The following is a 72,089-nucleotide window of genomic DNA, read 5'->3' on the forward strand; positions in this document are numbered from 1 at the left end:
AGGGTTCGTCAGGGTGCGTTGTGTCGTCAGGGTGCGTTCTTAGGGTGCGTCAGGGTGCGTCGTTAGGGTGTGTCAGGGTGCGTCGTTAGGGTGCGATAGGGTGCGTCGTTAGGGTTCGTCAGGATGCGTTGTGTCGTCAGGGTGCGTTGTTAGGGTGCGTCAGGGTGCGTCGTTAGGGTGCGTCAGGGTGCGTCGTTAGGGTTCGTCAGGGTGCATTGTGTCGTCAGGGTGCGTTGTTAGGGTGCGATAGGGTGCGTCGTTAGGGTTCGTCAGGGTGCGTTGTGTTGTCAGGGTGCGTCGTTAGGGTGTGTCAGGGTGCGTCGTTAGGGTGCGATAGGGTGCGTCGTTCGGGTTCGTCAGGGTGCGTTGTGTCGTCAGGGTGCGTCATTAGGGTGTGTCAGGGTGCGTCATTAGGGTGCGTCAGGGTGCGCCGTTAGGGTTCGTCAGGGTGCGTCGTTAGGGTTCGTCAGGGTGCGTTGTGTCGTCAGGGTGCGTTGTTAGGGTGCGTCAGGGTGCGTCGTTAGGGTGCGTCAGGGTGCGTCGTTAGGGTTCGTCAGGGTGCGTCGTTAGGGTTCGTCAGGGTGCGTCGTTAGGGTTCGTCAAGGTGCGTTGTGTCGTTAGGGTGCGTTGTTAGGGTGCGTCAGGTTGCGTCGTTAGGGTGCGTCAGGGTGCGTCCTGTCGTTAGGGTGCGTTGTTAGGGTGCGTCATGGTGCGTCGTTAGGGTGCGTCAGGGTGCGTCCTGTCGTTAGGGTGCGTTGTTAGGGTGCGTCATTAGGGTGCGTCAGGGTGCGTCGTTAGGGTTCGTCAGGGTGCGTCGTTACGGTTCGTCAGGGTGCGTTTAGTCGTCAGGGGTCGTTGTTAGGGTGCGTCAGGGTGCGTCGTTAGGGTGCGTCAGGATGCGTTGTTAGGGTTCGTCAGGGTGCGTCGTTAGGGTGTGTCAGGGTGCGTCGTTAGTGTGCGATAGGGTGTGTCGTTAGGGTGCGTCGTTAGGGTGCGTCAGGGTGCGTCGTTAGGGTGTGTCAGGGTGCGTCGTTAGGGTGCGATAGGGTGCGTCGTTAGGGTGCGTCGTTAGGGTGCGTCAGGGTGCGTCGTTAGGGTGTGTCAGGGTGCGTCGTTAGTGTGCGATAGGGTGTGTCGTTAGGGTGCGTCGTTAGGGTGCGTCAGGGTGCGTCGTTAGGGTGTGTCAGGGTGCGTCGTTAGGGTGCGATAGGGTGCGTCGTTAGGGTGCGTCGTTAGGGTGCGTCAGGGTGCGTCGTTAGGGTGCGATAGGGTGCGTCGTTAGGGTTCGTCAGGGTGCGTTGTGTCGTCAGGGTGCGTCGTTAGGGTGTGTCAGGGTGCGTGGTTAGGGTGCGATAGGGTGCGTCGTTCGGGTTCGTCAGGGTGCGTTGTGTCGTCAGGGTGCGTCGTTAGGGTGTGTCAGGGTGCGTCATTAGGGTGCGTCAGGGTGCGCCGTTAGGGTTCGTCAGGGTGCGTCGTTAGGGTTCGTCAGGGTGCGTTGTGTCGTCAGGGTGCGTTGTTAGGGTGCGTCAGGGTGCGTCGTTAGGGTGCGTCAGGGTGCGTTGTTAGGGTGCGTCAGGGTGCGTCATTAGGGTGCGTCAGGGTGCGTCGTTAGGGTTCGTCATGGTGCGTCGTTAGGGTTCGTCAGGGTGCGTCGTTAGGGTTCGTCAGGGTGCGTCGTTAGGGTTCGTCAAGGTGCGTTGTGTCGTTAGGGTGCGTTGTTAGGGTGCGTCAGGTTGCGTCGTTAGGGTGCGTCAGGGTGCATCCTGTCGTTAGGGTGCGTTGTTAGGGTGCGTCATGGTGCGTCGTTAGGGTGCGTCAGGGTGCGTCCTGTCGTTAGGGTGCGTTGTTAGGGTGCGTCATTAGGGTGCGTCAGGGTGCGTCGTTAGGGTTCGTCAGGGTGCGTTGTGTCGTCAGGGTGCGTTGTTAGGGTGCGTCAGGGTGCGTCGTTAGGGTGCGTCAGGATGCGTCGTTAGGGTTCGTCTGGGTGCGTCGTTAGGGTGTGTCAGGGTGCGTCGTTAGTGTGCGATAGGGTGTGTCGTTAGGGTGTGTCGTTAGGGTGCGTCAGGGAGCGTCGTTAGGGTGTGTCAGGGTGCGTCGTTAGGGTGCGATAGGGTGCGTCGTTAGGGTGCGTCAGGGTGCGTCGTCAGGGTGCGATAGGGTGCGTCGTCAGGGTGCGTCGTCAGGGTGCGATAGGGTGCGTCGTTAGGGTGCGTCGTTAGGGTGCGTCAGGGTGCGTCGTTAGGGTTCGTCAGGGTGCGTTGTGTCGTCAGGGTGCGTCGTTAGGGTTCGTCAGGGTGCGTCGTTAGGGTGTGTCAGGGTGCGTCGTTAGGGTGCGATAGGATGCGTCGTTAGGGTTAGTCAGGGTGCGTTGTGTCGTCAGGGTGCGTTGTTAGGGTGCGTCAGGGTGCGTCGTTAGGGTGCGTCAGGGTGCGTCGTTAGGGTTCGTCAGGGTGCGTCGTTAGGGTGCGTCAGGGTGCGTCGTTAGGGTTCGTCAGGGTGCGTTGTGTCGTCAGGGTGCGTTGTTAGGGTGCTACAGGGTGCGTCGTTAGGGTGTGTCAGGGTGCGTCGTTAGGGTTCGTCAGGGTGCGTCGTTAGGGTGCGTCAGGGTGCGTCGTTAGGGTGCATCAGGGTGCGTCGTTAGGGTTCGTCAGGGTGCGCTGTGTCGTCAGGGTGCGTCGTTAGGGTGCGTCGTTAGGGTGCGTCAGGGTGCGTCGTCAGGGTGCGATAGGGTGCGTCGTTAGGGTGCGTCGTTAGGGTGCGTCAGGGTGCGTCGTTAGGGTTCGTCAGGGTGCGTTGTGTCGTCAGGGTGCGTTGTTAGGGTGCGTCAGGGTGCGTCGTTAGGGTGTGTCAGGGTGCGTCGTTAGGGTGCGATAGGATGCGTCGTTAGGGTTAGTCAGGGTGCGTTGTGTCGTCAGGGTGCGTTGTTAGGGTGCGTCAGGGTGCGTCGTTAGGGTGCGTCAGGGTGCGTCGTTAGGGTTCGTCAGGGTGCGTCGTTAGGGTGCGTCAGGGTGCGTCGTTAGGGTTCGTCAGGGTGCGTTGTGTCGTCAGGGTGCGTTGTTAGGGTGCTACAGGGTGCGTCGTTAGGGTGTGTCAGGGTGCGTCGTTAGGGTTCGTCAGGGTGCGTCGTTAGGGTGCGTCAGGGTGCGTCGTTAGGGTGCGTCAGGGTGCGTCGTTAGGGTTCGTCAGGGTGCGCTGTGTCGTCAGGGTGCGTCGTTAGGGTGCGTCGTTAGGATGCGTCAGGGTGCGTCGTCAGGGTGCGATAGGGTGCGTCGTTAGGGTGCGTCGTTAGGGTGCGTCAGGGTGCGTCGTTAGGGTTCGTCAGGGTGCGTTGTGTCGTCAGGGTGCGTTGTTAGGGTGCGTCAGGGTGCGTCGTTAGGGTGCGATAGGGTGCGTCGTTCGGGTTCGTCAGGGTGCGTTGTGTCGTCAGGGTGCGTCGTTAGGGTGCGTCAGGGTGCGTCGTTAGGGTGCGTCAGGGTGCGTCGTTAGGGTTCGTCAGGGTGCGTGGTTAGGGTTCGTCAGGGTGCGTTGTGTCGTCAGGGTGCGTTGTTAGGGTGCGTCAGTGCGTCGTTAGGGTGCGTCAGGGTGCGTCGTTAGGGTGCGTCAGGGTGCGTCGTTAGGGTTCGTCAGGGTGCGTCGTTAGGGTTCGTCAAGGTGCGTTGTGTCGTTAGGGTGCGTTGTTAGGGTGCGTCAGGTTGCGTCGTTAGGGTGCGTCAGGGTGCGTCCTGTCGTTAGGGTGCGTTGTTAGGGTGCGTCATGGTGCGTCGTTAGGGTGCGTCAGGGTGCGTCCTGTCGTTAGGGTGCGTTGTTAGGGTGCGTCATTAGGGTGCGTCAGGGTGCGTCGTTAGGGTTCGTCAGGGTGCGTCGTTACGGTTCGTCAGGGTGCGTTTAGTCGTCAGGGGTCGTTGTTAGGGTGCGTCAGGGTGCGTCGTTAGGGTGCGTCAGGATGCGTTGTTAGGGTTCGTCAGGGTGCGTCGTTAGGGTGTGTCAGGGTGCGTCGTTAGTGTGCGATAGGGTGTGTCGTTAGGGTGCGTCGTTAGGGTGCGTCAGGGTGCGTCGTTAGGGTGTGTCAGGGTGCGTCGTTAGGGTGCGATAGGGTGCGTCGTTAGGGTGCGTCGTTAGGGTGCGTCAGGGTGCGTCGTTAGGGTGTGTCAGGGTGCGTCGTTAGTATGCGATAGGGTGTGTCGTTAGGGTGCGTCGTTAGGGTGCGTCAGGGTGCGTCGTTAGGGTGTGTCGTTAGGGTTCGTCAGGGTGCGTTGTGTCGTCAGGGTGCGTTGTTAGGGTGCTACAGGGTGCGTCGTTAGGGTGTGTCAGGGTGCGTCGTTAGGGTTCGTCAGGGTGCGTCGTTAGGGTGCGTCAGGGTGCGTCGTTAGGGTGCGTCAGGGTGCGTCGTTAGGGTTCGTCAGGGTGCGCTGTGTCGTCAGGGTGCGTCGTTAGGGTGCGTCGTTAGGGTGCGTCAGGGTGCGTCGTCAGGGTGCGATAGGGTGCGTCGTTAGGGTGCGTCAGGGTGCGTCGTTAGGGTCAGGGTGCGTCGTTAGGGTGCGTCGTTAGGGTGTGTCAGGGTGCGTCGTTAGGGTGCGATAGGATGCGTCGTTAGGGTTAGTCAGGGTGCGTTGTGTCGTCAGGGTGCGTTGTTAGGGTGCGTCAGGGTGCGTCGTTAGGGTGCGTCAGGGTGCGTCGTTAGGGTTCGTCAGGGTGCGTCGTTAGGGTGCGTCAGGGTGCGTCGTTAGGGTTCGTCAGGGTGCGTTGTGTCGTCAGGGTGCGTTGTTAGGGTGCTACAGGGTGCGTCGTTAGGGTGTGTCAGGGTGCGTCGTTAGGGTTCGTCAGGGTGCGTCGTTAGGGTGCGTCAGGGTCAGGGTGCGTCGTTAGGGTGTGTCAGGGTGCGTCGTTAGGGTGCGATAGGGTGCGTCGTTAGGGTTCGTCAGGGTGCGTTGTGTCGTCAGGGTGCGTTGTTAGGGTGCGTCAGGGTGCGTCGTTATGGTGCGTCAGGGTGCGTCATTAGGGTGTGTCAGGGTGCGTCGTTAGGGTGCGATAGGGTGCGTCGTTAGGGTGCGTCGTTAGGGTGCGTCAGGGTGCGTCGTTAGGGTTCGTCAGGGTGCGTCGTTAGGGTGCGTCAGGGTGCGTCGTTAGGGTTCGTCAGGGTGCGTCGTTAGGGTGCGTCAGGGTGCGTCGTTAGGGTGCAATAGGGTGCGTCGTTAGGGTGCGTCGTTAGGGTGCGTCAGGGTGCGTCGTTACGGTGCGATAGGGTGCGTCGTTAGGGTTCGTCAGGGTGCGTTGTGTCGTCAGGGTGCGTCGTTAGGGTGTGTCAGGGTGCGTGGTTAGGGTGCGATAGGGTGCGTCGTTCGGGTTCGTCAGGGTGCGTTGTGTAGTCAGGGTGCGTTGTTAGGGTGCTACAGGGTGCGTCGTTAGGGTGTGTCAGGGTGCGTCGTTAGGGTTCGTCAGGGTGCGTCGTTAGGGTGCGTCAGGGTGCGTCGTTAGGGTGCATCAGGGTGCGTCGTTAGGGTTCGTCAGGGTGCGCTGTGTCGTCAGGGTGCGTCGTTAGGGTGCGTCGTTAGGGTGCGTCAGGGTGCGTCGTCAGGGTGCGATAGGGTGCGTCGTTAGGGTGCGTCAGGGTGCGTCGTTAGGGTTCGTCAGGGTGCGTTGTGTCGTCAGGGTGCGTTGTTAGGGTGCGTCAGGGTGCGTCGTTAGGGTGCGTCAGGGTGCGTCGTTAGGGTGCGTCAGGGTGCGTCGTTAGGGTTAGTCAGGGTGCGTTGTTAGGGTGCGTCAGGGTGCGTCGTTAGGGTGCATCAGGGTGCGTCGTTAGGGTTCGTCAGGGTGCGTCGTTAGGGTGCGTCAGGGTGCGTCGTTAGGGTTCGTCAGGGTGCGTTGTGTCGTCAGGGTGCGTTGTTAGGGTGCTACAGGGTGCGTCGTTAGGGTGTGTCAGGGTGCGTCGTTAGGGTTCGTCAGGGTGCGTCGTTAGGGTGCGTCAGGGTCAGGGTGCGTCGTTAGGGTGTGTCAGGGTGCGTCGTTAGGGTGCGATAGGGTGCGTCGTTAGGGTTCGTCAGGGTGCGTTGTGTCGTCAGGGTGCGTTGTTAGGGTGCGTCAGGGTGCGTCGTTATGGTGCGTCAGGGTGCGTCATTAGGGTGTGTCAGGGTGCGTCGTTAGGGTGCGATAGGGTGCGTCGTTAGGGTGCGTCGTTAGGGTGCGTCAGGGTGCGTCGTTAGGGTTCGTCAGGGTGCGTCGTTAGGGTGCGTCAGGGTGCGTCGTTAGGGTTCGTCAGGGTGCGTCGTTAGGGTGCGTCAGGGTGCGTCGTTAGGGTGCAATAGGGTGCGTCGTTAGGGTGCGTCGTTAGGGTGCGTCAGGGTGCGTCGTTACGGTGCGATAGGGTGCGTCGTTAGGGTTCGTCAGGGTGCGTTGTGTCGTCAGGGTGCGTCGTTAGGGTGTGTCAGGGTGCGTGGTTAGGGTGCGATAGGGTGCGTCGTTCGGGTTCGTCAGGGTGCGTTGTGTCGTCAGGGTGCGTCGTTAGGGTGTGTCAGGGTGCGTCATTAGGGTGCGTCAGGGTGCGTCGTTAGGGTTCGTCAGGGTGCGTCGTTAGGGTCGTCAGGGTGCGTTGTGTCGTCAGGGTGCGTTGTTAGGGTGCGTCAGGGTGCGTCGTTAGGGTGCGTCAGGGTGCGTCGTTAGGGTGCGTCAGGGTGCGTCATTAGGGTGCGTCAGGGTGCGTCGTTAGGGTTCGTCAGGGTGCGTCGTTAAGGATCGTCAGGGTGCGTCGTTAGGGTTCGTCAGGGTGCGTCGTTAGGGTTCGTCAAGGTGCGTTGTGTCGTTAGGGTGCGTTGTTAGGGTGCGTCAGGTTGCGTCGTTAGGGTGCGTCAGGGTGCGTCCTGTCGTTAGGGTGCGTTGTTAGGGTGCGTCATGGGCGTCGTTAGGCGTCAGGGTGCGTCGTTAGGGTGCGTCAGGGAGCGTCCTGTCGTTAGGGTGCGTTGTTAGGGTGCGTCATGGTGCGTCGTTAGGGTGCGTCAGGGTGCGTCCTGTCGTTAGGGTGCGTTGTTAGGGTGCGTCATGGTGCGTCGTTAGGGTTCGTCAGGGTGCGTCGTTAGGGTTCGTCAAGGTGCGTTGTGTCGTTAGGGTGCGTTGTTAGGGTGCGTCAGGTTGCGTCGTTAGGGTGCGTCAGGGTGCGTCCTGTCGTTAGGGTGCGTTGTTAGGGTGCGTCATGGTGCGTCGTTAGGGTGCGTCAGGGAGCGTCCTGTCGTTAGGGTGCGTTGTTAGGGTGCGTCATGGTGCGTCGTTAGGGTGCGTCAGGGTGCGTCCTGTCGTTAGGGTGCGTTGTTAGGGTGCGTCATTAGGGTGCGTCAGGGTGCGTCGTTAGGGTTCGTCAGGGTGCGTCGTTACAGTTCGTCAGGGTGCGTTGTGTCGTCAGGGTGCGTTGTTAGGGTGCGTCAGGGTGCGTCGTTAGGGTGCGTCAGGATGCGTCGTTAGGGTTCGTCTGGGTGCGTCGTTAGGGTGTGTCAGGGTGCGTCGTTAGTGTGCGATAGGGTGTGTCGTTAGGGTGCGTCGTTAGGGTGCGTTGGGGTGCGTCGTTAGGGTGTGTCAGGGTGCGTCGTTAGGGTGCGTCGTTAGGGTGCGTTGTTAGGGTGCGTCAGGGTGCGTCGTCAGGGTGCGATAGGGTGCGTCGTCAGGGTGCGTCGTCAGGGTGCGATAGGGTGCGTCGTTAGGGTGCGTCGTTAGGGTGCGTCAGGGTGCGTCGTTAGGGTTCGTCAGGGTGCGTTGTGTCGTCAGGGTGCGTTGTTAGGGTGCGTCAGGGTGCGTCGTTAGGGTGTGTCAGGGTGCGTCGTTAGGGTGCTATAGGGTGCGTCGTTAGGGTTCGTCAGGGTGCGTTGTGTCGTCAGGGTGCGTTGTTAGGGTGCGTCAGGGTGCGTCGTTAGGGTGCGTCAGGGTGCGTCGTTAGGGTTCGTCAGGGTGCGTCGTTAGGGTGCGTCAGGGTGCGTCGTTAGGGTTCGTCAGGGTGCGTTGTGTCGTCAGGGTGCGTTGTTAGGGTGCGTCAGGGTGCGTCGTTAGGGTGTGTCAGGGTGCGTCGTTAGGGTGCGATAGGGTGCGTCGTTAGGGTTCGTCAGGGTGCGTTGTGTCGTCAGGGTGTGTTGTTAGGGTGCGTCAGGGTGCGTCGTTAGGGTGCGTCAGGGTGCGTCGTTAGGGTTCGTCAGGGTGCGTCGTTAGGGTGCGTCAGGGTGCGTCGTTAGGGTGCGTCAGGGTGCGTCGTTAGGGTTCGTCAGGGTGCGCTGTGTCGTCAGGGTGCGTCGTTAGGGTGCGTCGTTAGGGTGCGTCAGGGTGCGTCGTCAGGGTGCGATAGGGTGCGTCGTTAGGGTGCGTCGTTAGGGTGCGTCAGGGTGCCGCACCCTAACGACGCACCCTGACGCACCATAACGACGCACCCTGACACACCCTAACGACGCACCCTGACGAACCCTAACAACGCACCCTGACGACACAACGCACCCTAACGACGCACCCTAACGACGCACCCTAACAACGCACCCTGACGACACAAAGCACCCTGACGAACCCTAACGACGCACCCTGACGCACCCTAACGACGCACCCTGACGCACCCTAACGACGCACCCTGACGAACCCTAACGACGCACCCTGACGAACCTTAACGACGCACCCTGACGCACCCTAACGACGCACCCTGACGCACCCTAACAACGCACCCTGACGACACAACGCACCCTGCCGCACCCTAACGACGCACCCTGACGCACCATAACGACGCACCCTGACACACCCTAACGACGCACCCTGACGAACCCTAACAACGCACCCTGACGACACAACGCACCCTAACGACGCACCCTAACAACGCACCCTGACGACACAACGCACCCTGACGAACCCTAACGACGCACCCTAACGACGCAACCTATCGCACCCTAACGACGCACCCTAACGACGCACCCTATCGCACCCTAACGAACCCTAACGACGCACCCTGACGCACCCTAACGACGCACCCTGACGCACCCTAACGACGCACCCTGACGAACCCTAACGACGCACCCTGACTTACCTTAACGACGCACCCTGACGCACCCTAACGACGCAACCTGACTCACCCTAACAACGCACCCTGACGACACAACGCACCCTATCGCACCCTAACGACGCACCCTGACACACCTTAACAACGCACCCTGACGACACAACGCACCCTGACGAACCCTAACGACGCACCCTGACGCACCCTAACGACGCACCCTGACGCACCCTAACGACGGACCCTGACGAACCCTAACGACGCACCCTGACGAACCTTAACGACGCACCCTGACGCACCCTAACGACGCACCCTGACGCACCCTAACAACGCACCCTGACGACACAACGCACCCTGCCGCACCCTAACGACGCACCCTGACGCACCATAACGACGCACCCTGACACACCCTAACGACGCACCCTGACGAACCTTAACAACGCACCCTGACGACACAACATACCCTAACGACGCACCCTAACGACGCACCCTAACGACGCACCCTAACGACGCACCCTATCGCACCCTAACGACGCACCCTGACGCACCCTAACGACGCACCCTGACGCACCCTAACGACGCACCCTGACGCACCCTAACGACGCACCCTGACACACCCTAACAACGCACCCTGACGACACAACGCACCCTGACGAACCCTAACGACGCAACCTGACGCACCCTAACGACGCACCCTGACGCACCCTAACGACGCACCCTGACGAACCCTAACGACGCACCCTAACGACAGGACGCACCCTGACGCACCCTAACGACGCACCCTGACGCACCCTAACAACGCACCCTAACGACAGGACGCACCCTGACGCACCCTAACGACGCACCCTGACACACCCTAACAACGCACCCTGACGACACAACGCACCCTGACGAACCCTAACGAAGCACCCTGACGCAGGGGTGCGTTAGGGTTCGTCAGGGTGCGTTGTGTCGTCAGGGTGCGTTGTGTCGTCAGGGTGCGTCGTTAGGGTGCGTCAGGGTGCGTCATTAGGGTGCGTCAGGGTGCGTCGTTAGGGTTCGTCAGGGTGCGTCGTTAGGGTTCGTCAGGGTGCGTTGTGTCGTCAGGGTGCGTTGTTAGGGTGCGTCAGGGTGCGTCGTTAGGGTGCGTCAGGATGCGTCGTTAGGGTTCGTCAGGGTGCGTCGTTAGGGTTCGTCAGGGTGCGTTGTGTCGTCAGGGTGCGTTGTTAGGGTGCGTCAGGGTGCGTCGTTAGGGTGTGTCAGGGTGCGTCGTTAGGGTGCGATAGGGTGCGTCGTTAGGGTTCGTCAGGGTGCGTTGTGTCGTCAGGGTGCGTCGTTAGGGTGTGTCAGGGTGCGTCGTTAGGGTGCGTCAGGGTGCGTCGTTAGGGTTCGTCAGGATGCGTTGTGTCGTCAGGGTGCGTTGTTAGGGTGCGTCAGGGTGCGTCGTTAGGGTGCGTCAGGGTGCGTCGTTAGGGTTCGTCAGGGTGCATTGTGTCGTCAGGGTGCGTTGTTAGGGTGCGTCAGGGTTCGTCGTTAGGGTGCGTCAGGGTGCGTCGTTAGGGTTCGTCAGGGTGCGTCGTTAGGGTTCGTCAGGGTGCGTTGTGTCGTCAGGGTGCGTTGTTAGGGTGCGTCAGGGTGCGTCGTTAGGGTGTGTCAGGGTGCGTCGTTAGGGTGCGATAGGGTGCGTCGTTAGGGTTCGTCAGGGTGCGTTGTGTCGTCAGGGTGCGTCGTTAGGGTGTGTCAGGGTGCGTCGTTAGGGTGCGATAGGGTGCGTCGTTAGGGTTCGTCAGGGTGCGTTGTGTCGTCAGGGTGCGTTGTTAGGGTGCGTCAGGGTGCGTCGTTAGGGTGCGTCGTTAGGGTGCGTCAGGGTGCGTCGTTAGGGTTCATCAGGATGCGTTGTGTCGTCAGGGTGCGTTGTTAGGGTGCGTCAGGGTGCGTCGTTAGGGGGCGTCAGGGTGCGTCGTTAGGGTGCGTCAGGGTGCGTCGTTAGGGTGTCGTCAGGGTGCGTTGTTAGGGTGCGTCAGGGTGCGTCGTTAGGGTGTGTCAGGGTGCGTCGTTAGGGTGCGATAGGGTGCGTCGTTAGGGTTCGTCAGGGTGCGTTGTGTTGTCAGGGTGCGTCGTTAGGGTGTGTCAGGGTGCGTCGTTAGGGTTCGTCAGGGTGCGTTGTGTCGTCAGGGTGCGTCATTAGGGTGTGTCAGGGTGCGTCATTAGGGTGCGTCAGGGTGCGCCGTTAGGGTTCGTCAGGGTGCGTCGTTAGGGTTCGTCAGGGTGCGTTGTGTCGTCAGGGTGCGTTGTTAGGGTGCGTCAGGGTGCGTCGTTAGGGTGCGTCAGGGTGCGTCGTTAGGGTGCGTCAGGGTGCGTCGTTAGGGTTCGTCAGGGTGCGTCGTTAGGGTTCGTCAAGGTGCGTTGTGTCGTTAGGGTGCGTTGTTAGGGTGCGTCAGGTTGCGTCGTTAGGGTGCGTCAGGGTGCGTCCTGTCGTTAGGGTGCGTTGTTAGGGTGCGTCATGGTGCGTCGTTAGGGTGCGTCAGGGTGCGTCCTGTCGTTAGGGTGCGTTCTTAGGGTGCGTCATTAGGGTGCGTCAGGGTGCGTCGTTAGGGTTCGTCAGGGTGCGTCGTTACGGTTCGTCAGGGTGCGTTTAGTCGTCAGGGGTCGTTGTTAGGGTGCGTCAGGGTGCGTCGTTAGGGTGCGTCAGGATGCGTTGTTAGGGTTCGTCAGGGTGCGTCGTTAGGGTGTGTCAGGGTGCGTCGTTAGTGTGCGATAGGGTGTGTCGTTAGGGTGCGTCAGGATGCGTCGTTAGGGTTCGTCAGGGTGCGTCGTTAGGGTTCGTCAGGGTGCGTTGTGTCGTCAGGGTGCGTTGTTAGGGTGCGTCAGGGTGCGTCGTTAGGGTGTGTCAGGGTGCGTCGTTAGGGTGCGATAGGGTGCGTCGTTAGGGTTCGTCAGGGTGCGTTGTGTCGTCAGGGTGCGTCGTTAGGGTGTGTCAGGGTGCGTCGTTAGGGTGCGATAGGGTGCGTCGTTAGGGTTCGTCAGGGTGCGTTGTGTCGTCAGGGTGCGTTGTTAGGGTGCGTCAGGGTGCGTCGTTAGGGTGTGTCAGGGTGCGTCGTTAGGGTGCGATAGGGTGCGTCGTTAGGGTTCGTCAGGATGCGTTGTGTCGTCAGGGTGCGTTGTTAGGGTGCGTCAGGGTGCGTCGTTAGGGTGCGTCAGGGTGCGTCGTTAGGGTTCGTCAGGGTGCATTGTGTCGTCAGGGTGCGTTGTTAGGGTGCGATAGGGTGCGTCGTTAGGGTTCGTCAGGGTGCGTTGTGTTGTCAGGGTGCGTCGTTAGGGTGTGTCAGGGTGCGTCGTTAGGGTGCGATAGGGTGCGTCGTTCGGGTTCGTCAGGGTGCGTTGTGTCGTCAGGGTGCGTCATTAGGGTGTGTCAGGGTGCGTCATTAGGGTGCGTCAGGGTGCGCCGTTAGGGTTCGTCAGGGTGCGTCGTTAGGGTTCGTCAGGGTGCGTTGTGTCGTCAGGGTGCGTTGTTAGGGTGCGTCAGGGTGCGTCGTTAGGGTGCGTCAGGGTGCGTCGTTAGGGTTCGTCAGGGTGCGTCGTTAGGGTTCGTCAGGGTGCGTCGTTAGGGTTCGTCAAGGTGCGTTGTGTCGTTAGGGTGCGTTGTTAGGGTGCGTCAGGTTGCGTCGTTAGGGTGCGTCAGGGTGCGTCCTGTCGTTAGGGTGCGTTGTTAGGGTGCGTCATGGTGCGTCGTTAGGGTGCGTCAGGGTGCGTCCTGTCGTTAGGGTGCGTTCTTAGGGTGCGTCATTAGGGTGCGTCAGGGTGCGTCGTTAGGGTTCGTCAGGGTGCGTCGTTACGGTTCGTCAGGGTGCGTTTAGTCGTCAGGGGTCGTTGTTAGGGTGCGTCAGGGTGCGTCGTTAGGGTGCGTCAGGATGCGTTGTTAGGGTTCGTCAGGGTGCGTCGTTAGGGTGTGTCAGGGTGCGTCGTTAGTGTGCGATAGGGTGTGTCGTTAGGGTGCGTCAGGATGCGTCGTTAGGGTTCGTCAGGGTGCGTCGTTAGGGTTCGTCAGGGTGCGTTGTGTCGTCAGGGTGCGTTGTTAGGGTGCGTCAGGGTGCGTCGTTAGGGTGTGTCAGGGTGCGTCGTTAGGGTGCGATAGGGTGCGTCGTTAGGGTTCGTCAGGGTGCGTTGTGTCGTCAGGGTGCGTCGTTAGGGTGTGTCAGGGTGCGTCGTTAGGGTGCGATAGGGTGCGTCGTTAGGGTTCGTCAGGGTGCGTTGTGTCGTCAGGGTGCGTTGTTAGGGTGCGTCAGGGTGCGTCGTTAGGGTGTGTCAGGGTGCGTCGTTAGGGTGCGATAGGGTGCGTCGTTAGGGTTCGTCAGGATGCGTTGTGTCGTCAGGGTGCGTTGTTAGGGTGCGTCAGGGTGCGTCGTTAGGGTGCGTCAGGGTGCGTCGTTAGGGTTCGTCAGGGTGCATTGTGTCGTCAGGGTGCGTTGTTAGGGTGCGATAGGGTGCGTCGTTAGGGTTCGTCAGGGTGCGTTGTGTTGTCAGGGTGCGTCGTTAGGGTGTGTCAGGGTGCGTCGTTAGGGTGCGATAGGGTGCGTCGTTCGGGTTCGTCAGGGTGCGTTGTGTCGTCAGGGTGCGTCATTAGGGTGTGTCAGGGTGCGTCATTAGGGTGCGTCAGGGTGCGCCGTTAGGGTTCGTCAGGGTGCGTCGTTAGGGTGCGTCAGGGTGCGTTGTGTCGTCAGGGTGCGTTGTTAGGGTGCGTCAGGGTGCGTCGTTACGGTGCGTCAGGGTGCGTCGTTAGGGTTCGTCAGTGTGCGTCGTTAGGGTTCGTCAGGGTGCGTCGTTAGGGTTCGTCAAGGTGCGTTGTGTCGTTAGGGTGCGTTGTTAGGGTGCGTCAGGTTGCGTCGTTAGGGTGCGTCAGGGTGCGTCCTGTCGTTAGGGTGCGTTGTTAGGGTGCGTCATGGTGCGTTAGGGTGCGTCAGGGTGCGTCCTGTCGTTAGGGTGCGTCAGGGTGCGTCATTAGGGTGCGTCAGGGTGCGTCGTTAGGGTTCGTCAGGGTGCGTCGTTACGGTTCGTCAGGGTGCGTTTAGTCGTCAGGGGTCGTTGTTAGGGTGCGTCAGGGTGCGTCGTTAGGGTGCGTCAGGATGCGTTGTTAGGGTTCGTCAGGGTGCGTCGTTAGGGTGTGTCAGGGTGCGTCGTTAGTGTGCGATAGGGTGTGTCGTTAGGGTGCGTCAGGATGCGTCGTTAGGGTTCGTCAGGGTGCGTCGTTAGGGTTCGTCAGGGTGCGTTGTGTCGTCAGGGTGCGTTGTTAGGGTGCGTCAGGGTGCGTCGTTAGGGTGTGTCAGGGTGCGTCGTTAGGCTGCGATAGGGTGCGTCGTTAGGGTTCGTCAGGGTGCGTTGTGTCGTCAGGGTGCGTCGTTAGGGTGTGTCAGGGTGCGTCGTTAGGGTGCGATAGGGTGCGTCGTTAGGGTTCGTCAGGGTGCGTTGTGTCGTCAGGGTGCGTTGTTAGGGTGCGTCAGGGTGCGTCGTTAGGGTGTGTCAGGGTGCGTCGTTAGGGTGCGATAGGGTGCGTCGTTAGGGTTCGTCAGGATGCGTTGTGTCGTCAGGGTGCGTTGTTAGGGTGCGTCAGGGTGCGTCGTTAGGGTGCGTCAGGGTGCGTCGTTAGGGTTCGTCAGGGTGCGTCGTTAGGGTGCGATAGGGTGCGTCGTTAGGGTTCGTCAGGGTGCGTTGTGTTGTCAGGGTGCGTCGTTAGGGTGTGTCAGGGTGCGTCGTTAGGGTGCGATAGGGTGCGTCGTTCGGGTTCGTCAGGGTGCGTTGTGTCGTCAGGGTGCGTCATTAGGGTGTGTCAGGGTGCGTCGTTAGGGTGCGTCAGGGTGCGTCGTTAGGGTTCGTCAGGGTGCGTCGTTAGGGTTCGTCAGGGTGCGTTGTGTCGTCAGGGTGCGTTGTTAGGGTGCGTCAGGGTGCGTCGTTAGGGTGCGTCAGGGTGCGTCGTTAGGGTTCGTCAGGGTGCGTCGTTAGGGTTCGTCAGGGTGCGTCGTTAGGGTTCGTCAAGGTGCGTTGTGTCGTTAGGGTGCGTTGTTAGGGTGCGTCAGGTTGCGTCGTTAGGGTGCGTCAGGGTGCGTCCTGTCGTTAGGGTGCGTTGTTAGGGTGCGTCATGGTGCGTCGTTAGGGTGCGTCAGGGTGCGTCCTGTCGTTAGGGTGCGTCGTTAGGGTTGTCAGGGTGCGTCGTTAGGGTGCGTCAGGGTGCGTCGTTAGGGTTCGTCAGGGTGCGTCGTTACGGTTCGTCAGGGTGCGTTTAGTCGTCAGGGGTCGTTGTTAGGGTGCGTCAGGGTGCGTCGTTAGGGTGCGTCAGGATGCGTTGTTAGGGTTCGTCAGGGTGCGTCGTTAGGGTGTGTCAGGGTGCGTCGTTAGTGTGCGATAGGGTGTGTCGTTAGGGTGCGTCGTTAGGGTGCGTCAGGGTGCGGTGTTAGGGTGTGTCAGGGTGCGTCGTTAGGGTGCGATAGGGTGCGTCGTTAGGGTGCGTCGTTAGGGTGCGTCAGGGTGCGTCGTTAGGGTGTGTCAGGGTGCGTCGTTAGTGTGCGATAGGGTGTGTCGTTAGGGTGCGTCGTTAGGGTGCGTCAGGGTGCGTCGTTAGGGTGTGTCAGGGTGCGTCGTTAGGGTGCGATAGGGTGCGTCGTTAGGGTGCGTCGTTAGGGTGCGTCAGGGTGCGTCGTTAGGGTGCGATAGGGTGCGTCGTTAGGGTTCGTCAGGGTGCGTTGTGTCGTCAGGGTGCGTCGTTAGGGTGTGTCAGGGTGCGTGGTTAGGGTGCGATAGGGTGCGTCGTTCGGGTTCGTCAGGGTGCGTTGTGTCGTCAGGGTGCGTCGTTAGGGTGTGTCAGGGTGCGTCATTAGGGTGCGTCAGGGTGCGCCGTTAGGGTTCGTCAGGGTGCGTCGTTAGGGTTCGTCAGGGTGCGTTGTGTCGTCAGGGTGCGTTGTTAGGGTGCGTCAGGGTGCGTCGTTAGGGTGCGTCAGGGTGCGTTGTTAGGGTGCGTCAGGGTGCGTCATTAGGGTGCGTCAGGGTGCGTCGTTAGGGTTCGTCATGGTGCGTCGTTAGGGTTCGTCAGGGTGCGTCGTTAGCGTTCGTCAGGGTGCGTCGTTAGGGTTCGTCAAGGTGCGTTGTGTCGTTAGGGTGCGTTGTTAGGGTGCGTCAGGTTGCGTCGTTAGGGTGCGTCAGGGTGCATCCTGTCGTTAGGGTGCGTTGTTAGGGTGCGTCATGGTGCGTCGTTAGGGTGCGTCAGGGTGCGTCCTGTCGTTAGGGTGCGTTGTTAGGGTGCGTCATTAGGGTGCGTCAGGGTGCGTCGTTAGGGTTCGTCAGGGTGCGTTGTGTCGTCAGGGTGCGTTGTTAGGGTGCGTCAGGGTGCGTCGTTAGGGTGCGTCAGGATGCGTCGTTAGGGTTCGTCTGGGTGCGTCGTTAGGGTGTGTCAGGGTGCGTCGTTAGTGTGCGATAGGGTGTGTCGTTAGGGTGCGTCGTTAGGGTGCGTCAGGGTGCGTCGTTAGGGTGTGTCAGGGTGCGTCGTTAGGGTGCGATAGGGTGCGTCGTTAGGGTGCGTCAGGGTGCGTCGTCAGGGTGCGATAGGGTGCGTCGTCAGGGTGCGTCGTCAGGGTGCGATAGGGTGCGTCGTTAGGGTGCGTCGTTAGGGTGCGTCAGGGTGCGTCGTTAGGGTTCGTCAGGGTGCGTTGTGTCGTCAGGGTGCGTCGTTAGGGTTCGTCAGGGTGCGTCGTTAGGGTGTGTCAGGGTGCGTCGTTAGGGTGCGATAGGATGCGTCGTTAGGGTTAGTCAGGGTGCGTTGTGTCGTCAGGGTGCGTTGTTAGGGTGCGTCAGGGTGCGTCGTTAGGGTGCGTCAGGGTGCGTCGTTAGGGTTCGTCAGGGTGCGTCGTTAGGGTGCGTCAGGGTGCGTCGTTAGGGTTCGTCAGGGTGCGTTGTGTCGTCAGGGTGCGTTGTTAGGGTGCTACAGGGTGCGTCGTTAGGGTGTGTCAGGGTGCGTCGTTAGGGTTCGTCAGGGTGCGTCGTTAGGGTGCGTCAGGGTGCGTCGTTAGGGTGCATCAGGGTGCGTCGTTAGGGTTCGTCAGGGTGCGCTGTGTCGTCAGGGTGCGTCGTTAGGGTGCGTCGTTAGGGTGCGTCAGGGTGCGTCGTCAGGGTGCGATAGGGTGCGTCGTTAGGGTGCGTCGTTAGGGTGCGTCAGGGTGCGTCGTTAGGGTTCGTCAGGGTGCGTTGTGTCGTCAGGGTGCGTTGTTAGGGTGCTACAGGGTGCGTCGTTAGGGTGTGTCAGGGTGCGTCGTTAGGGTTCGTCAGGGTGCGTCGTTAGGGTGCGTCAGGGTGCGTCGTTAGGGTGCATCAGGGTGCGTCGTTAGGGTTCGTCAGGGTGCGCTGTGTCGTCAGGGTGCGTCGTTAGGGTGCGTCGTTAGGGTGCGTCAGGGTGCGTCGTCAGGGTGCGATAGGGTGCGTCGTTAGGGTGCGTCGTTAGGCTGCGTCAGGGTGCGTCAGGGTGCGTCGTTAGGGTTCGTCAGGGTGCGTTGTGTCGTCAGGGTGCGTTGTTAGAATGCGTCAGGGTGCGTCGTTAGGGTGTGATAGGGTGCGTCGTTCGGGTTCGTCAGGGTGCGTTGTGTCGTCAGGGTGCGTCATTAGGGTGTGTCAGGGTGCGTCATTAGGGTGCGTCAGGGTGCGCCGTTAGGGTTCGTCAGGGTGCGTCGTTAGGGTTCGTCAGGGTGCGTTGTTAGGGTCGTCAGGGTGCGTTGTTAGGGTGCGTCAGGGTGCGTCGTTAGGGTGCGTCAGGGTGCGTCGTTAGGGTGCGTCAGGGTGCGTCGTTAGGGTGCGTCAGGGTGCGTCGTTAGGGTTCGTCAAGGTGCGTTGTGTCGTTAGGGTGCGTTGTTAGGGTGCGTCAGGTTGCGTCGTTAGGGTGCGTCAGGGTGCGTCCTGTCGTTAGGGTGCGTCGTTAGGGTGCGTCATGGTGCGTCGTTAGGGTGCGTCAGGGTGCGTCCTCGTTAGGGTGCGTTGTTAGGGTGCGTCATTAGGGTGCGTCAGGGTGCGTCGTTAGGGTTCGTCAGGGTGCGCTGTGTCGTCAGGGTGCGTCGTTAGGGTGCGTCGTTAGGGTGCGTCAGGGTGCGTCGTCAGGGTGCGATAGGGTGCGTCGTTAGGGTGCGTCGTTAGGGTGCGTCAGGGTGCGTCGTTAGGGTTCGTCAGGGTGCGTTGTGTCGTCAGGGTGCGTCGTTAGGGTGTGTCAGGGTGCGTCGTTAGGGTGCGTCAGGGTGCGTCGTTAGGGTTAGTCAGGGTGCGTTGTGTCGTCAGGGTGCGTTGTTAGGGTGCGTCAGGGTGCGTCGTTAGGGTGCGTCAGGGTGCGTCGTTAGGGTTCGTCAGGGTGCGTCGTTAGGGTGCGTCAGGGTGCGTCGTTAGGGTTCGTCAGGGTGCGTTGTGTCGTCAGGGTGCGTTGTTGCGTCAGGGTGCGTTGTTAGGTTGCGTCAGGGTGCGTCGTTAGGGTGCGTCAGGGTGCGTCGTTAGGGTGCGTCAGGGTGCGTCGTTAGGGTTCGTCAGGGTGCGCTGTGTCGTCAGGGTGCGTCGTTAGGGTGCGTCGTTAGGGTGCGTCAGGGTGCGTCGTCAGGGTGCGATAGGGTGCGTCGTTAGGGTGCGTCGTTAGGGTGCGTCAGGGTGCGTCAGGGTGCGTCGTTAGGGTTCGTCAGGGTGCGTTGTGTCGTCAGGGTGCGTTGTTAGGGTGCGTCAGGGTGCGTCGTTAGGGTGTGATAGGGTGCGTCGTTCGGGTTCGTCAGGGTGCGTTGTGTCGTCAGGGTGCGTCATTAGGGTGTGTCAGGGTGCGTCATTAGGGTGCGTCAGGGTGCGCCGTTAGGGTTCGTCAGGGTGCGTCGTTAGGGTTCGTCAGGGTGCGTTGTGTCGTCAGGGTGCGTTGTTAGGGTGCGTCAGGGTGCGTCGTTAGGGTGCGTCAGGGTGCGTCGTTAGGGTTCGTCAGGGTGCGTCGTTAGGGTTCGTCAGGGTGCGTCGTTAGGGTTCGTCAAGGTGCGTTGTGTCGTTAGGGTGCGTTGTTAGGGTGCGTCAGGTTGCGTCGTTAGGGTGCGTCAGGGTGCGTCCTGTCGTTAGGGTGCGTTGTTAGGGTGCGTCATGGTGCGTCGTTAGGGTGCGTCAGGGTGCGTCCTGTCGTTAGGGTGCGTTGTTAGGGTGCGTCATTAGGGTGCGTCAGGGTGCGTCGTTAGGGTTCGTCAGGGTGCGTCGTTACGGTTCGTCAGGGTGCGTTTAGTCGTCAGGGGTCGTTGTTAGGGTGCGTCAGGGTGCGTCGTTAGGGTGCGTCAGGATGCGTTGTTAGGGTTCGTCAGGGTGCGTCGTTAGGGTGTGTCAGGGTGCGTCGTTAGTGTGCGATAGGGTGTGTCGTTAGGGTGCGTCGTTAGGGTGCGTCAGGGTGCGTCGTTAGGGTGTGTCAGGGTGCGTCGTTAGGGTGCGATAGGGTGCGTCGTTAGGGTGCGTCGTTAGGGTGCGTCAGGGTGCGTCGTTAGGGTGTGTCAGGGTGCGTCGTTAGTGTGCGATAGGGTGTGTCGTTAGGGTGCGTCGTTAGGGTGCGTCAGGGTGCGTCGTTAGGGTGTGTCAGGGTGCGTCGTTAGGGTGCGATAGGGTGCGTCGTTAGGGTGCGTCGTTAGGGTGCGTCAGGGTGCGTCGTTAGGGTGCGATAGGGTGCGTCGTTAGGGTTCGTCAGGGTGCGTTGTGTCGTCAGGGTGCGTCGTTAGGGTGTGTCAGGGTGCGTGGTTAGGGTGCGATAGGGTGCGTCGTTCGGGTTCGTCAGGGTGCGTTGTGTCGTCAGGGTGCGTCGTTAGGGTGTGTCAGGGTGCGTCATTAGGGTGCGTCAGGGTGCGCCGTTAGGGTTCGTCAGGGTGCGTCGTTAGGGTTCGTCAGGGTGCGTTGTGTCGTCAGGGTGCGTTGTTAGGGTGCGTCAGGGTGCGTCGTTAGGGTGCGTCAGGGTGCGTTGTTAGGGTGCGTCAGGGTGCGTCATTAGGGTGCGTCAGGGTGCGTCGTTAGGGTTCGTCAGGGTGCGTCGTTAGGGTTCGTCAGGGTGCGTCGTTAGGGTTCGTCAGGGTGCGTCGTTAGGGTTCGTCAAGGTGCGTTGTGTCGTTAGGGTGCGTTGTTAGGGTGCGTCAGGTTGCGTCGTTAGGGTGCGTCAGGGTGCGTCCTGTCGTTAGGGTGCGTTGTTAGGGTGCGTCATGGTGCGTCGTTAGGGTGCGTCAGGGTGCGTCCTGTCGTTAGGGTGCGTTGTTAGGGTGCGTCATTAGGGTGCGTCAGGGTGCGTCGTTAGGGTTCGTCAGGGTGCGTTGTGTCGTCAGGGTGCGTTGTTAGGGTGCGTCAGGGTGCGTCGTTAGGGTGCGTCAGGATGCGTCGTTAGGGTTCGTCTGGGTGCGTCGTTAGGGTGTGTCAGGGTGCGTCGTTAGTGTGCGATAGGGTGTGTCGTTAGGGTGCGTCGTTAGGGTGCGTCAGGGTGCGTCGTTAGGGTGTGTCAGGGTGCGTCGTTAGGGTGCGATAGGGTGCGTCGTTAGGGTGCGTCAGGGTGCGTCGTCAGGGTGCGATAGGGTGCGTCGTCAGGGTGCGTCGTCAGGGTGCGATAGGGTGCGTCGTTAGGGTGCGTCGTTAGGGTGCGTCAGGGTGCGTCGTTAGGGTTCGTCAGGGTGCGTTGTGTCGTCAGGGTGCGTTGTTAGGGTGCGTCAGGGTGCGTCGTTAGGGTGTGTCAGGGTGCGTCGTTAGGGTGCGATAGGATGCGTCGTTAGGGTTAGTCAGGGTGCGTTGTGTCGTCAGGGTGCGTTGTTAGGGTGCGTCAGGGTGCGTCGTTAGGGTGCGTCAGGGTGCGTCGTTAGGGTTCGTCAGGGTGCGTCGTTAGGGTGCGTCAGGGTGCGTCGTTAGGGTTCGTCAGGGTGCGTTGTGTCGTCAGGGTGCGTTGTTAGGGTGCTACAGGGTGCGTCGTTAGGGTGTGTCAGGGTGCGTCGTTAGGGTTCGTCAGGGTGCGTCGTTAGGGTGCGTCAGGGTGCGTCGTTAGGGTGCATCAGGGTGCGTCGTTAGGGTTCGTCAGGGTGCGCTGTGTCGTCAGGGTGCGTCGTTAGGGTGCGTCGTTAGGGTGCGTCAGGGTGCGTCGTCAGGGTGCGATAGGGTGCGTCGTTAGGGTGCGTCAGGGTGCGTCGTTAGGGTTCGTCAGGGTGCGTTGTGTCGTCAGGGTGCGTTGTTAGGGTGCGTCAGGGTGCGTCGTTAGGGTGTGTCAGGGTGCGTCGTTAGGGTGCGATAGGATGCGTCGTTAGGGTTAGTCAGGGTGCGTTGTGTCGTCAGGGTGCGTTGTTAGGGTGCGTCAGGGTGCGTCGTTAGGGTGCGTCAGGGTGCGTCGTTAGGGTTCGTCAGGGTGCGTCGTTAGGGTGCGTCAGGGTGCGTCGTTAGGGTTCGTCAGGGTGCGTTGTGTCGTCAGGGTGCGTTGTTAGGGTGCTACAGGGTGCGTCGTTAGGGTGTGTCAGGGTGCGTCGTTAGGGTTCGTCAGGGTGCGTCGTTAGGGTGCGTCAGGGTGCGTCGTTAGGGTGCATCAGGGTGCGTCGTTAGGGTTCGTCAGGGTGCGCTGTGTCGTCAGGGTGCGTCGTTAGGGTGCGTCGTTAGGGTGCGTCAGGGTGCGTCGTCAGGGTGCGATAGGGTGCGTCGTTAGGGTGCGTCGTTAGGGTGCGTCAGGGTGCGTCGTTAGGGTTCGTCAGGGTGCGTTGTGTCGTCAGGGTGCGTTGTTAGGGTGCGTCAGGGTGCGTCGTTAGGGTGTGTCAGGGTGCGTCGTTAGGGTGCGATAGGGTGCGTCGTTAGGGTTCGTCAGGGTGCGTTGTGTCGTCAGGGTGCGTTGTTAGGGTGCGTCAGGGTGCGTCGTTAGGGTGCGTCAGGGTGCGTCATTAGGGTGTGTCAGGGTGCGTCGTTAGGGTGCGATAGGGTGCGTCGTTAGGGTGCGTCGTTAGGGTGCGTCAGGGTGCGTCGTTAGGGTTCGTCAGGGTGCGTCGTTAGGGTGCGTCAGGGTGCGTCGTTAGGGTTCGTCAGGGTGCGTCGTTAGGGTGCGTCAGGGTGCGTCGTTAGGGTGCAATAGGGTGCGTCGTTAGGGTGCGTCGTTAGGGTGCGTCAGGGTGCGTCGTTACGGTGCGATAGGGTGCGTCGTTAGGGTTCGTCAGGGTGCGTTGTGTCGTCAGGGTGCGTCGTTAGGGTGTGTCAGGGTGCGTGGTTAGGGTGCGATAGGGTGCGTCGTTCGGGTTCGTCAGGGTGCGTTGTGTCGTCAGGGTGCGTCGTTAGGGTGTGTCAGGGTGCGTCATTAGGGTGCGTCAGGGTGCGCCGTTAGGGTTCGTCAGGGTGCGTCGTTAGGGTTCGTCAGGGTGCGTTGTGTCGTCAGGGTGCGTTGTTAGGGTGCGTCAGGGTGCGTCGTTAGGGTGCGTCAGGGTGCGTCGTTAGGGTGCGTCAGGGTGCGTCATTAGGGTGCGTCAGGGTGCGTCGTTAGGGTTCGTCAGGGTGCGTCGTTAGGGATCGTCAGGGTGCGTCGTTAGGGTTCGTCAGGGTGCGTCGTTAGGGTTCGTCAAGGTGCGTTGTGTCTTTAGGGTGCGTTGTTAGGGTGCGTCAGGTTGCGTCGTTAGGGTGCGTCAGGGTGCGTCCTGTCGTTAGGGTGCGTTGTTAGGGTGCGTCATGGTGCGTCGTTAGGGTGCGTCAGGGTGCGTCCTGTCGTTAGGGTGCGTTGTTAGGGTGCGTCATGGTGCGTCGTTAGGGTGCGTCAGGGTGCGTCCTGTCGTTAGGGTGCGTTGTTAGGGTGCGTCATTAGGGTGCGTCAGGGTGCGTCGTTAGGGTTCGTCAGGGTGCGTCGTTACAGTTCGTCAGGGTGCGTTGTGTCGTCAGGGTGCGTTGTTAGGGTGCGTCAGGGTGCGTCGTTAGGGTGCGTCAGGATGCGTCGTTAGGGTTCGTCTGGGTGCGTCGTTAGGGTGTGTCAGGGTGCGTCGTTAGTGTGCGATAGGGTGTGTCGTTAGGGTGCGTCGTTAGGGTGCGTTGGGGTGCGTCGTTAGGGTGTGTCAGGGTGCGTCGTTAGGGTGCGATAGGGTGCGTCGTTAGGGTGCGTCAGGGTGCGTCGTTAGGGTGCGATAGGGTGCGTCGTCAGGGTGCGTCGTCAGGGTGCGATAGGGTGCGTCGTCAGGGTGCGTTGTGTCAGTCAGGGTGCGTTGTTAGGGTGCGTCAGGGTGCGTCGTTAGGGTGCGTCAGGGTGCGTCGTTAGGGTGCGTCAGGGTGCGTCGTTAGGGTGCGTCAGGGTGCGTCGTTAGGGTTCGTCAGGGTGCGTTGTGTCGTCAGGGTGCGTTGTTAGGGTGCGTCAGGGTGCGTCGTTAGGGTGTGTCAGGGTGCGTCGTTAGGGTGCGATAGGGTGCGTCGTTAGGGTTCGTCAGGGTGCGTTGTGTCGTCAGGGTGTGTTGTTAGGGTGTGTCAGGGTGCGTCGTTAGGGTGCGTCAGGGTGCGTCGTTAGGGTGCGTCAGGGTGCGTCGTTAGGGTGCGTCAGGGTGCGTCGTTAGGGTGCGTCAGGGTGCGTCGTTAGGGTTCGTCAGGGTGCGCTGTGTCGTCAGGGTGCGTCGTTAGGGTGCGTCGTTAGGGTGCGTCAGGGTGCGTCGTCAGGGTGCGATAGGGTGCGTCGTTAGGGTGCGTCGTTAGGGTGCGTCAGGGTGCCGCACCCTAACGACGCACCCTGACGCACCATAACGACGCACCCTGACACACCCTAACGACGCACCCTGACGAACCCTAACAACGCACCCTGACGACACAACGCACCCTAACGACGCACCCTAACGACGCACCCTAACAACGCACCCTGACGACACAAAGCACCCTGACGAACCCTAACGACGCACCCTGACGCACCCTAACGACGCACCCTGACGCACCCTAACGACGCACCCTGACGAACCCTAACGACGCACCCTGACGAACCTTAACGACGCACCCTGACGCACCCTAACGACGCACCCTGACGCACCCTAACAACGCACCCTGACGACACAACGCACCCTGCCGCACCCTAACGACGCACCCTGACGCACCATAACGACGCACCCTGACACACCCTAACGACGCACCCTGACGAACCCTAACAACGCACCCTGACGACACAACGCACCCTAACGACGCACCCTAACAACGCACCCTGACGACACAACGCACCCTGACGAACCCTAACGACGCACCCTAACGACGCAACCTATCGCACCCTAACGACGCACCCTAACGACGCACCCTATCGCACCCTAACGAACCCTAACGACGCACCCTGACGCACCCTAACGACGCACCCTGACGCACCCTAACGACGCACCCTGACGAACCCTAACGACGCACCCTGACTTACCTTAACGACGCACCCTGACGCACCCTAACGACGCAACCTGACTCACCCTAACAACGCACCCTGACGACACAACGCACCCTATCGCACCCTAACGACGCACCCTGACACACCTTAACAACGCACCCTGACGACACAACGCACCCTGACGAACCCTAACGACGCACCCTGACGCACCCTAACGACGCACCCTGACGCACCCTAACGACGGACCCTGACGAACCCTAACGACGCACCCTGACGAACCTTAACGACGCACCCTGACGCACCCTAACGACGCACCCTGACGCACCCTAACAACGCACCCTGACGACACAACGCACCCTGCCGCACCCTAACGACGCACCCTGACGCACCATAACGACGCACCCTGACACACCCTAACGACGCACCCTGACGCACCCTAACGACGCACCCTGACGCACCCTAACGACGCACCCTGACGCACCCTAACGACGCACCCTGACGCACCCTAACGACGCCCCCTATCGCACCCTAACGACGCACCCTGACGCACCCTAACGACGCACCCTGACGCACCCTAACGACGCACCCTGACGACACCCTAACAACGCACCCTGACGAACCCTAACGACGCAACCTGACGCACCCTAACGACGCACCCTGACGCACCCTAACGACGCACCCTGACGAACCCTAACGACGCACCCTAACGACAGGACGCACCCTGACACACCCTAACGACGCACCCTAACGACAGGACGCACCCTGACGCACCCTAACGACGCACCCTGACGCACCCTAACAACGCACCCTGACGACACAACGCACCCTGACGCACCCTAACGACGCACCCTGACGCACCCTAACAACGCACCCTAACTACAGGACGCACCCTGACGTACCCTGACGCACCCTGACGCACCCTAACGACGCACCCTGACGCACCCTAACAACGCACCCTGACGACACAACGCACCCTGCCGCACCCTAACGACGCACCCTGACGCACCATAACGACGCACCCTGACGCACCCTAACGACGCACCCTGACGAACCCTAACAACGCACCCTGACGACACAACGCACCCTGCCGCACCCTAACGACGCACCCTGACGCACCATAACGACGCACCCTGACACACCCTAACGACGCACCCTGACGAACCTTAACAACGCACCCTGACGACACAACATACCCTAACGACGCACCCTAACGACGCACCCTAACGACGCACCCTAACGACGCCCCCTATCGCACCCTAACGACGCACCCTGACGCACCCTAACGACGCACCCTGACGCACCCTGACGCACCCTAACGACGCACCCTGACGCACCCTAACAACGCACCCTGACGACACAACGCACCCTGACGAACCCTAACGACGCAACCTGACGCACCCTAACGACGCACCCTGACGCACCCTAACGACGCACCCTGACGAACCCTAACGACGCACCCTAACGACAGGACGCACCCTGACGCACCCTAACGACGCACCCTGACGCACCCTAACAACGCACCCTAACGACAGCGCACCCTGACGCACCCTAACGACGCACCCTGACACACCCTAACAACGCACCCTGACGACACAACGCACCCTGACGAACCCTAACGAAGCACCCTGACGCACCCTAACGACGCACCCTGACGCACCCTAACGACGCACCCTGACACACCCTAACAACGCACCCTGACGACACAACGCACCCTGACGAACCCTAACGAAGCACCCTGACGCACCCTAACGACGCACCCTGACGCACCCTAACGACGCACCCTGACGAACCCTAACGACGCACCCTAACGACAGGACGCACCCTGACGCACCCTAACGACGCACCCTGACGCACCCTAACAACGCACCCTAACTACAGGACGCACCCTGACGTACCCTGACGCACCCTGACGCACCCTAACGACGCACCCTGACGCACCCTAACAACGCACCCTGACGACACAACGCACCCTGCCGCACCCTAACGACGCACCCTGACGCACCATAACGACGCACCCTGACACACCCTAACGACGCACCCTGACGAACCCTAACAACGCACCCTGACGACACAACGCACCCTAACGACGCACCCTAACAACGCACCCTGACGACACAACGCACCCTGACGAACCCTAACGACGCACCCTAACGACGCAACCTATCGCACCCTAACGACGCACCCTAACGACGCACCCTATCGCACCCTAACGAACCCTAACGACGCACCCTGACGCACCCTAACGACGCACCCTGACGCACCCTAACGACGCACCCTGACGAACCCTAACGACGCACCCTGACTTACCTTAACGACGCACCCTGACGCACCCTAACGACGCAACCTGACTCACCCTAACAACGCACCCTGACGACACAACGCACCCTATCGCACCCTAACGACGCACCCTGACACACCTTAACAACGCACCCTGACGACACAACGCACCCTGACGAACCCTAACGACGCACCCTGACGCACCCTAACGACGCACCCTGACGCACCCTAACGACGGACCCTGACGAACCCTAACGACGCACCCTGACGAACCTTAACGACGCACCCTGACGCACCCTAACGACGCACCCTGACGCACCCTAACAACGCAGCCTGACGACACAACGCACCCTGACGAACCCTAACGACGCACCCTGACGCACCATAACGACGCACCCTGACACACCCTAACGACGCACCCTGACGAACCTTAACAACGCACCCTGACGACACAACATACCCTAACGACGCACCCTAACGACGCACCCTAACGACGCACCCTAACGACGCACCCTATCGCACCCTAACGACGCACCCTGACGCACCCTAACGACGCACCCTGACGCACCCTAACGACGCACCCTGACACACCCTAACAACGCACCCTGACGACACAACGCACCCTGACGAACCCTAACGACGCAACCTGACGCACCCTAACGACGCACCCTGACGCACCCTAACGACGCACCCTGACGAACCCTAACGACGCACCCTAACGACAGGACGCACCCTGACGCACCCTAACGACGCACCCTGACGCACCCTAACAACGCACCCTAACGACAGGACGCACCCTGACGCACCCTAACGACGCACCCTGACACACCCTAACAACGCACCCTGACGACACAACGCACCCTGACGAACCCTAACGAAGCACCCTGACGCACCCTAACGACGCACCCTGACGCACCCTAATGACGCACTCTGACGAACCCTAACGACGCACCCTAACGACAGGACGCACCCTGACGCACCCTAACGACGCACCCTGACGCACCCTAACAACGCACCCTAACTACAGGACGCACCCTGACGTACCCTGACGCACCCTGACGCACCCTAACGACGCACCCTGACGAACCCTAACGACGCACCCTGACGAACCTTAACGACGCACCCTGACGCACCCTAACGACGCAACCTGACTCACCCTAACAACGCACCCTGACGACACAACGCACCCTGACGAACCCTAACGACGCACCCTATCGCACCCTAACGACGCACCCTGACACACCTTAACAACGCACCCTGACGACACAACGCACCCTGACGAACCCTAACGACGCACCCTGACGCACCCTAACGACGCACCCTAACAACGCACCCTGACGACACAACGCACCCTGACGAACCCTAACGACGCACCCTGACGAACCTTAACGACGCACCCTGACGCACCCTAACGACGCACCCTGACGCACCCTAACAACGCACCCTGACGACACAACGCACCCTGCCGCACCCTAACGACGCACCCTGACGCACCATAACGACGCACCCTGACACACCCTAACGACGCACCCTGACGAACCCTAACAACGCACCCTGACGACACAACGCACCCTAACGACGCACCCTAACGACGCACCCTATCGCACCCTAACGCACCCTAACGACGCACCCTGACGCACCCTAACGACGCACCCTGACGCACCCTAACGACGCACCCTGACACACCCTAACAACGCACCCTGACGACACAACGCACCCTGACGAACCCTAACGATGCAACCTGACGCACCCTAACGACGCACCCTGACGCACCCTAACGACGCACCCTGACGAACCCTAACGACGCACCCTGACGCACCCTAACGACGCACCCTGACGAACCCTAACGACGCACCCTGACTTACCTTAACGACGCACCCTGACGCACCCTAACGACGCAACCTGACTCACCCTAACAACGCACCCTGACGACACAACGCACCCTATCGCACCCTAACGACGCACCCTGACACACCTTAACAACGCACCCTGACGACACAACGCACCCTGACGAACCCTAACGACGCACCCTGACGCACCCTAACGACGCACCCTGACGCACCCTAACGACGGACCCTGACGAACCCTAACGACGCACCCTGACGAACCTTAACGACGCACCCTGACGCACCCTAACGACGCACCCTGACGCACCCTAACAACGCACCCTGACGACACAACGCACCCTGCCGCACCCTAACGACGCACCCTGACGCACCATAACGACGCACCCTGACACACCCTAACGACGCACCCAGACGAACCCTAACAACGCACCCTGACGACACAACGCACCCTAACGACGCACCCTAACGACGCACCCTAACGACGCACCCTATCGCACCCTAACGACGCACCCTGACGCACCCTAACGACGCACCCTGACGCACCCTAACGACGCACCCTGACGCACCCTAACGACGCACCCTGACACACCCTAACAACGCACCCTGACGACACAACGCACCCTGACGAACCCTAACGACGCAACCTGACGCACCCTAACGACGCACCCTGACGCACCCTAACGACGCACCCTGACGAACCCTAACGACGCACCCTAACGACAGGACGCACCCTGACGCACCCTAACGACGCACCCTGACGCACCCTAACAACGCACCCTAACGACAGGACGCACCCTGACGCACCCTAACGACGCACCCTGACACACCCTAACAACGCACCCTGACGACACAACGCACCCTGACGAACCCTAACGACGCACCCTGACGCACCCTAACGACGCACCCTGACGCACCCTAATGACGCACTCTGACGAACCCTAACGACGCACCCTAACGACAGGACGCACCCTGACGCACCCTAACGACGCACCCTGACGCACCCTAACAACGCACCCTAACGACAGGACGCACCCTGACGTACCCTGACGCACCCTGACGCACCCTAACGACGCACCCTGACGAACCCTAACGACGCACCCTGACGAACCTTAACGACGCACCCTGACGCACCCTAACGACGCAACCTGACTCACCCTAACAACGCACCCTGACGACACAACGCACCCTGACGAACCCTAACGACGCACCCTATCGCACCCTAACGACGCACCCTGACACACCTTAACAACGCACCCTGACGACACAACGCACCCTGACAAACCCTAACGACGCACCCTGACGCACCCTAACGACGCACCCTAACAACGCACCCTGACGACACAACGCACCCTGACGAACCCTAACGACGCACCCTGACGAACCTTAACGACGCACCCTGACGCACCCTAACGACGCACCCTGACGCACCCTAACAACGCACCCTGACGACACAACGCACCCTGCCGCACCCTAACGACGCACCCTGACGCACCATAACGACGCACCCTGACACACCCTAACGACGCACCCTGACGAACCCTAACAACGCACCCTGACGACACAACGCACCCTAACGACGCACCCTAACGACGCACCCTAACAACGCACCCTGACGACACAACGCACCCTGACGAACCCTAACGACGCACCCTAACGACGCAACCTATCGCACCCTAACGACGCACCCTAACGACGCACCCTAACGAAGCACCCTATCGCACCCTAACGAACCCTAACGACGCACCCTGACGCACCCTAACGACGCACCCTGACGCACCCTAACGACGCACCCTGACGAACCCTAACGACGCACCCTGACGAACCTTAACGACGCACCCTGACGCACCCTAACGACGCAACCTGACTCACCCTAACAACGCACCCTGACGACACAACGCACCCTATCGCACCCTAACGACGCACCCTGACACACCTTAACAACGCACCCTGACGACACAACGCACCCTGACGAACCCTAACGACGCACCCTGACGCACCCTAACGACGCACCCTGACGCACCCTAACGACGGACCCTGACGAACCCTAACGACGCACCCTGACGAACCTTAACGACGCACCCTGACGCACCCTAACGACGCACCCTGACGCACCCTAACAACGCACCCTGACGACACAACGCACCCTGCCGCACCCTAACGACGCACCCTGACGCACCATAACGACGCACCCTGACACACCCTAACGACGCACCCTGACGAACCCTAACAACGCACCCTGACGACACAACGCACCCTAACGACGCACCCTAACGACGCACCCTAACGACGCACCCTAACGACGCACCCTATCGCACCCTAACGCACCCTAACGACGCACCCTGACGCACCCTAACGACGCACCCTGACGCACCCTAACGACGCACCCTGACACACCCTAACAACGCACCCTGACGACACAACGCACCCTGACGAACCCTAACGATGCAACCTGACGCACCCTAACGACGCACCCTGACGCACCCTAACGACGCACCCTGACGAACCCTAACGACGCACCCTAACGACAGGACGCACCCTGACGAACCTTAACGACGCACCCTGACGCACCCTAACGACGCACCCTGACGCACCCTAACAACGCACCCTGACGACACAACGCACCCTGACGAACCCTAACGACGCAACCTGACGCACCCTAACGACGCACCCTGACGCACCCTAACGACGCACCCTGACGAACCCTAACGACGCACCCTAACGACAGGACGCACCCTGACGCACCCTAACGACGCACCCTGACGCACCCTAACAACGCACCCTAACGACAGGACGCACCCTGACGCACCCTAACGACGCACCCTGACACACCCTAACAACGCACCCTGACGACACAACGCACCCTGACGAACCCTAACGAAGCACCCTGACGCACCCTAACGACGCACCCTGACGCACCCTAATGACGCACTCTGACGAACCCTAACGACGCACCCTAACGACAGGACGCACCCTGACGCACCCTAACGACGCACCCTGACGCACCCTAACAACGCACCCTAACTACAGGACGCACCCTGACGTACCCTGACGCACCCTGACGCACCCTATTGACGCACCCTGACGAACCCTAACGACGCACCCTGACGAACCTTAACGACGCACCCTGACGCACCCTAACGACGCAACCTGACTCACCCTAACAACGCACCCTGACGACACAACGCACCCTGACGAACCCTAACGACGCACCCTATCGCACCCTAACGACGCACCCTGACACACCTTAACAACGCACCCTGACGACACAACGCACCCTGACGAACCCTAACGACGCACCCTGACGCACCCTAACGACGCACCCTAACAACGCACCCTGACGACACAACGCACCCTGACGAACCCTAACGACGCACCCTGACGAACCTTAACGACGCACCCTGACGCACCCTAACGACGCACCCTGACGCACCCTAACAACGCACCCTGACGACACAACGCACCCTGCCGCACCCTAACGACGCACCCTGACGCACCATAACGACGCACCCTGACACACCCTAACGACGCACCCTGACGAACCCTAACAACGCACCCTGACGACACAACGCACCCTAACGACGCACCCTAACGACGCACCCTATACGCACCCTAACGCACCCTAACGACGCACCCTGACGCACCCTAACGACGCACCCTGACGCACCCTAACGACGCACCCTGACACACCCTAACAACGCACCCTGACGACACAACGCACCCTGACGAACCCTAACGATGCAACCTGACGCACCCTAACGACGCACCCTGACGCACCCTAACGACGCACCCTGACGAACCCTAACGACGCACCCTAACGACAGGACGCACCCTGACGAACCTTAACGACGCACCCTGACGCACCCTAACGACGCACCCTGACGCACCCTAACAACGCACCCTGACGACACAACGCACCCTGACGAACCCTAACGACGCAACCTGACGCACCCTAACGACGCACCCTGACGCACCCTAACGACGCACCCTGACGAACCCTAACGACGCACCCTAACGACAGGACGCACCCTGACGCACCCTAACGACGCACCCTGACGCACCCTAACAACGCACCCTAACGACAGGACGCACCCTGACGCACCCTAACGACGCACCCTGACACACCCTAACAACGCACCCTGACGACACAACGCACCCTGACGAACCCTAACGAAGCACCCTGACGCACCCTAACGACGCACCCTGACGCACCCTAATGACGCACTCTGACGAACCCTAACGACGCACCCTAACGACAGGACGCACCCTGACGCACCCTAACGACGCACCCTGACGCACCCTAACAACGCACCCTAACTACAGGACGCACCCTGACGTACCCTGACGCACCCTGACGCACCCTAACGACGCACCCTGACGAACCCTAACGACGCACCCTGACGAACCTTAACGACGCACCCTGACGCACCCTAACGACGCAACCTGACTCACCCTAACAACGCACCCTGACGACACAACGCACCCTGACGAACCCTAACGACGCACCCTATCGCACCCTAACGACGCACCCTGACACACCTTAACAACGCACCCTGACGACACAACGCACCCTGACGAACCCTAACGACGCACCCTGACGCACCCTAACGACGCACCCTAACAACGCACCCTGACGACACAACGCACCCTGACGAACCCTAACGACGCACCCTGACGAACCTTAACGACGCACCCTGACGCACCCTAACGACGCACCCTGACGCACCCTAACAACGCACCCTGACGACACAACGCACCCTGCCGCACCCTAACGACGCACCCTGACGCACCATAACGACGCACCCTGACACACCCTAACGACGCACCCTGACGAACCCTAACAACGCACCCTGACGACACAACGCACCCTAACGACGCACCCTAACGACGCACCCTATCGCACCCTAACGCACCCTAACGACGCACCCTGACGCACCCTAACGACGCACCCTGACGCACCCTAACGACGCACCCTGACACACCCTAACAACGCACCCTGACGACACAACGCACCCTGACGAACCCTAACGATGCAACCTGACGCACCCTAACGACGCACCCTGACGCACCCTAACGACGCACCCTGACGAACCCTAACGACGCACCCTGACGCACCCTAACGACGCACCCTGACGAACCCTAACGACGCACCCTGACTTACCTTAACGACGCACCCTGACGCACCCTAACGACGCAACCTGACTCACCCTAACAACGCACCCTGACGACACAACGCACCCTATCGCACCCTAACGACGCACCCTGACACACCTTAACAACGCACCCTGACGACACAACGCACCCTGACGAACCCTAACGACGCACCCTGACGCACCCTAACGACGCACCCTGACGCACCCTAACGACGGACCCTGACGAACCCTAACGACGCACCCTGACGAACCTTAACGACGCACCCTGACGCACCCTAACGACGCACCCTAACGACGCACCCTGACGCACCCTAACAACGCACCCTGACGACACAACGCACCCTGCCGCACCCTAACGACGCACCCTGACGCACCATAACGACGCACCCTGACACACCCTATTGACGCACCCAGACGAACCCTAACAACGCACCCTGACGACACAACGCACCCTAACGACGCACCCTAACGACGCACCCTAACGACGCACCCTATCGCACCCTAACGACGCACCCTGACGCACCCTAACGACGCACCCTGACGCACCCTAACGACGCACCCTGACGCACCCTAACGACGCACCCTGACACACCCTAACAACGCACCCTGACGACACAACGCACCCTGACGAACCCTAACGACGCAACCTGACGCACCCTAACGACGCACCCTGACGCACCCTAACGACGCACCCTGACGAACCCTAACGACGCACCCTAACGACAGGACGCACCCTGATGCACCCTAACGACGCACCCTGACGCACCCTAACAACGCACCCTAACGACAGGACGCACCCTGACGCACCCTAACGACGCACCCTAACAACGCACCCTGACGACACAACGCACCCTGACGAACCCTAACGACGCACCCTGACGCACCCTAACGACGCAATCTGACACCCTAATGACGCACTCTGACGAACCCTAACGACGCACCCTAACGACAGGACGCACCCTGACGCACCCTAACGACGCACCCTGACGCACCCTAACAACGCACCCTAACGACAAGACGCACCCTGACGCACCCTGACGCACCCTGACGCACCCTAACGACGCACCCTGACGAACCCTAACGACGCACCCTGACGAACCTTAACGACGCACCCTGACGCACCCTAACGACGCAACCTGACTCACCCTAACAACGCACCCTGACGACACAACGCACCCTGACGAACCCTAACGACGCACCCTATCGCACCCTAACGACGCACCCTGACACACCTTAACAACGCACCCTGACGACACAACGCACCCTGACAAACCCTAACGACGCACCCTGACGCACCCTAACGACGCACCCTAACAACGCACCCTGACGACACAACGCACCCTGACGAACCCTAACGACGCACCCTGACGAACCTTAACGACGCACCCTGACGCACCCTAACGACGCACCCTGACGCACCCTAACAACGCACCCTGACGACACAACGCACCCTGCCGCACCCTAACGACGCACCCTGACGCACCATAACGACGCACCCTGACACACCCTAACGACGCACCCTGACGAACCCTAACAACGCACCCTGACGACACAACGCACCCTAACGACGCACCCTAACGACGCACCCTAACAACGCACCCTGACGACACAACGCACCCTGACGAACCCTAACGACGCACCCTAACGACGCAACCTATCGCACCCTAACGACGCACCCTAACGACGCACCCTAACGACGCACCCTATCGCACCCTAACGAACCCTAACGACGCACCCTGACGCACCCTAAAGACGCACCCTGACGCACCCTAACGACGCACCCTGACGAACCCTAACGACGCACCCTGACGAACCTTAACGACGCACCCTGACGCACCCTAACGACGCAACCTGACTCACCCTAACAACGCACCCTGACGACACAACGCACCCTATCGCACCCTAACGACGCACCCTGACACACCTTAACAACGCACCCTGACGACACAACGCACCCTGACGAACCCTAACGACGCACCCTGACGCACCCTAACGACGCACCCTGACGCACCCTAACGACGGACCTTGACGAACCCTAACGACGCACCCTGACGAACCTTAACGACGCACCCTGACGCACCCTAACGACGCACCCTGACGCACCCTAACAACGCACCCTGACGACACAACGCACCCTGCCGCACCCTAACGACGCACCCTGACGCACCATAACGACGCACCCTGACACACCCTAACGACGCACCCTGACGAACCCTAACAACGCACCCTGACGACACAACGCACCCTAACGACGCACCCTAACGACGCACCCTAACGACGCACCCTAACGACGCACCCTATCGCACCCTAACGCACCCTAACGACGCACCCTGACGCACCCTAACGACGCACCCTGACGCACCCTAACGACGCACCCTGACACACCCTAACAACGCACCCTGACGACACAACGCACCCTGACGAACCCTAACGATGCAACCTGACGCACCCTAACGACGCACCCTGACGCACCCTAACGACGCACCCTGACGAACCCTAACGACGCACCCTAACGACAGGACGCACCCTGACGAACCTTAACGACGCACCCTGACGCACCCTAACGACGCACCCTGACGCACCCTAACAACGCACCCTGACGACACAACGCACCCTGCCGCACCCTAACGACGCACCCTGACGCACCATAACGACGCACCCTGACACACCCTAACGACGCACCCTGACGAACCCTAACAACGCACCCTGACGACACAACGCACCCTAACGACGCACCCTAACGACGCACCCTAACGACGCACCCTAACGACGCACCCTATCGCACCCTAACGACGCACCCTATCGCACCCTAACGACGCACCCTGACGCACCCTAACGACGCACCCTGACGCACCCTAACGACGCACCCTGACACACCCTAACAACGCACCCTGACGACACAACGCACCCTGACGAACCCTAACGACGCAACCTGACGCACCCTAACGACGCACCCTGACGCACCCTAACGACGCACCCTGACGAACCCTAACGACGCACCCTAACGACAGGACGCACCCTGACGCACCCTAACGACGCACCCTGACGCACCCTAACAACGCACCCTAACGACAAGACGCACCCTGACGCACCCTAACGACGCACCCTGACACACCCTAACAACGCACCCTGACGACACAACGCACCCTGACGAACCCTAACGACGCACCCTGACGCACCCTAACGACGCACCCTGACGCACCCTAATGACGCACTCTGACGAACCCTAACGACGCACCCTAACGACAGGACGCACCCTGACGCACCCTAAAGACGCACCCTGACGCACCCTAACAACGCACCCTAACGACAGGACGCACCCTGACGTACCCTGACGCACCCTGACGCACCCTAACGACGCACCCTGACGAACCCTAATGACGCACCCTGACGAACCTTAACGACGCACCCTGACGCACCCTAACGACGCAACCTGACTCACCCTAACAACGCACCCTGACGACACAACGCACCCTGACGAACCCTAACGACGCACCCTATCGCACCCTAACGACGCACCCTGACACACCTTAACAACGCACCCTGACGACACAACGCACCCTGACGAACCCTAACGACGCACCCTGACGCACCCTAACGACGCACCCTAACAACGCACCCTGACGACACAACGCACCCTGACGAACCCTAACGACGCACCCTGACGAACCTTAACGACGCACCCTGACGCACCCTAACGACGCACCCTGACGCACCCTAACAACGCACCCTGACGACACAACGCACCCTGCCGCACCCTAACGACGCACCCTGACGCACCATAACGACGCACCCTGACACACCCTAACGACGCACCCTGACGAACCCTAACAACGCACCCTGACGACACAACGCACCCTAACGACGCACCCTAACGACGCACCCTAACAACGCACCCTGACGACACAACGCACCCTGACGAACCCTAACGACGCACCCTAACGACGCAACCTATCGCACCCTAACGACGCACCCTAACGACGCACCCTAACGACGCACCCTATCGCACCCTAACGAACCCTAACGACGCACCCTGACGCACCCTAACGACGCACCCTGACGCACCCTAACGACGCACCCTGACGAACCCTAACGACGCACCCTGACGAACCTTAACGACGCACCCTGACGCACCCTAACGACGCAACCTGACTCACCCTAACAACGCACCCTGACGACACAACGCACCCTATCGCACCCTAACGACGCACCCTGACACACCTTAACAACGCACCCTGACGACACAACGCACCCTGACGAACCCTAACGACGCACCCTGACGCACCCTAACGACGCACCCTGACGCACCCTAACGACGGACCCTGACGAACCCTAACGACGCACCCTGACGAACCTTAACGACGCACCCTGACGCACCCTAACGACGCACCCTGACGCACCCTAACAACGCACCCTGACGACACAACGCACCCTGCCGCACCCTAACGACGCACCCTGACGCACCATAACGACGCACCCTGACACACCCTAACGACGCACCCTGACGAACCCTAACAACGCACCCTGACGACACAACGCACCCTAACGACGCACCCTAACGACGCACCCTAACGACGCACCCTACCGCACCCTAACGCACCCTAACGACGCACCCTGACGCACCCTAACGACGCACCCTGACGCACCCTAACGACGCACCCTGACGACACAACGCACCCTGACGAACCCTAACGATGCAACCTGACGCACCCTAACGACGCACCCTGACGCACCCTAACGACGCACCCTGACGAACCCTAACGACGCACCCTAACGACAGGACGCACCCTGACGCACCCTAACGACGCACCCTGACGCACCCTAACAACGCACCCTAACGACAGGACGCACCCTGACGCACCCTAACGACGCACCCTGACACACCCTAACAACGCACCCTGACGACACAACGCACCCTGACGAACCCTAACGACGCACCCTGACGCACCCTAACGACGCACCCTGACGCACCCTAATGACGCACTCTGACGAACCCTAACGACGCACCCTAACGACAGGACGCACCCTGACGCACCCTAACGACGCACCCTGACGCACCCTAACAACGCACCCTAACGACACAACGCACCCTGACGAACCCTAACGACGCACCCTGACGCACCCTAACGACGCACCCTGACGCACCCTAATGACGCACTCTGACGAACCCTAACGACGCACCCTAACGACAGGACGCACCCTGACGCACCCTAACGACGCACCCTGACGCACCCTAACAACGCACCCTAACGACAGGACGCACCCTGACGTACCCTGACGCACCCTGACGCACCCTAACGACGCACCCTGACGAACCCTAACGACGCACCCTGACGAACCTTAACGACGCACCCTGACGCACCCTAACGACGCAACCTGACTCACCCTAACAACGCACCCTGACGACACAACGCACCCTGACGAACCCTAACGACGCACCCTATCGCACCCTAACGACGCACCCTGACACACCTTAACAACGCACCCTGACGACACAACGCACCCTGACGAACCCTAACGACGCACCCTGACGCACCCTAACGACGCACCCTAACAACGCACCCTGACGACACAACGCACCCTGACGAACCCTAACGACGCACCCTAACGACGCAACCTATCGCACCCTAACGACGCACCCTAACGACGCACCCTATCGCACCCTAACGCACCCTAACGACGCACCCTGACACACTCTAACGACGCACCCTGACGCACCCTAACAACGCACCCTGACGACACAACGCACCCTGACGAACCCTAACGACGCACCCTGACGCACCCTAACGACGCACCCTGACGCACGCTAACGACGCACCCTGACACACCCTAACAACGCACCCTGACGACACAACGCACCCTGACGCACCCTAACGATGCACCCTAACGACGCACCCTGACGCACCCTAACGACGCACCCTGACGAACCTTAACGACGCACCCTGACGCACCCTAACGACGCAACCTGACTCACCCTAACAACGCACCCTGACGACACAACGCACCCTGACGAACCCTAACGACGCACCCTATCGCACCCTAACGACGCACCCTGACACACCTTAACAACGCACCCTGACGACACAACGCACCCTGACGAACCCTAACGACGCACCCTGACGCACCCTAACGACGCACCCTAACAACGCACCCTGACGACACAACGCACCCTGACGAACCCTAACGACGCACCCTGACGAACCTTAACGACGCACCCTGACGCACCCTAACGACGCACCCTGACGCACCCTAACAACGCACCCTGACGACACAACGCACCCTGCCGCACCCTAACGACGCACCCTGACGCACCATAACGACGCACCCTGACACACCCTAACGACGCACCCTGACGAACCCTAACAACGCACCCTGACGACACAACGCACCCTAACGACGCACCCTAACGACGCACCCTAACAACGCACCCTGACGACACAACGCACCCTGACGAACCCTAACGACGCACCCTAACGACGCAACCTATCGCACCCTAACGACGCACCCTAACAACGCACCCTAACGACGCACCCTATCGCACCCTAACGAACCCTAACGACGCACCCTGACGCACCCTAACGACGCACCCTGACGAACCCTAACGACGCACCCTGACGAACCTTAACGACGCACCCTGACGCACCCTAACGACGCAACCTGACTCACCCTAACAACGCACCCTGACGACACAACGCACCCTGACGCACCCTAACGACGCACCCTGACGCACCCTAACGACGCACCCTGACGCACCCTAACGACGGACCCTGACGAACCCTAACGACGCACCCTGACGAACCTTAACGACGCACCCTGACGCACCCTAACGACGCACCCTGACGCACCCTAACAACGCACCCTGACGACACAACGCACCCTGCCGCACCCTAACGACGCACCCTGACGCACCATAACGACGCACCCTGACACACCCTAACGACGCACCCTGACAAACCCTAACAACGCACCCTGACGACACAACGCACCCTAACGACGCACCCTAACGACGCACCCTAACGACGCACCCTATCGCACCCTAACGCACCCTAACGACGCACCCTGACGCACCCTAACGACGCACCCTGACGCACCCTAACGACGCACCCTGACACACCCTAACAACGCACCCTGACGACACAACGCACCCTGACGAACCCTAACGATGCAACCTGACGCACCCTAACGACGCACCCTGACGCACCCTAACGACGCACCCTGACGAACCCTAACGACGCACCCTAACGACAGGACGCACCCTGACGCACCCTAACGACGCACCCTGACGCACCCTAACAACGCACCCTAACGACAGGACGCACCCTGACGCACCCTAACGACGCACCCTGACACACCCTAACAATGCACCCTGACGACACAACGCACCCTGACGAACCCTAACGACGCACCCTGACGCACCCTAACGACACACCCTGACGCACCCTAATGACGCACTCTGACGAACCCTAACGACGCACCCTAACGACAGGACGCACCCTGACGCACCCTAACGACGCACCCTGACGCACCCTAACAACGCACCCTAACGACAAGACGCACCCTGACGCACCCTGACGCACCCTGACGCACCCTAACAACGCACCCTGACGAACCCTAACGACGCACCCTGACGAACCTTAACGACGCACCCTGACGCACCCTAACGACGCAACCTGACTCACCCTAACAACGCACCCTGACGACACAACGCACCCTGACGAACCCTAACGACGCACCCTATCGCACCCTAACGACGCACCCTGACACACCTTAACAACGCACCCTGACGACACAACGCACCCTGACAAACCCTAACGACGCACCCTGACGCACCCTAACGACGCACCCTAACAACGCACCCTGACGACACAACGCACCCTGACGAACCCTAACGACGCACCCTGACGAACCTTAACGACGCACCCTGACGCACCCTAACGACGCACCCTGACGCACCCTAACAACGCACCCTGACGACACAACGCACCCTGCCGCACCCTAACGACGCACCCTGACGCACCATAACGACGCACCCTGACACACCCTAACGACGCACCCTGACGAACCCTAACAACGCACCCTGACGACACAACGCACCCTAACGACGCACCCTAACGACGCACCCTAACAACGCACCCTGACGACACAACGCACCCTGACGAACCCTAACGACGCACCCTAACGACGCAACCTATCGCACCCTAACGACGCACCCTAACGACGCACCCTAACGACGCACCCTATCGCACCCTAACGAACCCTAACGACGCACCCTGACGCACCCTAAAGACGCACCCTGACGCACCCTAACGACGCACCCTGACGAACCCTAACGACGCACCCTGACGAACCTTAACGACGCACCCTGACGCACCCTAACGACGCAACCTGACTCACCCTAACAACGCACCCTGACGACACAACGCACCCTATCGCACCCTAACGACGCACCCTGACACACCTTAACAACGCACCCTGACGACACAACGCACCCTGACGAACCCTAACGACGCACCCTGACGCACCCTAACGACGCACCCTGACGCACCCTAACGACGGACCTTGACGAACCCTAACGACGCACCCTGACGAACCTTAACGACGCACCCTGACGCACCCTAACGACGCACCCTGACGCACCCTAACAACGCACCCTGACGACACAACGCACCCTGCCGCACCCTAACGACGCACCCTGACGCACCATAACGACGCACCCTGACACACCCTAACGACGCACCCTGACGAACCCTAACAACGCACCCTGACGACACAACGCACCCTAACGACGCACCCTAACGACGCACCCTAACGACGCACCCTAACGACGCACCCTATCGCACCCTAACGCACCCTAACGACGCACCCTGACGCACCCTAACGACGCACCCTGACGCACCCTAACGACGCACCCTGACACACCCTAACAACGCACCCTGACGACACAACGCACCCTGACGAACCCTAACGATGCAACCTGACGCACCCTAACGACGCACCCTGACGCACCCTAACGACGCACCCTGACGAACCCTAACGACGCACCCTAACGACAGGACGCACCCTGACGAACCTTAACGACGCACCCTGACGCACCCTAACGACGCACCCTGACGCACCCTAACAACGCACCCTGACGACACAACGCACCCTGCCGCACCCTAACGACGCACCCTGACGCACCATAACGACGCACCCTGACACACCCTAACGACGCACCCTGACGAACCCTAACAACGCACCCTGACGACACAACGCACCGTAACGACGCACCCTAACGACGCACCCTAACTGACGCACCCTAACGACGCACCCTATCGCACCCTAACGACGCACCCTGACGCACCCTAACGACGCACCCTGACGCACCCTAACGACGCACCCTGACGCACCCTAACGACGCACCCTGACACACCCTAACAACGCACCCTGACGACACAACGCACCCTGACGAACCCTAACGACGCAACCTGACGCACCCTAACGACGCACCCTGACGCACCCTAACGACGCACCCTGACGAACCCTAACGACGCACCCTAACGACAGGACGCACCCTGACGCACCCTAACGACGCACCCTGACGCACCCTAACAACGCACCCTAACGACAAGACGCACCCTGACTCACCCTAACGACGCACCCTGACACACCCTAACAACGCACCCTGACGACACAACGCACCCTGACGAACCCTAACGACGCACCCTGACGCACCCTAACGACGCACCCTGACGCACCCTAATGACGCACTCTGACGAACCCTAACGACGCACCCTAACGACAGGACGCACCCTGACGCACCCTAACGACGCACCCTGACGCACCCTAACAACGCACCCTAACGACAGGACGCACCCTGACGTACCCTGACGCACCCTAACAACGCACCCTAACGACAGGACGCACCCTGACGTACCCTGACGCACCCTGACGAACCTTAACGACGCACCCTGACGCACCCTAACGACGCAACCTGACTCACCCTAACAACGCACCCTGACGACACAACGCACCCTGACGAACCCTAACGACGCACCCTATCGCACCCTAACGACGCACCCTGACACACCTTAACAACGCACCCTGACGACACAACGCACCCTGACGAACCCTAACGACGCACCCTGACGCACCCTAACGACGCACCCTAACAACGCACCCTGACGACACAACGCACCCTGACGAACCCTAACGACGCACCCTGACGAACCTTAACGACGCACCCTGACGCACCCTAACGACGCACCCTGACGCACCCTAACAACGCACCCTGACGACACAACGCACCCTGCCGCACCCTAACGACGCACCCTGACGCACCATAACGACGCACCCTGACACACCCTAACGACGCACCCTGACGAACCCTAACAACGCACCCTGACGACACAACGCACCCTAACGACGCACCCTAACGACGCACCCTAACAACGCACCCTGACGACACAACGCACCCTGACGAACCCTAACGACGCACCCTAACGACGCAACCTATCGCACCCTAACGACGCACCCTAACGACGCACCCTAACGACGCACCCTATCGCACCCTAACGAACCCTAACGACGCACCCTGACGCACCCTAACGACGCACCCTGACGCACCCTAACGACGCACCCTGACGAACCCTAACGACGCACCCTGACGAACCTTAACGACGCACCCTGACGCACCCTAACGACGCAACCTGACTCACCCTAACAACGCACCCTGACGACACAACGCACCCTATCGCACCCTAACGACGCACCCTGACACACCTTAACAACGCACCCTGACGACACAACGCACCCTGACGAACCCTAACGACGCACCCTGACGCACCCTAACGACGCACCCTGACGCACCCTAACGACGGACCCTGACGAACCCTAACGACGCACCCTGACGAACCTTAACGACGCACCCTGACGCACCCTAACGACGCACCCTGACGCACCCTAACAACGCACCCTGACGACACAACGCACCCTGCCGCACCCTAACGACGCACCCTGACGCACCATAACGACGCACCCTGACACACCCTAACGACGCACCCTGACGAACCCTAACAACGCACCCTGACGACACAACGCACCCTAACGACGCACCCTAACGACGCACCCTAACAACGCACCCTGACGACACAACGCACCCTGACGAACCCTAACGACGCACCCTAACGACGCAACCTATCGCACCCTAACGACGCACCCTAACGACGCACCCTAACGACGCACCCTATCGCACCCTAACGAACCCTAACGACGCACCCTGACGCACCCTAACGACGCACCCTGACGCACCCTAACGACGCACCCTGACGAACCCTAACGACGCACCCTGACGAACCTTAACGACGCACCCTGACGCACCCTAACGACGCAACCTGACTCACCCTAACAACGCACCCTGACGACACAACGCACCCTATCGCACCCTAACGACGCACCCTGACACACCTTAACAACGCACCCTGACGACACAACGCACCCTGACGCACCCTAACGACGCACCCTGACGCACCCTAACAACGCACCCTGACGACACAACGCACCCTGCCGCACCCTAACGACGCACCCTGACGCACCATAACGACGCACCCTGACACACCCTAACGACGCACCCTGACGAACCCTAACAACGCACCCTGACGACACAACGCACCCTAACGACGCACCCTAACGACGCACCCTAACGACGCACCCTACCGCACCCTAACGCACCCTAACGACGCACCCTGACGCACCCTAACGACGCACCCTGACGCACCCTAACGACGCACCCTGACACACCCTAACAACGCACCCTGACGCACCCTAACGACGCACCCTGACACACCCTAACAACGCACCCTGACGACACAACGCACCCTGACGAACCCTAACGATGCAACCTGACGCACCCTAACGACGCACCCTGACGCACCCTAACGACGCACCCTGACGAACCCTAACGACGCACCCTAACGACAGGACGCACCCTGACGCACCCTAACGACGCACCCTGACGCACCCTAACAACGCACCCTAACGACAGGACGCACCCTGACGCACCCTAACGACGCACCCTGACACACCCTAACAACGCACCCTGACGACACAACGCACCCTGACGAACCCTAACGACGCACCCTGACGCACCCTAACGACGCACCCTGACGCACCCTAATGACGCACTCTGACGAACCCTAACGACGCACCCTAACGACAGGACGCACCCTGACGCACCCTAACGACGCACCCTGACGCACCCTAACAACGCACCCTAACGACAGGACGCACCCTGACGTACCCTGACGCACCCTGACGCACCCTAACGACGCACCCTGACGAACCCTAACGACGCACCCTGACGAACCTTAACGACGCACCCTGACGCACCCTAACGACGCAACCTGACTCACCCTAACAACGCACCCTGACGACACAACGCACCCTGACGAACCCTAACGACGCACCCTATCGCACCCTAACGACGCACCCTGACACACCTTAACAACGCACCCTGACGACACAACGCACCCTGACGAACCCTAACGACGCACCCTGACGCACCCTAACGACGCACCCTAACAACGCACCCTGACGACACAACGCACCCTGACGAACCCTAACGACGCACCCTAACGACGCAACCTATCGCACCCTAACGACGCACCCTAACGACGCACCCTATCGCACCCTAACGCACCCTAACGACGCACCCTGACACACTCTAACGACGCACCCTGACGCACCCTAACAACGCACCCTGACGACACAACGCACCCTGCCGCACCCTAACGACGCACCCTGACGCACCATAACGACGCACCCTGACACACCCTAACGACGCACCCTGACGAACCCTAACAACGCACCCTGACGACACAACGCACCCTAACGACGCACCCTAACGACGCACCCTAACAACGCACCCTGACGACACAACGCACCCTGACGAACCCTAACGACGCACCCTAACGACGCAACCTATCGCACCCTAACGACGCACCCTAACAACGCACCCTAACGACGCACCCTATCGCACCCTAACGAACCCTAACGACGCACCCTGACGCACCCTAACGACGCACCCTGACGCACCCTAACGACGCACCCTGACGAACCCTAACGACGCACCCTGACGAACCTTAACGACGCACCCTGACGCACCCTAACGACGCAACCTGACTCACCCTAACAACGCACCCTGACGACACAACGCACCCTATCGCACCCTAACGACGCACCCTGACACACCTTAACAACGCACCCTGACGACACAACGCACCCTGACGAACCCTAACGACGCACCCTGACGCACCCTAACGACGCACCCTGACGCACCCTAACGACGGACCCTGACGAACCCTAACAACGCACCCTGACGAACCTTAACGACGCACCCTGACGCACCCTAACGACGCACCCTGACGCACCCTAACAACGCACCCTGACGACACAACGCACCCTGCCGCACCCTAACGACGCACCCTGACGCACCATGACGACGCACCCTGACACACCCTAACGACGCACCCTGACAAACCCTAACAACGCACCCTGACGACACAACGCACCCTAACGACGCACCCTAACGACGCACCCTAACGACGCACCCTATCGCACCCTAACGCACCCTAACGACGCACCCTGACGCACCCTAACGACGCACCCTGACGCACCCTAACGACGCACCCTGACACACCCTAACAACGCACCCTGACGACACAACGCACCCTGACGAACCCTAACGATGCAACCTGACGCACCCTAACGACGCACCCTGACGCACCCTAACGACGCACCCTGACGAACCCTAACGACGCACCCTAACGACAGGACGCACCCTGACGCACCCTAACGACGCACCCTGACGCACCCTAACAACGCACCCTAACGACAGGACGCACCCTGACGCACCCTAACGACGCACCCTGACACACCCTAACAACGCACCCTGACGACACAACGCACCCTGACGAACCCTAACGACGCACCCTGACGCACCCTAACGACGCACCCTGACGCACCCTAATGACGCACTCTGACGAACCCTAACGACGCACCCTAACGACAGGACGCACCCTGACGCACCCTAACGACGCACCCTGACGCACCCTAACAACGCACCCTAACGACACACGCACCCTGACGAACCCTAACGACGCACCCTGACGCACCCTAACGACGCACCCTGACGCACCCTAACGACGCACCCTGACGAACCATAACGACGCACCCTGACGCACCCTAACGACGCAACCTGACGCACCCTAACAACGCACCCTGACGACACAACGCACCCTGACGAACCCTAACGACGCACCCTATCGCACCCTAACGACGCACCCTGACACACCTTAACAACGCACCCTGACGACACAACGCACCCTGACGAACCCTAACAACGCACCCTAACAACGCACCCTGACGACACAACGCACCCTGACGAACCCTAACGACGCACCCTAACGACGCAACCTATCGCACCCTAACGACGCACCCTAACGACGCACCCTATCGCACCCTAACGCACCCTAACGACGCACCCTGACACACTCTAACGACGCACCCTGACGCACCCTAACAACGCACCCTGACGACACAACGCACCCTGAAGAACCCTAACGACGCACCCTGACGCACCCTAACGACGCACCCTGACGCACCCTAACGACGCACCCTGACGCACCCTAACGACGCACCCTGACACACCCTAACAACGCACCCTGACGACACAACGCACCCTGACGCACCCTAACGATGCACCCTAACGACGCACCCAATCGCACCCTAACGACGCACCCTAACGACGCACCCTAACAACGCACCCTATCGCACCCTAACGACGCACCCTAACGACGCACCCTAACGACTCACCCTATCGCACCCTAATGACGCACCCTAACGACGCACCCTAACGACGCACCCTATCGCACCCTAACGACGCACCCTGACACACCCTAACGACGCACCCTGACGCACCCTAACAACGCACCCTGACACACCCTAACGACGCACCCTAACGACGCACCCTATCGCACCCTAACGACGCACCCTAACACACCCTAACGACGCACCCTGACGCACCCTAACGACGCACCCTGACGCACCCTAACGACGGACCCTGACGAACCCTAACGACGCACCCTGACGCACCCTAACGACGCACCCTGACGCACCCTAACAACGCACCCTGACGACACAACGCACCCTGCCGCACCCTAACGACGCACCCTGACGCACCATAACGACGCACCCTGACACACCCTAACGACGCACCCTGACGAACCCTAACAACGCACCCTGACGACACAACGCACCCTGACGAACCCTAACGACGCACCCTGACGCACCCTAACGACGCACCCTGACGCACCCTAATGACGCACTCTGACGAACCCTAACGACGCACCCTAACGACAGGACGCACCCTGACGCACCCTAACGACGCACCCTGACGAACCCTAACGACGCACCCTGACGAACCTTAACGACGCACCCTGACGCACCCTAACGACGCAACCTGACTCACCCTAACAACGCACCCTGACGACACAACGCACCCTGACGAACCCTAACGACGCACCCTGACGCACCCTAACGACGCACCTTAACAACGCACCCTGACGACACAACGCACCCTGACGAACCCTAACGACGCACCCTAACGACGCAACCTATCGCACCCTAACGACGCACCCTAACGACGCACCCTATCGCACCCTAACACACCCTAACGACGCACCCTGACACACTCTAACGACGCACCCTGACGCACCCTAACAACGCACCCTGACGACACAACGCACCCTGACGAACCTTAACGACGCACCCTGACGCACCCTAACGACGCAACCTGACTCACCCTAACAACGCACCCTGACGACACAACGCACCCTATCGCACCCTAACGACGCACCCTGACACACCTTAACAACGCACCCTGACGACACAACGCACCCTGACGAACCCTAACGACGCACCCTGACGCACCCTAACGACGCACCCTGACGCACCCTAACGACGGACCCTGACGAACCCTAACGACGCACCCTGACGAACCTTAACGACGCACCCTGACGCACCCTAACGACGCACCCTGACGCACCCTAACAACGCACCCTGACGACACAACGCACCCTGCCGCACCCTAACGACGCACCCTGACGCACCATAACGACGCACCCTGACACACCCTAACGACGCACCCTGACGAACCCTAACAACGCACCCTGACAACACAACGCACCCTAACGACGCACCCTAACGACGCACCCTAACGACGCACCCTACCGCACCCTAACGCACGCACCCTGACGCACCCTAACGACGCACCCTGACGCACCCTAACGACGCACCCTGACACACCCTAACAACGCACCCTGACGACACAACGCACCCTGACGAACCCTAACGATGCAACCTGACGCACCCTAACGACGCACCCTGACGCACCCTAACGACGCACTCTGACGAACCCTAACGACGCACCCTAACGACAGGACGCACCCTGACGCACCCTAACGACGCACCCTGACGCACCCTAACAACGCACCCTAACGACAGGACGCACCCTGACGCACCCTAACGACGCACCCTGACACACCCTAACAACGCACCCTGACGACACAACGCACCCTGACGAACCCTAACGACGCACCCTGACGCACCCTAACGACGCACCCTGACGCACCCTAACGACGCACTCTGACGAACCCTAACGACGCACCCTAACGACAGGACGTACCCTGACGCACCCTGACGCACCCTAACGACGCACCCTGACGAACCCTAACGACGCACCCTGACGAACCTTAACGACGCACCCTGACGCACCCTAACGACGCAACCTGACTCACCCTAACAACGCACCCTGACGACACAACGCACCCTGACGAACCCTAACGACGCACCCTATCGCACCCTAACGACGCACCCTGACACACCTTAACAACGCACCCTGACGACACAACGCACCCTGACGAACCCTAACGACGCACCCTGACGCACCCTAACGACGCACCCTAACAACGCACCCTGACGACACAACGCACCCTGACGAACCCTAACGACGCACCCTAACGACGCAACCTATCGCACCCTAACGACGCACCCTAACGACGCACCCTATCGCACCCTAACGCACGCTAACGACGCACCCTGACACACTCTAACGACGCACTCTGACGCACCCTAACAACGCACCCTGACGACACAACGCACCCTGACGAACCCTAACGACGCACCCTGACGCACCCTAACGACGCACCCTGACGCACCCTAACGACGCACCCTGACGCACCCTAACGACGCACCCTGACACACCCTAACAACGCACCCTGACGACACAACGCACCCTGACGCACCCTAACGATGCACCCTAACGACGCACCCTGACGCACCCTAACGACGCACCCTGACGAACCTTAACGACGCACCCTGACGCACCCTAACGACGCAACCTGACTCACCCTAACAACGCACCCTGACGACACAACGCACCCTGACGAACCCTAACGACGCACCCTATCGCACCCTAACGACGCACCCTGACACACCTTAACAACGCACCCTGACGACACAACGCACCCTGACGAACCCTAACGACGCACCCTGACGCACCCTAACGACGCACCCTAACAACGCACCCTGACGACACAACGCACCCTGACGAACCCTAACGACGCACCCTGACGAACCTTAACGACGCACCCTGACGCACCCTAACGACGCACCCTGACGCACCCTAACAACGCACCCTGACGACACAACGCACCCTGCCGCACCCTAACGACGCACCCTGACGCACCATAACGACGCACCCTGACACACCCTAACGACGCACCCTGACGAACCCTAACAACGCACCCTGACGACACAACGCACCCTAACGACGCACCCTAACGACGCACCCTAACAACGCACCCTGACGACACAACGCACCCTGACGAACCCTAACGACGCACCCTAACGACGCAACCTATCGCACCCTAACGACGCACCCTAACAACGCACCCTAACGACGCACCCTATCGCACGAACCCTAACGACGCACCCTGACGCACCCTAACGACGCACCCTGACGCACCCTAACGACGCATCCTGACGAACCCTAACGACGCACCCTGACGAACCTTAACGACGCACCCTGACGCACCCTAACGACGCAACCTGACTCACCCTAACAACGCACCCTGACGACACAACGCACCCTATCGCACCCTAACGACGCACCCTGACACACCTTAACATCGCACCCTGACGACACAACGCACCCTGACGAACCCTAACGACGCACCCTGACGCACCCTAACGACGCACCCTGACGCACCCTAACGACGGACCCTGACGAACCCTAACGACGCACCCTGACGAACCTTAACGACGCACCCTGACGCACCCTAACGACGCACCCTGACGCACCCTAACAACGCACCCTGACGACACAACGCACCCTGCCGCACCCTAACGACGCACCCTGACGCACCATAACGACGCACCCTGACGCACCCTAACGACGCACCCTGACAAACCCTAACAACGCACCCTGACGACACAACGCACCCTAACGACGCACCCTAACGACGCACCCTAACGACGCACCCTATCGCACCCTAACGCACCCTAACGACGCACCCTGACGCACCCTAACGACGCACCCTGACGCACCCTAACGACGCACCCTGACACACCCTAACAACGCACCCTGACGACACAACGCACCCTGACGAACCCTAACGATGCAACCTGACGCACCCTAACGACGCACCCTGACGCACCCTAACGACGCACCCTGACGAACCCTAACGACGCACCCTAACGACAGGACGCACCCTGACGCACCCTAACGACGCACCCTGACGCACCCTAACAACGCACCCTAACGACAGGACGCACCCTGACGCACCCTAACGACGCACCCTGACACACCCTAACAACGCACCCTGACGACACAACGCACCCTGACGAACCCTAACGACGCACCCTGACGCACCCTAACGACGCACCCTGACGCACCCTAATGACGCACTCTGACGAACCCTAACGACGCACCCTAACGACAGGACGCACCCTGACGCACCCTAACGACGCACCCTGACGCACCCTAACAACGCACCCTAACGACAGGACGCACCCTGACGTACCCTGACGCACCCTGACGCACCCTAACGACGCACCCTGACGAACCCTAACGACGCACCCTGACGAACCTTAACGACGCACCCTGACGCACCCTAACGACGCACCCTGACGCACCCTAACGACGCACCCTGACGCACCCTAACGACGGACCCTGACGAACCCTAACGACGCACCCTGACGAACCTTAACGACGCACCCTGACGCACCCTAACGACGCACCCTGACGCACCCTAACAACGCACCCTGACGACACAACGCACCCTGCCGCACCCTAACGACGCACCCTGACGCACCATAACGACGCACCCTGACACACCCTAACGACGCACCCTGACGAACCCTAACAACGCACCCTGACGACACAACGCACCCTGACGAACCCTAACGACGCACCCTGACGCACCCTAACGACGCACCCTGACGCACCCTAATGACGCACTCTGACGAACCCTAACGACGCACCCTAACGACAGGACGCACCCTGACGCACCCTAACGACGCACCCTGACGCACCCTAACAACGCACCCTAACGACAGGACGCACCCTGACGTACCCTGACGCACCCTGACGCACCCTAACGACGCACCCTGACGAACCCTAACGACGCACCCTGACGAACCTTAACGACGCACCCTGACGCACCCTAACGATGCAACCTGACTCACCCTAACAACGCACCCTGACGACACAACGCACCCTGACGAACCCTAACGACGCACCCTATCGCACCCTAACGACGCACCCTGACACACCTTAACAACGCACCCTGACGACACAACGCACCCTGACGAACCCTAACGACGCACCCTGACGACACAACGCACCCTGACGAACCCTAACGACGCACCCTGACGACACAACGCACCCTGACGAACCCTAACGACGCACCCTAACGACGCAACCTATCGCACCCTAACGACGCACCCTAACGACGCACCCTATCGCACCCTAACGCACCCTAACGACGCACCCTGACACACTCTAACGACGCACCCTGACGCACCCTAACAACGCACCCTGACGACACAACGCACCCTGACGAACCCTAACGACGCACCCTGACGCACCCTAACGACGCACCCTGACGAACCCTAACGACGCACCCTGACGAACCTTAACAACGCACCCTGACGCACCCTAACGACGCAACCTGACTCACCCTAACAACGCACCCTGACGACACAACGCACCCTGACGAACCCTAACGACGCACCCTATCGCACCCTAACGACGCACCCTGACACACCTTAACAACGCACCCTGACGACACAACGCACCCTGACGAACCCTAACGACGCACCCTGACGCACCCTAACGACGCACCCTAACAACGCACCCTGACGACACAACGCACCCTGACGAACCCTAACGACGCACCCTAACGACGCAACCTATCGCACCCTAACGACGCACCCTAACGACGCACCCTATCGCACCCTAACACACCCTAACGACGCACCCTGACACACTCTAACGACGCACCCTGACGCACCCTAACAACGCACCCTGACGACACAACGCACCCTGACGAACCCTAACGACGTACCCTGACGCACCCTAACGACGCACCCTGACGCACCCTAACGACGCACCCTGACGCACCCTAACGACGCACCCTGACACACCCTAACAACGCACCCTGACGACACAACGCACCCTGACGCACCCTAACGATGCACCCTAACGACGCACCCTATCGCACCCTAACGACGCACCCTAACGACGCACCCTAACAACGCACCCTATCGCACCCTAACGACGCACCCTAACGACGCACCCTAACGACTCACCCTATCGCACCCTAACGACGCACCCTAACGACGCACCCTAACGACGCACCCTATCGCACCCTAACGACGCACCCTAACGACGCACCCTATCGCACCCTAACGACGCATCCTAACGACGCACCCTATCGCACCCTAACGACGCACCCTGACACACCCTAACGACGCACCCTGACGCACCCTAACAACGCACCCTGACGCACCCTAACGACGCACCCTAACGACGCACCCTATCGCACCCTAACGCACCCTGACGACACAACGCACCCTGACGAACCCTAACGACGCACCCTAACGACGCACCCTATCGTACCCTAACGACGCAGCCTAACGCACCGTAACGACGCACCCTGACACACCCTAACAACGCACCCTGACGACACAACGCACCCTGACGAACCCTAACGACGCACCCTGACGCACCCTAACGACGCACCCTGACGCACCCTAACGACGCACCCTGACGAACCCTAACGACGCACCCTGACGCACCCTAACGACGCACCCTGACGAACCCTAACGACGCACCCTGACACACCCTAACAACGCACCCTGACGACACAACGCACCCTGACGCATCCTAACGATGCACCCTAACGACGCACCCTATCGCACCCTAACGACGCACCCTAACGCACCCTAACAACGCACCCTATCGCACCCTAACGACGCACCCTAACGACGCACCCTAACGACTCAACCTATCGCACCCTAACGACGCACCCTAACGACGCACCCTAACAACGCACCCTATCGCACCCTAACGACGCACCCTAACGACACACCCTATCGCACCCTAACAACGCACCCTGACACACCCTAACGACGCACCCTGACGAACCCTAACAACGCACCCTGACGCACCCTAACGACGCACCCTAACGACGCACCCTATCCCACCCTAACGACGCACCCTGACACACCCTAACAACGCACCCTGACGACACAACGCACCCTGACGAACCCTAACGACGCACCCTAACGACGCACCCTATCGCACCCTAACGACGCAGCCTAACGCACCGTAACGACGCACCCTGACACACCCTAACAACGCACCCTGACGACACAACGCACCCTGACGAACCCTAACGACGCACCCTGACGCACCCTAACGACGCACCCTGACGCACCCTAACGACGCACCCTGACGAACCCTAACGACGCACCCTGACGCACCCTAACGACGCACCCTGACGCACCCTAACGACGCACCCTGACACACCCTAACAACGCACCCTGACGACACAACGCACCCTGACGAACCCTAACGACCCACCCTGACGCACCCTAACGACGCACCCTGACGCACCCTAACGACGCACCCTGACGAACCCTAACGACGCACCCTGACGCACCCTAACGACGCAACCTGACTCAACCTAACAACGCACCCTGACGACACAACGCACCCTGACGAACCCTAACGACGCACACTATCGCACCCTAACGACGCACCCTGACACACCTTAACAACGCACCCTGACGCACCATAACGACGCACCCTGACACACCCTAACGACGCACCCTGACGAACCCTAACAACGCACCCTGACGACACAACGCACCCTAACGACGCACCCTAACGACGCACCCTAACAACGCACCCTGACGACACAACGCACCCTGACGAACCCTAACGACGCACCCTAACGACGCAACCTATCGCACCCTAACGACGCACCCTAACGACGCACCCTATCGCACCCTAACGAACCCTAACGACGCACCCTGACGCACCCTAACGACGCACCCTGACGCACCCTAACGACGCACCCTGACGAACCCTAACGACGCACCCTGACGAACCTTAACGACGCACCCTGACGCACCCTAACGACGCACCCTGACACACTCTAACGACGCACCCTGACGCACCCTAACAACGCACCCTGACGACACAACGCACCCTGACGAACCCTAACGACGCACCCTGACGCACCCTAACGACGCACCCTGACGCACCCTTACGACGCACCCTGACGCACCCTAACGACGCACCCTGACACACCCTAACAACGCACCCTGACGCACCCTAACGATGCACCCTAACAACGCACCCTATCGCACCCTAACGACGCACCCTAACGACGCACCCTAACAACGCACCCTGACACACCCTAACGACGCACCCTGACGAACCCTAACGACGCACCCTGACGCACCCTAACGACGCACCCTGACGCACCCTAACGACGCACCCTGACACACCCTAACAACGCACCCTGACAACACAACGCACCCTGACGAACCCTAACGACGCACCCTGACGCACCCTAACGACGCACCCTGACGCACCCTAACGACGCACCCTGACGAACCTTAACGACGCACCCTGACGCACCCTAACGACGCAACCTGACTCAACCTAACAACGCACCCTGACGACACAACGCACCCTGACGAACCCTAACGACGCACCCTATCGCACCCTAACGACGCACCCTGACACACCTTAACAACGCACCCTGACGAACCCTAACGACGCACCCTGACTCACCCTAACAACGCACCCTGACGAACCCTAACAACGCACCCTGACGCACCCTAACGACGCACCCTGACGCACCCTAACGACACACCCTGACGAACCCTAACGACGCACCCTGACGAACCCTAACGACGCACCCTAACGACGCAACCTATCGCACCCTAACGACGCACCCTAACGACGCACCCTAACGAACCCTAACGACGCACCCTGACGCACCCTAACGACGCACCCTGACGCACCCTAACGACGCACCCTGACGAACCCTAACGACGCACCCTGACGAACCTTAACGACGCACCCTGACGCACCCTAACGATGCACCCTAACGACGCACCCTATCGCACCCTAACGACGCACCCTAACGACGCACCCTAACAACGCACCCTATCGCACCCTAACGACGCACCCTAACGATGCACCCTAACGACTCAACCTATCGCACCCTAACGACGCACCCTAACGACGCACCCTAACGACGCACCCTATCGCACCCTAAGGACGCACCCTAACGACGCACCCTATCGCACCCTAACGACGCACCCTGACACACCCTAACGACGCACCCTGACGCACCCTAACAACGCACCCTGACACACCCTAACGACGCACCCTAACGACGCACCCTATCCCACCCTAACGACGCACCCTGACACACCCTAACAACGCACCCTGACGACACAACGCACCCTGACGAACCCTAACGACGCACCCTAACGACGCACCCTATCGCACCCTAACGACGCAGCCTAACGCACCGTAACGACGCACCCTGACACACCCTAACAACGCACCCTGACTACACAACGCACCCTGACGAACCCTAACGACGCACCCTGACGCACCCTAACGACGCACCCTGACGCACCCTAACGACGCACCCTGACGAACCCTAACGACGCACCCTGACGCACCCTAACGACGCACCCTGACGCACCCTAACGACGCACCCTGACACACACTAACAACGCACCCTGACGACACAACGCACCCTGACGAACCCTAACGACGCACCCTGACGCACCCTAACGACGCACCCTGACGCACCCTAACGACGCACCCTGACGAACCTTAACGACGCACCCTGACGCACCCTAACGACGCAACCTGACTCAACCTAACAACGCACCCTGACGACACAACGCACCCTGACGAACCCTAACGACGCACCCTATCGCACCCTAACGACGCACCCTGACACACCTTAACAACGCACCCTGACGAAACAACGCACCCTGACGCACCCTAACGACGCACCCTAACGACGCACCCTATCCCACCCTAACGACGCACCCTGACACACCCTAACAACGCACCCTGACGACACAACGCACCCTGACGAACCCTAACGACGCACCCTAACGACGCACCCTATCGCACCCTAACGACGCAGCCTAACGCACCGTAACGACGCACCCTGACACACCCTAACAACGCACCCTGACGACACAACGCACCCTGACGAACCCTAACGACGCACCCTGACGCACCCTAACGACGCACCCTGACGCACCCTAACGACGCACCCTGACGAACCCTAACGACGCACCCTGACGCACCCTAACGACGCACCCTGACGAACCCTAACGACGCACCCTGACACACCCTAACAACGCACCCTGACGACACAACGCACCCTGACGAACCCTAACGACGCACCCTATCGCACCCTAACGACGCACCCTGACACACCTTAACAACGCACCCTGACGAACCCTAACAACGCACCCTGACGCACCCTAACGACGCACCCTAACGACGCACCCTATCCCACCCTAACGACGCACCCTGACACACCCTAACAACGCACCCTGACGACACAACGCACCCTGACGAACCCTAACGACGCACCCTAACGACGCACCCTATCGCACCCTAACGACGCAGCCTAACGCACCGTAACGACGCACCCTGACACACCCTAACAACGCACCCTGACGACACAACGCACCCTGACGAACCCTAACGACGCACCCTGACGCACCCTAACGACGCACCCTGACGCACCCTAACGACGCACCCTGACGAACCCTAACGACGCACCCTGACGCACCCTAACGACGCACCCTGACGAACCCTAACGACGCACCCTGACACACCCTAACAACGCACCCTGACGACACAACGCACCCTGACGAACCCTAACGACGCACCCTGACGCACCCTAACGACGCACCCTGACGCACCCTAACGACGCACCCTGACGAACCTTAACGACGCACCCTGACGCACCCTAACGACGCAACCTGACTCAACCTAACAACGCACCCTGACGACACAACGCACCCTGACGAACCCTAACGACGCACACTATCGCACCCTAACGACGCACCCTGACACACCTTAACAACGCACCCTGACGCACCATAACGACGCACCCTGACACACCCTAACGACGCACCCTGACGAACCCTAACAACGCACCCTGACGACACAACGCACCCTAACGACGCACCCTAACGACGCACCCTAACAACGCACCCTGACGACACAACGCACCCTGACGAACCCTAACGACGCACCCTAACGACGCAACCTATCGCACCCTAACGACGCACCCTAACGACGCACCCTATCGCACCCTAACGAACCCTAACGACGCACCCTGACGCACCCTAACGACGCACCCTGACGCACCCTAACGACGCACCCTGACGAACCCTAACGACGCACCCTGACGAACCTTAACGACGCACCCTGACGCACCCTAACGACGCACCCTGACACACTCTAACGACGCACCCTGACGCACCCTAACAACGCACCCTGACGACACAACGCACCCTGACGAACCCTAACGACGCACCCTGACGCACCCTAACGACGCACCCTGACGCACCCTTACGACGCACCCTGACGCACCCTAACGACGCACCCTGACACACCCTAACAACGCACCCTGACGACACAACGCACCCTGACGCATCCTAACGATGCACCCTAACGACGCACCCTATCGCACCCTAACGACGCACCCTAACGACGCACCCTAACAACGCACCCTGACACACCCTAACGACGCACCCTGACGAACCCTAACGACGCACCCTGACGCACCCTAACGACGCACCCTGACGAACCCTAACGACGCACCCTGACACACCCTAACAACGCACCCTGACGACACAACGCACCCTGACGAACCCTAACGACGCACCCTGACGCACCCTAACGACGCACCCTGACGCACCCTAACGACGCACCCTGACGAACCTTAACGACGCACCCTGACGCACCCTAACGACGCAACCTGACTCAACCTAACAACGCACCCTGACGACACAACGCACCCTGACGAACCCTAACGACGCACCCTATCGCACCCTAACGACGCACCCTGACACACCTTAACAACGCACCCTGACTCACCCTAACAACGCACCCTGACGACACAACGCACCCTGACGAACCCTAACGACGCACCCTGACGCACCCTAACGACGCACCCTGACGCACCCTAACGACACACCCTGATGAACCCTAACGACGCACCCTGACGAACCCTAACGACGCACCCTAACGACGCAACCTATCGCACCCTAACGACGCACCCTAACGACGCACCCTATCGCACCCTAACGAACCCTAACGACGCACCCTGACGCACCCTAACGACGCACCCTGACGCACCCTAACGACGCACCCTGACGAACCCTAACGACGCACCCTGACGAACCTTAACGACGCACCCTGACGCACCCTAACGACGCACCCTGACACACTCTAACGACGCACCCTGACGCACCCTAACAACGCACCCTGACGACACAACGCACCCTGACGAACCCTAACGACGCACCCTGACGCACCCTAACGACGCACCCTGACGCACCCTAACGACGCACCCTGACGCACCCTAACGACGCACCCTGACACACCCTAACAACGCACCCTGACGACACAACGCACCCTGACGCATCCTAACGATGCACCCTAACGACGCACCCTATCGCACCCTAACGACGCACCCTAACGACGCACCCTAACAACGCACCCTATCGCACCCTAACGACGCACCCTAACGACGCACCCTAACGACTCAACCTATCGCACCCTAACGACGCACCCTAACGACGCACCCTAACGACGCACCCTATCGCACCCTAAGGACGCACCCTAACGACGCACCCTATCGCACCCTAACGACGCACCCTGACACACCCTAACGACGCACCCTGACGCACCCTAACAACGCACCCTGACGCACCCTAACGACGCACCCTAACGACGCACCCTATCCCACCCTAACGACGCACCCTGACACACCCTAACAACGCACCCTGACGACACAACGCACCCTGACGAACCCTAACGACGCACCCTAACGACGCACCCTATCGCACCCTAACGACGCAGCCTAACGCACCGTAACGACGCACCCTGACACACCCTAACAACGCACCCTGACGACACAACGCACCCTGACGAACCCTAACGACGCACCCTGACGCACCCTAACGACGCACCCTGACGCACCCTAACGACGCACCCTGACGAACCCTAACGACGCACCCTGACGCACCCTAACGACGCACCCTGACGAACCCTAACGACGCACCCTGACACACCCTAACAACGCACCCTGACGACACAACGCACCCTGACGAACCCTAACGACGCACCCTGACGCACCCTAACGACGCACCCTGACGCACCCTAACGACGCACCCTGACGAACCTTAACGACGCACCCTGACGCACCCTAACGACGCAACCTGACTCAACCTAACAACGCACCCTGACGACACAACGCACCCTGACGAACCCTAACGACGCACCCTATCGCACCCTAACGACGCACCCTGACACACCTTAACAACGCACCCTGACGAACCCTAACGACGCAACCTGACTCACCCTAACAACGCACCCTGACGACACAACGCACCCTGACGAACCCTAACGACGCACCCTGACGCACCCTAACGACGCACCCTGACGCACCCTAACGACACACCCTGACGAACCCTAACGACGCACCCTGACGAACCTTAACGACGCACCCTGACGCACCCTAACGACGCACCCTGACGCACCCTAACAACGCACCCTGACGACACAACGCACCCTGCCGCACCCTAACGACGCACCCTGACGCACCATAACGACGCACCCTGACACACCCTAACGACGCACCCTGACGAACCCTAACAACGCACCCTGACGACACAACGCACCCTAACGACGCACCCTAACGACGCACCCTAACAACGCACCCTGACGACACAACGCACCCTGACGAACCCTAACGACGCACCCTAACGACGCAACCTATCGCACCCTAACGACGCACCCTAACGACGCACCCTATCGCACCCTAACGAACCCTAACGACGCACCCTGACGAACCCTAACGACGCACCCTGACGAACCTTAACGACGCACCCTGACGCACCCTAACGACGCAACCTGACTCACCCTAACAACGCACCCTGACGACACAACGCACCCTGACGAACCCTAACGACGCACCCTATCGCACCCTAACGACGCACCCTGACACACCTTAACAACGCACCCTGACGACACAAAGCACCCTGACGAACCCTAACGACGCACCCTGACGCACCCTAACGACGCACCCTGACGCACCCTAACGACGCACCCTGACGAACCCTAACGACGCACCCTGACGAACCTTAACGACGCACCCTGACGCACCCTAACAACGCAACCTGACTCACCCTAACAACGCACCCTGACGACACAACGCACCCTATCGCACCCTAACGACGCACCCTGACACACCTTAACAACGCACCCTGACGACACAACGCACCCTGACGAACCCTAACGACGCACCCTGACGCACCCTAACGACGGACCCTGACGAACCCTAACGACGCACCCTGACGAACCTTAACGACGCACCCTGACGCACCCTAACGACGCACCCTGACGCACCCTAACAACGCACCCTGACGACACAACGCACCCTGCCGCACCCTAACGACGCACCCTGACGCACCATAACGACGCACCCTGACACACCCTAACGACGCACCCTGACGTACCCTAACAACGCACCCTGACGACACAACGCACCCTAACGACGCACCCTAACGACGCACCCTAACGACGCACCCTAACGACGCACCCTATCGCACCCTAACGCACCCTAACGACGCACCCTGACGCACCCTAACGACGCACCCTGACGCACCCTAACGACGCACCCTGACGCACCCTAACGACGCACCCTGACACACCCTAACAACGCACCCTGACGACACAACGCACCCTGACGAACCCTAACGACGCAACCTGACGCACCCTAACGACGCACCCTGACGCACCCTAACGACGCACCCTGACGAACCCTAACGACGCACCCTAACGACAGGACGCACCCTGACGCACCCTAACGACGCACCCTGACGCACCCTAACAACGCACCCTAACGACAGGACGCACCCTGGCGCACCCTAACGACGCACCCTGACACACCCTAACAACGCACCCTGACGACACAACGCACCCTGACGAACCCTAACGACGCACCCTGACGCACCCTAACGACGCACCCTGACGCACCCTAATGACGCACTCTGACGAACCCTAACGACGCACCCTAACGACAGGACGCACCCTGACGCACCCTAACGACGCACCCTGACGCACCCTAACAACGCACCCTAACGACACAACGCACCCTGACGAACCCTAACGACGCACCCTATCGCACCCTAACGACGCACCCTGACACACCTTAACAACGCACCCTGACGACACAACGCACCCTGACGAACCCTAACGACGCACCCTGACGCACCCTAACGACGCACCCTAACAACGCACCCTGACGACAGAACGCACCCTGACGAACCCTAACGACGCACCCTGACGAACCTTAACGACGCACCCTGACGCACCCTAACGACGCACCCTGACGCACCCTAACAACGCACCCTGACGACACAACGCACCCTGCCGCACCCTAACGACGCACCCTGACGCACCATAACGACGCACCCTGACACACCCTAACGACGCACCCTGACGAACCCTAACAACGCACCCTGACGACACAACGCACCCTAACGACGCACCCTAACGACGCACCCTAACAACGCACCCTGACGACACAACGCACCCTGACGAACCCTAACGACGCAACCTATCGCACCCTAACGACGCACCCTAACGACGCACCCTAACGACGCACCCTATCGCACCCTAACGAACCCTAACGACGCACCCTGACGCACCCTAACGACGCACCCTGACGCACCCTAACGACGCACCCTGACGAACCCTAACGACGCACCCTGACGAACCTTAACGACGCACCCTGACGCACCCTAACGACGCAACCTGACTCACCCTAACAACGCACCCTGACGACACAACGCACCCTATCTCACCCTAACGACGCACCCTGACACACCTTAACAACGCACCCTGACGACACAAAGCACCCTGACGAACCCTAACGACGCACCCTGACGCACCCTAACGACTCACCCTGACGCACCCTAACGACGGACCCTGACGAACCCTAACGACGCACCCTGACGAACCTTAACGACGCACCCTGACGCACCCTAACGACGCACCCTGACGCACCCTAACAACGCACCCTGACAACACAACGCACCCTGCCGCACCCTAACGACGCACCCTGACGCACCATAACGACGCACCCTGACACACCCTAACGACGCACCCTGACGAACCCTAACAACGCACCCTGACGACACAACGCACCCTAACGACGCACCCTAACGACGCACCCTAACGACGCACCCTAACGACGCACCCTATCGCACCCTAACGTACCCTAACGACGCACCCTGACGCACCCTAACGACGCACCCTGACGCACCCTAACGACGCACCCTGACACACCCTAACAACGCACCCTGACGACACAACGCACCCTGACGAACCCTAACGATGCAACCTGACGCACCCTAACGACGCACCCTGATGCACCCTAACGACGCACCCTGACGAACCCTAACGACGCACCCTAACGACAGGACGCACCCTGACGCACCCTAACGACGCACCCTGACGCACCCTAACAACGCACCCTAACGACAGGACGCACCCTGACGCACCCTAACGACGCACCCTGACACACCCTAACAACGCACCCTGACGACACAACGCACCCTGACGAACCCTAACGACGCACCCTGACGCACCCTAACGACGCACCCTGACGCACCCTAATGACGCACTCTGACGAACCCTAACGACGCACCCTAACGACAGGACGCACCCTGATGCACCCTAACGACGCACCCTGACGCACCCTGACGCACCCTGACGCACCCTAACGACGCACCCTGACGAACCCTAACGACGCACCCTGACGAACCTTAACGACGCACCCTGACGCACCCTAACGACGCAACCTGACTCACCCTAACAACGCACCCTGACGACACAACGCACCCTGACGAACCCTAACGACGCACCCTATCGCACCCTAACGACGCACCCTGACACACCTTAACAACGCACCCTGACGACACAACGCACCCTGACGAACCCTAACGACGCACCCTGACGCACCCTAACGACGCACCCTAACAATGCACCCTGACGACACAACGCACCCTGACGAACCCTAACGACGCACCCTAACGACGCAACCTATCGCACCCTAACGACGCACCCTAACGACGCACCCTATCGCACCCTAACGCACCCTAACGACGCACCCTGACACACTCTAACGACGCACCCTGACGCACCCTAACAACGCACCCTGACGACACAACGCACCCTGACGAACCCTAACGACGCACCCTGACGCACCCTAACGACGCACCCTGACGCACCCTAACGACGCACCCTGACGCACCCTAACGACGCACCCTGACACACCCTAACAACGCACCCTGACGACACAACGCACCCTGACGAACCCTAACGACGCAACCTGACGCACCCTAACGACGCACCCTGACGCACCCTAACGACGCACCCTGACGAACCCTAACGACGCACCCTAACGACAGGACGCACCCTGACGCACCCTAACGACGCACCCTGACAACGCACCCTGACGACACAACGCACCCTGACGAACCCTAACGACGCACCCTAACGACGCAACCTATCGCACCCTAACGACGCACCCTGACGAACCCTAACGACGCACCCTGACGAACCTTAACGACGCACCCTGACGCACCCTAACGACGCAACCTGACTCACCCTAACAACGCACCCTGACGACACAACGCACCCTGACGAACCCTAACGACGCACCCTATCGCACCCTAACGACGCACCCTGACACACCTTAACAACGCACCCTGACGACACAACGCACCCTGACGAACCCTAACGACGCACCCTGACGCACCCTAACGACGCACCCTGACGCACCCTAACGACGCACCCTGACGAACCCTAACGACGCACCCTGACGCACCCTAACGACGCACCCTGACGAACCCTAACGACGCACCCTGACGAACCTTAACGACGCACCCTGACGCACCCTAACGACGCAACCTGACTCACCCTAACGACGCACCCTGACGACACAACGCACCCTGACGAACCCTAACGACGCACCCTATCGCACCCTAACGACGCACCCTGACACACCTTAACAACGCACCCTGACGACACAAAGCACCCTGACGAACCCTAACAACGCACCCTGACGCACCCTAACGACGCACCCTGACGCACCCTAACGACGCACCCTGACGAACCCTAACGACGCACCCTGACGAACCTTAACGACGCACCCTGACGCACCCTAACGACGCACCCTGATGCACCCTAACAACGCACCCTGACGACACAACGCACCCTGCCGCACCCTAACGACGCACCCTGACGCACCATAACGACGCACCCTAACGACGCAGCCTAACGCACCGTAACGACGCACCCTGACACACCCTAACAACGCACCCTGACGACACAACGCACCCTGACGAACCCTAACGACGCACCCTGACGCACCCTAACGACGCACCCTGACGCACCCTAACGACGCACCCTGACGAACCCTAACGACGCACCCTGACGCACCCTAACGACGCACCCTGACGAACCCTAACGACGCACCCTGACACACCCTAACAACGCACCCTGACGACACAACGCACCCTGACGAACCCTAACGACGCACCCTGACGCACCCTAACGACGCACCCTGACGCACCCTAACGACGCACCCTGACGAACCTTAACGACGCACCCTGACGCACCCTAACGACGCAACCTGACTCAACCTAACAACGCACCCTGACGACACAACGCACCCTGACGAACCCTAACGACGCACCCTATCGCACCCTAACGACGCACCCTGACACACCTTAACAACGCACCCTGACGAACCCTAACGACGCAACCTGACTCACCCTAACAACGCACCCTGACGACACAACGCACCCTGACGAACCCTAACGACGCACCCTGACGCACCCTAACGACGCACCCTGACGCACCCTAACGACACACCCTGACGAACCCTAACGACGCACCCTGACGAACCTTAACGACGCACCCTGACGCACCCTAACGACGCACCCTGACGCACCCTAACAACGCACCCTGACGACACAACGCACCCTGCCGCACCCTAACGACGCACCCTGACGCACCATAACGACGCACCCTGACACACCCTAACGACGCACCCTGACGAACCCTAACAACGCACCCTGACGACACAACGCACCCTAACGACGCACCCTAACGACGCACCCTAACAACGCACCCTGACGACACAACGCACCCTGACGAACCCTAACGACGCACCCTAACGACGCAACCTATCGCACCCTAACGACGCACCCTAACGACGCACCCTATCGCACCCTAACGCACCCTAACGACGCACCCTGACGACACCCTAACGACGCACCCTGACGAACCTTAACGACGCACCCTGACGCACCCTAACGACGCAACCTGACTCACCCTAACAACGCACCCTGACGACACAACGCACCCTGACGAACCCTAACGACGCACCCTATCGCACCCTAACGACGCACCCTGACACACCTTAACAACGCACCCTGACGACACAACGCACCCTGACGAACCCTAACGACGCACCCTGACGCACCCTAACGACGCACCCTGACGCACCCTAACGACGCACCCTGACGAACCCTAACGACGCACCCTGACGCACCCTGATACGACACCACGCACCCTAACGCACCCTAACGACGCACCCTGACGATACGCACCCTAACGACGCACCCTGACGACCCACAACGCACCCTGACGAACCCTAACGACGCACCCTGACGCACCCTAACGACGCACCCTGACGCACCCTAACGACGCACCCTGACGCACCCTAACGACGCACCCTGACACACCCTAACAACGCACCCTGACGACACAACGCACCCTGACGAACCCTAACGACGCACCCTGACGCACCCTAACGACGCACCCTGACGCACCCTAACGACGCACCCTGACGAACCCTAACGACGCACCCTGACGCACCCTAACGACGCACCCTGACGACACCCTAACGACGCACCCTGACGACACCCTAACGACGCACCCTGACGACCCTAACGACGCAACCTGAACGCACCCTAACGACGCACCCTGACGCACCCTAACGACGCACCCTGACGAACCCTAACGACGCACCCTGATCGCACCCTAACGACGCACCCTGACACACCCTAACAACGCACCCTGACGACACAACGCACCCTGACGAACCCTAACGACGCACCCTGACGCACCCTAACGACGCACCCTGACGAACCCTAACGACACACCCTGACGAACCCTAACGACGCACCCTGACGAACCTTAACGACGCACCCTGACGCACCCTAACGACGCACCCTGACGCACCCTAACAACGCACCCTGACGACACAACGCACCCTGCCGCACCCTAACGACGCACCCTGACGCACCCTAACGACGCACCCTGACGACACGACGCACCCTGACGCACCCTAACGACGCACCCTGACGCACCCTAACGACGCACCCTGACGCACCCTAACGACGCACCCTAACGACGCAGCCTAACGCACCGTAACGACGCACCCTGACACACCCTAACGACGCACCCTAACGACAGGACGCACCCTGATGCACCCTAACGACGCACCCTGACGCACCCTGACGCACCCTGACGCACCCTAACGACGCACCCTGACGAACCCTAACGACGCACCCTGACGAACCTTAACGACGCACCCTGACGCACCCTAACGACGCAACCTGACTCACCCTAACAACGCACCCTGACGACACAACGCACCCTGACGAACCCTAACGACGCACCCTATCGCACCCTAACGACGCACCCTGACGCACCCTAACAACGCACCCTGACGACACAACGCACCCTGACGAACCCTAACGACGCACCCTGACGCACCCTAACGACGCACCCTAACAATGCACCCTGACGACACGACGCACCCTGACGAACCCTAACGACGCACCCTAACGACGCAACCTATCGCACCCTAACGACGCACCCTAACGACGCACCCTATCGCACCCTAACGACGCACCCTGACGAACCCTAACGACGCACCCTGACGAACCCTAACAACGCACCCTGACGACACAACGCACCCTGACGAACCCTAACGACGCACCCTGACGCACCCTAACGACGCACCCTGACGCACCCTAACGACGCACCCTGACGCACCCTAACGACGCACCCTGACACACCCTCACAACGCACCCTGACGCACAACGCACCCTGACGAACCCTAACGACGCACCCTAACGACGCACCCTGACGACGCACCCTAACGACGCACCCTAACGACAGGACGCACCCTGACGACGCACCCTAACGACGCACCCTGACGACGCATCCTGACGACACAACGCACCCTGACGAACCCTAACGACGCACCCTAACGACGCAACCTATCGCACCCTAACGACGCACCCTGACGAACCCTAACGACGCACCCTGACGAACCTTAACGACGCACCCTGACGCACCCTAACGACGCAACCTGACTCACCCTAACAACGCACCCTGACGACACAACGCACCCTGACGAACCCTAACGACGCACCCTATCGCACCCTAACGACGCACCCTGACACACCTTAACAACGCACCCTGACGACACAACGCACCCTGACGAACCCTAACGACGCACCCTGACGCACCCTAACGACGCACCCTGACGCACCCTAACGACGCACCCTGACGAACCCTAACGACGCACCCTGACGCACCCTAACGACGCACCCTGACGAACCCTAACGACGCACCCTGACGAACCTTAACGACGCACCCTGACGCACCCTAACGACGCAACCTGAATCACCCTAACGACGCACCCTGACGACACAACGCACCCTGACGAACCCTAACGACGCACCCTATCGCACCCTAACGACGCACCCTGACACACCTTAACAACGCACCCTGACGACACAAAGCACCCTGACGAACCCTAACGACGCACCCTGACGCACCCTAACGACGCACCCTGACGCACCCTAACGACGCACCCTGACGAACCCTAACGACGCACCCTGACGAACCTTAACGACGCACCCTGACGCACCCTAACGACGCACCCTGACGCACCCTAACAACGCACCCTGACGACACAACGCACCCTGCCGCACCCTAACGACGCACCCTGACGCACCATAACGACGCACCCTAACGACGCAGCCTAACGCACCGTAACGACGCACCCTGACACACCCTAACAACGCACCCTGACGACACAACGCACCCTGACGAACCCTAACGACGCACCCTGACGCACCCTAACGACGCACCCTGACGCACCCTAACGACGCACCCTGACGAACCCTAACGACGCACCCTGACGCACCCTAACGACGCACCCTGACGAACCCTAACGACGCACCCTGACACACCCTAACAACGCACCCTGACGACACAACGCACCCTGACGAACCCTAACGACGCACCCTGACGCACCCTAACGACGCACCCTGACGCACCCTAACGACGCACCCTGACGAACCTTAACGACGCACCCTGACGCACCCTAACGACGCAACCTGACTCAACCTAACAACGCACCCTGACGACACAACGCACCCTGACGAACCCTAACGACGCACCCTATCGCACCCTAACGACGCACCCTGACACACCTTAACAACGCACCCTGACGAACCCTAACGACGCAACCTGACTCACCCTAACAACGCACCCTGACGACACAACGCACCCTGACGAACCCTAACGACGCACCCTGACGCACCCTAACGACGCACCCTGACGCACCCTAACGACACACCCTGACGAACCCTAACGACGCACCCTGACGAACCTTAACGACGCACCCTGACGCACCCTAACGACGCACCCTGACGCACCCTAACAACGCACCCTGACGACACAACGCACCCTGCCGCACCCTAACGACGCACCCTGACGCACCATAACGACGCACCCTGACACACCCTAACGACGCACCCTGACGAACCCTAACAACGCACCCTGACGACACAACGCACCCTAACGACGCACCCTAACGACGCACCCTAACAACGCACCCTGACGACACAACGCACCCTGACGAACCCTAACGACGCACCCTAACGACGCAACCTATCGCACCCTAACGACGCACCCTAACGACGCACCCTATCGCACCCTAACGAACCCTAACGACGCACCCTGACGAACCCTAACGACGCACCCTGACGAACCTTAACGACGCACCCTGACGCACCCTAACGACGCAACCTGACTCACCCTAACAACGCACCCTGACGACACAACGCACCCTGACGAACCCTAACGACGCACCCTATCGCACCCTAACGACGCACCCTGACACACCTTAACAACGCACCCTGACGACACAAAGCACCCTGACGAACCCTAACGACGCACCCTGACGCACCCTAACGACGCACCCTGACGCACCCTAACGACGCACCCTGACGAACCCTAACGACGCACCCTGACGAACCTTAACGACGCACCCTGACGACACAACGCACCCTATCGCACCCTAACGACGCACCCTGACACACCTTAACAACGCACCCTGACGACACAACGCACCCTGACGAACCCTAACGACGCACCCTGACGCACCCTAACGACGCACCCTGACGCACCCTAACGACGGACCCTGACGAACCCTAACGAC

Source organism: Salvelinus alpinus, chromosome 36 (genome assembly GCF_045679555.1).
Source record: "Salvelinus alpinus chromosome 36, SLU_Salpinus.1, whole genome shotgun sequence".
Classification (NCBI taxonomy): Eukaryota; Metazoa; Chordata; class Actinopteri; order Salmoniformes; family Salmonidae; genus Salvelinus; species Salvelinus alpinus.